General features: G+C 39.6%; 2 protein-coding genes across 2 annotated transcripts; one reads left to right on the top strand and one right to left on the bottom strand.

The window, feature by feature from the left end:
- Window positions 1-25,305: 25,305 nt before the first annotated feature.
- LOC128855747 (putative uncharacterized protein DDB_G0289263) lies at window positions 25,306-26,458 on the top strand. Its single transcript, XM_054090907.1, has 2 exons — window positions 25,306-26,154; window positions 26,243-26,458. The coding sequence occupies exons 1-2, from the start codon at window positions 25,306-25,308 to the stop codon at window positions 26,456-26,458; spliced, it is 1,065 nt and encodes a 354-aa protein (XP_053946882.1).
- A 4,035-nt stretch (window positions 26,459-30,493) lies between these two features.
- On the bottom strand, window positions 30,494-70,993 carry LOC128855848 (short-chain dehydrogenase/reductase family 16C member 6). Its single transcript, XM_054091055.1, has 7 exons — window positions 70,014-70,993; window positions 45,035-45,190; window positions 39,824-40,000; window positions 39,675-39,747; window positions 35,754-35,931; window positions 31,359-31,484; window positions 30,494-31,009 (listed from the first exon to the last, which is right to left on the bottom strand). Exons 1-7 carry the CDS (start codon window positions 70,326-70,328, stop codon window positions 30,922-30,924), a joined length of 1,113 nt encoding a protein of 370 aa, XP_053947030.1. The 5' UTR covers window positions 70,329-70,993; the 3' UTR covers window positions 30,494-30,921.
- Between the last annotated feature and the right edge of the window lie 1,096 nt (window positions 70,994-72,089).

Raw genomic sequence — 72,089 nt, 5'->3', positions numbered from 1 at the left:
TTTTTATTTAAATCGATAGTACAGTCCATATAATTTAATGTTTGAAGATTATTTCATGCAAATGTTGACCGCGATTGCGCTTCAAATGGTCCATCCACTTAGTCCAATTTTGGCATTCTCTTTCCAATGTTTCGGCCGGTATCTCACATATAAATGCTTTAATGTTGTCTTCCAATGCGTTAATTGAAGCAGGCTTGTCTGAATAGACATGAGCTTTAACATATCGCACGATCTGGGTAAAATGTTCACCGAACTCGCCTCTCAACAAGTGCATTGTTACGCAAGCTGTGTGGCATGTGGCACCGTCTTGCTGAAACCAGATGCCAAGCAAGTCAAGCTCTTGCATCTTGGGCAAACAAAAATTGGATATCATTTCACGGTAGCGCTCACCATTCACAGTTACGTTATATTCGCACCATCTTTGAAGAAGTACGGTCCAATGATACCTCCAGCCCATAAACCGCACCAAACTGTGACCTTTTCTGGATACATCGGTAGCTCTTGCAATTCTTCTGGCTGATCTTCACTTCAAAATCGACAAACCTGCTTATTTACGAACCAATTGATCCAAAAATGAGCTTCGTCGCTGAATACAATTTTTCGATAAAAATGTGGATCTTCGGCCAACTTTCCAAGAGCCCATTCACCAAAAATTCTGCGTTGCGGTAGGTCGTTCGGCTTCAATCCTTGCACCAGCTGTGTTTTGAAAGGCTTCACACCTAAATCCTTTCGCAAAATTTTCCACGTTGTTGAGTAACAGAGGCCCAATTGCTGCGAACGGCGACGAATCGATAATTGATGGTCATCATTAACACTGGCCGATACAGCTGCGATATTTTTTTCAGCTCGCACTCTACGTAAGCGTGTTGGTGGTTTGATGTCCAATAATGTAAATTTGGTTCTAAATTTAGTCACAATAGCTCGAATAGCCGCTTCAAGGGGGTCGATTAAACTGACCATAAAATGGAAGAAGCGCGCGATAAACTTTCTTAACAGAACACGCATTTTTATAATAAAATTCAATGATTTGCAAGTGTTGTTCGTTTGTAAGACGATTCATGGTTAAATTATAGACCAAACTGAAGATGGTTGACAGTGAAACAAAACACGAAACGTGCGTCAGCTGTTCAAACCAACTATTTAAAAAGATATTAGCTAAAAAATCACCCGTATTATAGCGAATGCATTAAAACTTCCCAACCAAGCTGCTGGAGTTTCTGGCGAGTTACACAGCGAGGCCACCCACGTCAGTAGGCCTTGTTGTCCTGATGAAAACCAACACCGCTTCTGTTGCCCAATTCTTTCCGTTGCTGGTCAATCGAAAATTAATATGTGTCCATTCGAAAGCAACTCATAATAAATGATACCTTTCAAGTCGCACCAAATAGCAGTAGATACTTCCTGACCGTCAGTCCTGGTTTGGCCACCGTTTGAGCAGCTTCATCACGCTTTAACCACGATTGTTTTCGCACGATTTTGTCGTATCCATCTCATCCCATTCACCATCTCATGGTCAATAAGTCGCTTTCATTCCGTTTGGCCAAGACTTTTCAGATGCAAATTCGACCCAGAAGTTTTTGGTGTTAATTGGTGTAACACCCCAACATCGTGCTTCTTTTTGAGTCCCGCTTTGCACACGTGATTTAAAACCGTTTTATGGCCGATCTTTAGCTCCTGGGTGATGCTACGACTACTAAAATGCCGGTGAACTTCGATTATTTCTGTGATTTTATCGTCATTTTCGACATTTTTTTTAATATCAGAAACTCCTAAGCTGAATCGACGAAACCAATATTGCACCTAAAATAAGTTGTTACAGTATCGGTACCATACAATAGGCTTCTTAGCCTGAGTGTTTTAGGAGCCATCAAATCTCCTGGTGCTCCTTGGCTCGACCTTTTCAAACGGTACCATAAACACCATTCACAATTTGAGCGGCATGGCTTGCCTTATCGCCTTTATCAAAGAAAAATAATGCATCGAATTTTCTCTTTGTTGACTTCCCTGGTTAACACCTTGTAACTCACAACTGAATGGAACAAACAAAAAACAGCAAATGAATTTTTTTCATTGTGAAATCTCACCTTGACAACGAGCATAAATTGTAAATTGTTTGATCAATACTTTACGAGAAATCAATCACTACAGCCATCAACGCAGAAAATAAAGGATTTACTTTTCCCCAAACTAACATTTAATGTAACCACCTGTTACAGATTGTAACCCGCTGGGCATTGATGAAATTAGGTTTTTAGGCCATACTCTTGGGAAATTTTTCCCATTCCTCTTTGATGCCCCGTATCATATTGATTTTGTTTGTGGGATACCTTCATTCCACGTTCTTCTTAAAATGCGATCATAAATTGCCAGTTTGGGTGATATTTAGGCTTTAGGTAGGAGTATGTAGAACTTTTGTGCCATTTTATAGCAAACTTAACATCTGCAGCCCTGCATCTATAAAACTTGTGCTTGGGATCCTTACCATGGTATAATTTGAGTAATAATTTATTTGGTTTTTCTGTATCAGTGAGTCCAAATCTTTGCATACTTCATTTCACATTATAACGTAAAATGTCCAAATATATTTCTTTTGACATGTTGTCCTCAATTACTTTCTTCTTCTTCTTAAATGGCGCGATAACCGCTTACGCGATTTTGGCCGAGTTTAACAAAGCGCGCCAGTCGTTTCTTTCTCGTGCTAACCGGCGCCAATTGGACACACCAAGTGAAGCCAAGTCCTTCTCCACCTCATCTTTCCAACGCAGATGAGGCCTTCCTCTTCCTCTACTACCACCAGCTGGGTACCGCATTGAATACTTTCAGAGCCGGAGCGTTTGTATCCATTCGGACGACATGTCCCAGCCAACGTAGCCGCTGGATCTTTATTCGCTACGCTATGTCTATGTCGTCGTAAAGCTCATACAGCTCATCGTTCCATCGTCTGCCATATTCGCCGTTGCTAAAGTGCAAAGGTCCAAAAATCTTGCGCAAAATCTTTCTCTCAAACACTCCAAGCGTCGCTTCATCGGCTGTTGTCATCGTCCAAGTTTCTGCGCCATACGTTAGGACGGGCATGATGAGAGCCTTTGTTGGCAAGAGTTATTCTCCGTGGGATTTCAAGGCTGATATTGTTATCGGTATTAATGCAGGTTCCTATATAAACGAAGTCTTTTACAACCTCGAAATTATAACTGTCTACAGTGACGTGGGTGCCGATACGCGAGTGCGCCGACTGTTTGTTTGATGACAGGAGGTACTTCGTTTTGTCCTGGTTCACCACCAGACCCATTCGCTTTGCCTCCTTATTCAGTTTGGAGAAGGCACAACTAACAGCCCGGTTATTAAGGTCGATGATGTCAATACTCGTATCATCGGCATACGCCAACAATTGTACGCTCTTATAAAATATTGTGCCTGAGCGATTAAGTTCTGCGGCTCATACGCTCCTCTCCAACAACAGGTTAAAGAAGTCACACGACAGCGAGTCACCCTGCCTGAAACCTCGTTGGGTATCAAACGGCTCGGAGAGGTCCTTCCCAATTCTGACGGCGCTGCTGGTGTTGAGCAATGTCATCTTGCATAGCCGTATTAGTCGTATTAAATCCGGACATCGCGGCATACAGATAACTCCTTTCCGTACTGTCGAATGCAGCTTTGAAATCGACGAAAAGATGGTGTGTGACGATTCTCCTTTCATGGCCCTTTTCCAAGATTTGGCGTATTGTGAAAATTTGGTCGATGATAGACTTTCCAGGTCTGAAGCCACACTGATAAGGTCCAATCAGTTGGTTGACGGTGGGCTTCAGCCTTTCACACAATACGCTCGCTAGAACCTTATAGGCGATATTTAGAAGACTAATCCCGCGGTAATTGACACAAATTGCAGGATCGCCCTTCTTATGGATTGGGCAGAGCACACTTAAATTCCAATCGGCAGGCATGCTTTCATCCGACCATATTTTGCATAGGAGCTGATGCATGCACCTTACCAGCTCCTTGCCGCCATGTTTGAAAAGCTCAGCCGGCAGTCCGTCGGCGCCCGCGGCTTTGTTGTTCTTTAGCCGCGTTATCGCTATTCTCACCTCGTCATGGTCGGGTAGCGGAACGTCAATTCCGTCGTCGTCGATTGGGGTATCGGGATCTTCATATTCTCTGTGACATGCGCAGCTGTCACTGTTTAACAGGTTCGAGAAGTTTTCCCTCCAAAATTTAAGATTGACCTGGATGTCAGTCACCAGTTCGCCGTCTTTTTTCTTACAGGAAAACGCCCCGGTCTTTAAACCTTCTGTAAGCCGCCGAACTTTCTGGGAGAATTTTCAGGCGTTGTTCCTGTTGGCCAGCCCGATCGCAGCCTCAATTACATTACTTACATCCTTACTGCTGACCTGAACTCCTCTGGAGGAATAGGGCCTGTCAATGATTTTATAGCACTATTTTTGTTTTATCCCATAAAAAAACATCATCCCAATATTCCACTGAGTGCGAAAAGTGAATTAGAGCAAAAGAAAGTAGTTTGTCAACGTTAGCTTGCGATAGTACGGTATATACCTATGAAATGAGACGTTCAGCTATTAGTCCATAGATGTCGCTAGGAGTATTTTTAAGCCTTCCCATATGTCTTATTTTCTTCGTCTGTCATCTGTCAACAATATTCAGTTCATTGTTTGTTACGTTTCATACAACAATGCATTTTTGTCGCTCTTAAACAAGTCGAATTTCGGGCCTTCAAACTACGATTTGCGGACATCGTTGATTTTCTGTTATCAATTGAAGAAAAACGCTTCTCAAGCTCATCAAATGCTTGTAGAAGCTTAAGGTGGACAAGCTCTAAGTAGAGCACAGTGCTTCCGATGGTTTGAAAAATTCCGAAGTGGTGATTTTAGCGTGGAGAACGAGAACCGTGGCCGGCCACCGAAAAAGTTTGAGGACGCCGAATTGCAAGCATTGTTGGATGAAGATGATGGGCAAACGCAAGAAATGATGGCAGAGCAGTTGGGAGTTACCCAAGAAACCATTTCCAAACGTTTGAAAGGCATGGGCATGATTTTAAAGGTAGGAAGATGGGTGCCGCATGAACTGACAATGTGACAATGCATCGCCACATTGAACGAGAGCGACGCGGGAATTGGTGGAGACGTACGATTGGGAACCGCTGGTGCATGCGGCTTACTCACCAGACTTGGCGCCTTCCGATTATCATTTGTTTTCATCGATGGGCCACGCACTTTCCGAGCAGCGCTTCAATTCTCACGAAGAAACCAAAAAATGACTCGATGATTGGTTTGCGGTTGAAGACGGCCATTTTTTTTTTTTTTTGCGCGGCATTCACAAATTGCCTGAGAGATGGGAAAGATGTATCGCTAGCGATGGCTATTATTTTGAAGATTAAATTTGTAACCATTTTTTGTTAATAAACGTTTGCAATTGAAAAAAAATCTCATTTCATAGGTATATATCGTAATGACTTTTTTCCTGCATTTCTTCAAGAAAATTTGAGTTTTAAGTGAACTCTTCGAACTGTTTCGTAAACTACTTTCACACCCTGGCGGTATTCCAAATCTGCAGCTAACATTCTAGGTCTGCACTGCCGTTTTTCGCCAATTTGTTGCATCGTTGAGCTTTCCATCATTGGCGTGAGCTTTTTTGGTCTGCCATCGGAGTGTTTTAAGGGTAATCGATTTTCGTTTTCTACGCGATTTATATTATTGTATACCGTCCTTGCATTAATAGAAAATATTTCAGCCATTTGTTTTTCTGATTTACCTATGAAAAAATAAGAAAATGTTATAATATTTTCACGCATCGTAGCGATATAATGAACAGCATGAACCACTTGTGCTACCTGGCTCATTGTGAAGAGAATTTTGAGACAAACTGTATGTATGTAATTCTTTTCTTTGATACTCGTATTTGTATGCACTTAAATACTAATCAAACATGCTTGAATACCGTTAGTGTAATTGAATTGATTAGTTATTAATTAATTAATGAGTTCGAACATCGCCACTAGGTTTTAATTAATAATAATAATAAACCCAGCAGTAGCCACACCCAACCATCATCAACCACGAATATTTTGGTGTTTTCGTTCTAGCGCCAGCTTATACGCTAATCAACTCTTCAGCTGGATTAAAAGGTGGAGGAAGGGTTGAAGGGACTCCTTCATCATTTATTGAGGGAAGACAGTACAGTTTTCTTTGCATTGAAAAGCGAGGCCGATATGAAAGGAGGTGTAATGAGAGTAAAATTTTCACTTTATTAGTTGTTCCACATTTTTTTTCTTTACATGGCTTCATAATAACACTACTAAGGCAGTTTGGCCTTTATACTCGCTTAGCTTTGCGAACGTAACGAAATCGAGAATGTCGGGCATATGAGCTGAACTTTGATGTTAAGTCATTTGCGACTTTATATATTTATTAGAGCTTTATAGCCTGTGGGTCCATTTTATTGTTCATAAATTTAAATTTATTGAGCCTTGTAGCTCGGCAGACTCTTGTAATGCAAGAATGATAAATTACCAAGTTTGCTATTTAGTTATGGTGAAAAACAAATTTGTGAGGGGAAATTGAGTCTAGCTGCATGCTCCCCTACCTTCCGATGGCCTGTAAGGGTTGCAGTGATGCGTGAGATGTTTGACCGAGAACATCCTAACAGGTGGTTCGTCCTTTGGATTTTGTATGGCGGCCATGTGTTTTTTGTTGTAATACATGTAGGTATTTGCTTCCATCTTCTTTCGGCTAAAGCATGATAATGTCAAGCAATGGATCCTTTTATTGTGTTCTATGGGGTGGAAACTGTCACCGCCTCTACTAAGTCTAGTGTCGAAACTTTTCTTGCTAGCTCATCCGCTATCTGATTACCCCGTATGTTCTTATGACCGGGAACCCATATCAGAGTAATTTCAAGCCGATGACTAAGTAATTCTAGTTCCTCTCTACACTGTAAGACTAGCTTGGATGAAATAGAGGTTGGGGTCTAGATAGCTGCTTGACTGTCTGAAAAGATGGCTACTCTTGCACCAACTTCCTTGTAGAGTTATAGTGATTTACATGCTTCTCTGATCGCTAGAAGTTCTGCCTGAAACACGCTGGCATAGTCAGGAAGACGAGTTGACTGACCATCATCCAATGGAATTTACCGAAAAATTGCGAGCCTGGGTGCCTCACGAGCTCAATGAAAAAAACAAAGAAAATCGCCTTCAAATTGCTTCCCAATATATCACCCGCCATCGAGCAACAAGCAGTGCCCTTTGTTTTGTCATGGGCGATAAGAAAAATGGTGGCTATACATCAATATGAAGCAAAGGAAGAAGTAGGTGGCTCCAGGACAATGCACAAAAGCCGAGAGTCAAGCCGGATCTTCATCCAAATAAGATCATGACATATGCTTGGTAGGACTGAGAGGGCGTTGTGTACTGGGAAATGCCCGAAAAGAATGCCACAGTGAACAAGGAGCTCTACATCGCCCAGCTACACCAAGTGAATGAGGCTATTCTACTGAAAAGACCTGATCGACATGGTCAAACCATACTCTTTTACGACAACACCAGTCCCCATGTTGCAAAAATCGTCAAAGCCGCACTCCGAATGTGAGGTTCCGATTACCATCTTTTCCGCTCCCTCTCAAACCATATGAAGGGCATTACCTTCGACAACAAAGAGGTCCTTAAAAACTGGCTCAACAAATTCTTTGACACCACCCAGACGCTTTTTGGCGGAACTTCTTCATTTGCTATTCCTAATCGAATGTAAGGGATAATACAGGGTAGTTAAATTTCAAGGACCGATGTTGAATGTGAACCACACCTAAACGTCAACGACATCGTTGGATTTCTTTCTTTGGGGTTATTTGAAAGAAAATGTGTACGTCGATAAGCCAGCAACAATTCAAGAGCTAAAGGATGACATAATTCGGCACATTAACGGCATAGAACCTCAATTATGCCTCAGCGTCATCAAAAATTTGGACCATCGGATAGAGGTGTGCCGCCGAGGCCGCGGCGGTTATTTGGTCAATATTTTGTTCCACGCGTAATTGAGCTATACCAATATTATCATAATAAGGAGAAATTACAATAATTTAGAAAAAAAATTGTATTTTATTCAAAATCAATGTGAAAGTAATAAAATTTTTTTTTTTACAATTTTTTTTTAATTTAAAATTTGAACTATGTTAGAAAATAATTCGCAGTCTCTAGCTGCTTCAATAGGGGACCCACAAGGTGTATACTGGTCCCCTGCCTTATGTTCCACAACCAATAAAACTGCTTACGCTCAATACCGCTTTTTCCTTCAATCTTGCCCTGCAATATGAGTTGCAACAGTTCATATTTCGGGCTTCGTAGAATATGCTCTATTTGGAGCAATATTTCCTCTGCCTCGGTAGTCGAATGTAAGTGCACTAACCTGCCATTCCAGAGGTTGTGGGTTCGAATCCCACGTAAAAGATGGTCCTCGCAATTTTCCAAATTTACCTACTTCCCCTGTTTCTAAACAAAAAAAAAAAAAAAAAATCATACTCAACCACCAAAAATTTTTTTTTTTCATCCTTACTTCCGCACAATAATCAGCGCATTATTTGCACTGTGACTGCTAAAACAAGCGAAATCAGTGTCATTGCATCTGTGGCGCCAGCAAGAGGAAGCGGGCGATCGCGGTAATAGCGCAGACACGCGAAATTTAGCGAAGTCCTCAACCACCTACGCGATCCTTCTGCCAGAAAATTGTGAAACACAGATGGCGCTCCTACCAGAAAGAAGGCATTGTTCCTAAGCAACGACAGGGGGGCATTCCCACTACCTAGGACTGGCAGTGGCAAGCTAATAGTCTACCCTATCAGAGAAAAAAAATTAAGTTTTTTATCGTTGGCGAAATTGATCGGTTGACAATTATTGAAATAATTTCTTTTTTTATTGTTTAAATAAACGATAAAAACGCTACGAACTTATTCCCCAACCTAAAATATTTTATTCTAGGAAGTATTTAAAAGAAATTTAAAAGAACTATTTAACTCTAAGAAACTCTATGCCAATATTTAAAAAATCTCAAAATTACTAATTTTTTTTTTTTAATTTTGCGCTTTTACTGCTTATTTATCTACTCAAGCCTACAGCTGAACCAATTTTCAGGACAAATTGTTGACATTGTCCGAAACCCACTTGAATCACTTAACACGGCATCGCTCTATAGTAAATTCATCCTCTTGACTTAACTGCTGACTGTCTACGTAGAAGTTAGTGCACTTGTAAACCTTAATTTGATACCTTTGCAATTCCCTTTAAATACAAATTCGATCAAAGTTGACACATCATTTTATGCATTCAAAAGAAAAACGATTTCAAAATTCTAATTTTACAAAATGGCTGTCAAACTCACTCACCTTTGACAATTTTCTCTGCATCAGAGAGGTGCAAATTTGCGTAACAACTTTTATTTTAGTTATGCATTCAGTCGCACTGGCGACGCAAAAGGCAAATTCATGCATGTATATGTATGAATGTATGTGTGTGTGTATGTGTGCGTGTGTGTATACATATGGGTACCATGCAGTAAAAAATGGGATAATCTCATTCAGGGGCTTGTTCTATATTCCATAGTTGACGCTCAGAAAATGTTAAAAAAAACATTTTAAACAAAGTAAATCAAAATTATAATAGTGTGGAATGCCCTTGAGAAGGGGGTGAACATCAAAAAACTTGACAAGGTTCAAAAACTAGCATCTATTCTGATAACCGGTGCGATGTTAACCACACCATCGAAAGCCTTATATGCGACATTAAATACGAATTGTGGTCACGGTGTGGACTATGTACTCCCGCCTATACTTGGCATTACAGCGTTTACGACCCTCCTACCCTCAACGGAAGAGTGGGAACGGGACGTAGTAAGACAGGGCGAGTCCATACATGGGCGGAGGTATTTATTCTGAGCATCTGGGAATCTCCTTCAGTTTTCGGCTCCCCGACTACTGTAGTGTCTTTCAGGCTGAACTGATGGCAATAATGAAGGCCGCGACACTGATACAGTGTGATGCGATATCCGGAAATGATATCTACCTACATTTTCACTGCCAGCCAAGCGGCGATAAAATCTCTCATAAAACAGTCAACAACCTGCAAGGTAGCTATGGAATGCCGTTCATCTCTTACCGAGATGACTGGGTCACCTAAAGGTAACATGGATTCCTGCCCATTGCGACATTGAGGGTAACTATAGAGCCGTTGAACTAGCGAGACTCGGCACCAAATTGACCGATGAGTACATAGACAATAACAGTCTTCTAAGCTACTTATTTTAGAGGAAATTGTAAGGGCAGCGAACGAAAGATGGCGTAATGAAACCACCTGCAGAATCAATCGATAAATGTGGCCAACTCTCAATGCTAAACGCACGGAACTTCTACTAAGAAGAAATAAGCACAGTCTTGACATACTGATTTCAGTTAATACTGGGCACTGTCTAATCGGTAAGCACGCCTAGAGAATGGGTGTGCAAACATATGACTTCTGTAGAAGTTTTCTAGATGAGAACGAGGAAGAGACAATCTCGCCCCTACTGAGCCACTGTCCTGCTCTATCCAGACGCAGGTTTACTATTCTGGGTAAACAATTTTTTAATGAGTTGGAAGATCTCTATGAACGCGTTTCTGTTTTTGCATTACGTTCAGGTCCTTGCAATAAAACATCATTAACAGATCATTAACTACAATGCCCTGAACGGATCCATAAGAAATGTTAAGTGTTTTGCCAGCTCTCTGATTTTAATGATTTAATTTCGGAGTTATTTATCAATTTTTTCTTTTTCTTTTTTGCTGTTTTCTTTAGTTTCCATTTTTTTAATCAAATCCCCCTTTTTAAAACATTAAAATCTTGAAAATGTAAAAGGCCGACTCCTATTGCCGTTGCCTGCCAAGGGGCGACCGCTATTAGAATTTTATTATATATTATTAATTTTGGTGTTTCACCGAGATTTGAACCAGCGTACTCTGAATTCCGAAAGGTAGTCTACCACCAACTCATTCGGCTACGACGGCCGCTGAAATTTAGTTAGTTATTTTTGACGAGCTTTAATTTACTATACTTAGGCTGGAATATTAGGTTAAGTCAGGTTTCGGTGGTTACCTTTCTCCATAAGGATATAGAGGGCGTCCACTTGGACTTCGAAGCCCACTGTAATGTAATTAATTGGAGTGAAGCCATCCCCAATGTGAAGAAGCTACTTCGAAAACTGCGTTCGAAAAAAAGAAACTTTTTTTGGATAAGCTACTGTGGATGGCTGCCGATTTCAAGTCTGCCAGACATCCCCACAATTACAGAGTGGAGACAGCAATACCGTTTTCAATTGCAGAGGAAGTATTCAATGCTCCCCACTTTATCCTCGTTCCTGCAGCAGCTGATACGTTGGGATGGTAGGAACTGCGATCTCGTGGGTAAGTACTAGGATGGGATGCTTGAGGCTAATAAGCTTCGGAATACAAAAAATTGTCTTCTCCAGGTCAAAATATGGATATACTAGTCCTTAAAATCTGAGTGTAAATATGAAGAAGTTGTGAAAAAATTGTTTGCCCGCAGCGGTGTAAAGCGAACTTGTTTCTCCTTGTAAGATGGTACGGTCTAAATTGCATGGTATAAAATTGATTGATGGTATAAAATATTTGTGGTCATGTTTTGGGACTAAATTCCACACAATGAGTGGCAACGAAATGGACGACTACATGAAAAAACGAGTGGAAGCTAGGTGGACTAATCTGACCACATGCGAAACAGCAGAAGTCCTGTGTTTGAGGGTCTGGAGGACTTCTCAAAAGTGGGTCTCCCAGCTCTGCTTAGATTCGCAAAAAGCGCTGACATCGTACATGACGTCTAATTTCAGTATTCATAGAGGTCGGTCTCCATCTGGTATCGCTAGGGACCAAAAGTCTATGCGTGGCTTAATGCCAAAATGGCTAGCCTAACCTAGAGTTGATACTTACACCCAAATAACACAAAACTGTAAAAAGGGATCGTTTTTTTTAAGCCTTCATTGTGTTCGGTTCAAATCTTCTTAATTCTAATAAAAAGGGACAAATCGATATCTTGACCTCAGGAGGACTTTCATGTCGTCAAATTGCCAAAAAGATTGGTCGAAGTACAAATGTTTTGGATCTTTACGAAAAACAAGGTGCCGCTATGGTAAGAACTACATAAGCAGAACTGCGATGGCTTTAACAGCCCGCAAAACTCTAGTATTGCATCGAAATCCGCCCTTCTGCCGTACAGCAAAAAATAAAGAAATAGCAAATGTTGCAGCCAGCAAATCCTTTGTTCGAAAGACGCAACACCAAAACACAAAAAATTAAAAAAAAACCATCATTGAATACATTTCGCAAAGAATGCAGCCTCGATTTTGCAAGGGACCACATGGCTTGGAGTTCTGTTGCAAATAACGAACCCAGTGATTGGAAACAAAGTAGTATTTAGTGAGGAAAAGAAGTTCAATCTGGATGGGCGGGATGAATGCAATTACTATTTGAATGGCTTAAGAAACAAGGAAAGATACTTGAGTCGACATCATAGCCGTGAAGGTGATGTAATGATATGGGTAGCAAAACCGTACTATGGCGCGTTCGAATTGAAAATTGTAGACTACAAAATGATGGGAGCCAACTTTAAAGTTCTAAAGTTGGAATCTTCTTTTCCCGAGACTTTAAATAATAAATGTAAAAACAACAAAATCTCCTATATTTACTATTATTTTTTCTTACTTGTTTAGTGTCTCTATTCAAGTGAACCAATAAATCCAGCACAATATTAAAGCTTATAAAGCTTTAGTGCTGCAAAATACCGCTAGAAGAAATAATATTTTAATTCATTGTTATTTTCAATAACGAACGCTCCTTAAGAGACGAGCAAGCTGGGTTTCGCTCACACCGGAGCTGTGTCGACCAAACCAACACAATTCGCATCGTAGGAAAACAATCAGTTGAGTGGCGCTCCCGCTCTACATGCTGTTCGTAGACTTTAAGAAGGCGTTCGACACTATCAAACGAGACGCAATATGGCTGGAACTGAGTAGAAAGGGACTTCCCACCAAGATAATCCGCCTCATCAAAGCCCTCATCAAAGCGAGAACTCCGAACTGGCTGTGATTCACAAAGGCGATATCAGCGATTCATTCGCTACCAACGCAGGCGTAAGGCAAGGTTGTCCCTGTCACACCTTCTCTTCACCATCGTCCTTGAAGACGTCATGAGTCAACTGACCCTGCACAAAAAAGGCTTCGTAGGGAGTTTCACCAGACATCTTGAGGGCCTGGACTTCCTCGATGACATCTGCCTCCTCTCTCACAAACTCTTTGACATGCAAGCGAAGGCGGGCAGGCTAGTCGCGCCTGGCATGAGGTCACCGTCGCCAAGACCAAGGTCATGAGAGTCAACCACAATAAAGCAAGGCAAATATTGGTCCGGCCAAAATCGCGTAAGCGGTTATCGCGCCAATTAAGAAAAAGAAGAAATATTGGTTTACGGATGCCCGGTAGAATTCGTCGAAAGCTTCTGCTACCTTGGCTGCATCATCACGGCAGATGGTGGAGCAGATGAAGATGTCAACTCCAGGCTAAGCAAGGGTGGTGTTCGGGCGAATGCATACAGTATGGGCGAGTTCGCAAGTCTCCAGATGCACTAAACCACGAATATTCAACTCGTGCGTGAAATACATATTGTTGTACGGAAGCGAAACATGGCTGGTCTCTAACACCATCACACAGAGGCTAAAATCCTTCGTCAACAAATGCCTCCGCATCATCTGCAGAATATTATGGCTAAACAACATCAGTACGCATCGCAGAAAGTGGCGTTGGATAGGTCATAGAAAACCACCAGATGTACCACGAAAATGGCATTGGACTGAGATCCGCAAGAGAGCAGAGGTCGCGACGGATCAAAAAACACTGGGAGAAGATCAATGTTGCGCGAACTAACACACGCCGACATCTCATAGGACGGTGCAAAAACAACAGCCCAAAAATGTGTATGATGGAGGAATATTGTCGAGACCCTATGCCGGGAGGAGTAAACAATGAAGAAAAAAACAAAAAAACAGTCTTCACTTGAATTATCAGAAACCCTTAAATTACTCGATAAATTACGGTTACTTAATAACCATTTTCTCCCGTAATAATTATTGCATCTAATCAATGGGAACGGACTGCATTTTCAAATTTCTACCTACGCAAAGAATCGATTCTAGAACCATACTTGTACTTGTTGCACAAAACTTCAATACTCCTCTAACTACGGCTAGGTAGGTAGGTGAAAAGGTTGAAGTCCGCCTGGAACTCCTTAAGTAGCACTAAAGCGCCGTTTTGATATCATTATGAGACCTCCTGTAAGCAGATATCCACAGCCAGCCAGAGCTGTTGATGTACAGGTAATGGAGAAGATTGATGGGATTTAGATTGGCGCACTGCCCCAGGCTGTCGAAGAGAGGAGCTCCCAGTGACCTTCGTCGTCTAGCTGACAAACCCGGACATTAACAGAGAACCGTCAGTGAAGACAGAGGAGCAAGTTTCGGTGAAGATTTTCCCCTCGATCTAATCCTGCCTATTTGGAAAGATTGCCCTACCACGACCCTCAAACTCTAGTTTGCGGATAGAGAGATATGTTCGAATTGCGGAGAAATACGGTGTTAACTGCCCGTAAACGCTACCATGTTCCTTGATTGCTAATATGAAAAAAAAAATGTTTACTTGACAGGGCAAAATTTAGTCAGCTCAGCAAAGGTTCTTAAGCGCAGGAAAATGTGACAATTACCACTTATGATAAGATCACTTTCTTAAGGGGTTAGGGATAGTCAGAATTTTCAGAAAATTGAGTTTTTTTGCATATTCTTAAAGTATAATATCTTGGAAATATTGTGTGAAAATTTGAAGTGAATCCGACAAATACTTTTCGAGCTATTCAATAATTAGCAAGGGGCGCTCGGGCGCTCCGGAATCGATAGCAAAACTTCAAATGCGTTTTTCTCAAAACTGGGTTTTTTGAACAGGTGATCACTGTAACTTAAAAACCGCTTGGTAGATTTCAATAAAATGTGTACTGATTTTACAAAGCAAAAAAAGCTCATGCCTGATCGGAGGATTTTTTTTTTTAAATTGCGATTTTTTTTAAATATTTAACTGTCGGTTTTTTTCTCGAAAATCTGAAAAATATTTTAAGAATATTTGAATAAATTTGAAAAAAAGCTTCGATTAGGTTTAAGATTACCTATTAATAAAACTAATTTCTCTTGTCCGTTTGATTTTAGATGAATCTCCAAGGACTTGTGATGATCAAAACAAGCGACTTCTGGAGAAATGGGTCCACACAAACAGCGATAATTTTTACAATTTTTAATTTTTTTTTAATTTTGCTGAAGTCAACTTGAGACTTGATGTAGTAATGCCATGTTTTTATTTTTGTAAAATAAGGCAACTGACTAGCAAAAATAAAATCTAAACCCCTTAACCCCTTAAAAGTGCAAAGTTGAAAGGATCCTGTGTGGATTTAGTGACAACCAGTGCCAGCCCACAGAACGCGTACTACCCTAGTAGTTCATTCCACGCTCCGAGTTCAATTTACTGCAGGGTACGGATGGAAAATTTGCATTCATACCTCCCTGTGTATGTGTTGGTGCAAATGACTGCATATTTATGTATTGTTAATTAAAATTTTAATTTAAGCAAAAGCGGAAGTCAACACCGTGCGCATACATCTGAACAGTAACTATGTAACGGAACTGTGGACGAGTGTGAAACATTTCGGTTTTGTTGTTTTGTGACAGTTACTCTCTTGCATGCTACTCTCGAACACAAACGACGCCAACGTTGGGCGAAGCGGGGCAATAGCACGCGTCATAGTTTTGTAGCTGTTCACTGGGCGTGTCACAACAGATATTCATAAGTCTCGTCCACTTGTATGGGTGCAATATTATAAATGCACATATAAATCAGTATGGATGGTTGTGTGTGAGTTTGATCATACATACATAAACATGCATATACTTACATATGCATGCGTATGCATACATATGCACACATAAGCACACATCCATATAAACGTATTTATGGCGAATGCATCTGTGTAAAATTGAATTTTTATTTATAAGCATAGTTGACAGTTTGCAACTTTTTTCAAATGCTATTTCGCTCGACTCTTTGCGTGCTTCTTTTATCCTTTATAACTGTCAATTACTTACTTGCCTCGTGCTGGCTTTTTTATTTAATTTTACTGTTTTGCATGCGAGCAATGGACGCGAACATGGATGGCGACTTAAATGAGCAGATGTTTAAATTAGCGCTCACGTGTGCGTGTGTATGTGTGACAGGTACTCGGCCAAATAGACCTGCATTTGCTCGTATGTGAGGAATTACTGCCAACAGTGATTGCGAATCATTGAATGCAGTATGCAAAACTTTTGCGCAAATGTACCCTGCAGGAAAATTCACTAGTTTCAGGGTCATTAACTTTCCATTTTTCATATACTTACATTCTGTCAAAAGAGTACCGGGAATTGTTCAATAAAACGCAAAATAATTGCTTAGTCATCAAAAATTATTTTTACGCCTTCAAAGTAGGCTCCATTCGAAGCAATGCACGTAGCCAATTAGTCTAATCATCAAAGCACTTTTCAAATGAGTTTGAACAGATTTTCTTCAGCTCCTTCAGCGAATTTTCCTTAATGACCTCTATCGACTCAAAGCGGCGTCCGCGGAGTGGACATTTAAGTTTTGTGAAAAGAAAAAAGTCACAGAAGGCCAAATCCGGTGAATACGATGGTTCTTTGATGATATTTGTCGACTTGTCGAGTTTTTGGACAAAAAAGGGTTGACAATAAGAGCCCTGTGAGACGCTGCATTATCATGGTGCAAGATCCATCAGTGTTCTTTCCACAAATTGGGCCGTTTCCTACGCACATTCTCTCTCAAACGTCGCATAGCTTCAAAATAATATTCTTGACTTACCGCAGAACCATTTGGAACAAATTCCGAGTGCACAACACCATGCAAATCAAAGAAAACGAGTAGCATGACTTTCACTTTTGACCGACTTTGACGTAGTTCTCTGGGTTTCAGCTTATGTGGATAGCGCCATTTAGCCGCCTGTCGACTGGTTTACATGGCAAACTCATATACCCACGTCACGTCACCTGCTATGATGCGCTGATGCGCTGGATAAACGTTGGGTCCGAATTAACTTGCTCAAGCATGTATTCAGCCACCTTCTTCCGATGAATTTTTTGAAAGAAATTCAACTCCTTGTAACGAGTCGAACAGCCAGGCGCCTTAGTGTCTCATGCCAAATTGTTGGTGTAAAATATTGCAAATTGATTCGTGAAATACGCTAAGGTCACGAGCTACCTCCCTCAAACTCAAATGATGGTTTTCCAGCACCACTTCCTTGACTTGGTCAACGTTTTCATTCGTTGAAGACTTTGATGGGCGTCCAGATTAGGGCAAACCTTCTACGCCTTTTCGGCCCTCTGTAAAAGCCTTATACCTCTCGTACAGCGTGTTTTTGATAAAGTACACTCGCCATTTGGTAGCTAGACGACTAAGGTCACTAGCGGCTCCTTTCTTCGACAGCCTGGGGCAGTGCGCCAACCTAAATCCCATCAATCTTCTCCATTATATCAACAGCTCTGGCTGGCTGTAGATATCTGCCTGCTGGAGGTATCATAATGGTATCAAAACGGCGCTTTAGTGCCAGTCTGGTACTTCAACCATTTCACCTACCTACCTACCTACACTCGCCATAGGCTTTCTGCAATATTTTCAATGCCAAAAACAAGCTAATTGACAGATAACATCAAACTCTCTTTCTACCCTCAAGAAGGCGGACGGCGGTTTTACGGAGAGTCTTGAGGAAACGGGGCAGCTTTTGCTGGACACTCACTTTCCGGAATGTATCACCGTCGTTGAGGACAGTGAAGACATGGAGACCATTCGGTTCCTAATACCTACACGTAGAGAACTCTTCCTGAGCCATTAAATCTTTACAGCGAACAAAACTAAATGGGCGATCTTCACCGGTCTTCAACGGTCTTAACATATATTTTCAAGATAAGCCTGGAATTAGACACAGTGCCTAAAAATTGAAGTAAAGCTAGGGTAGCTTTCATTCCAAAAGCTGGCAAAAAAGCCTTTCGACCCATACCCTTAACTTCTTTCCTACTCAAAGCGATGGAAAAAACAAAATGATCAATGCATTAAAGATGCTTATCTTGGGGATTCGTCTCTCCATGTTGAACAATACGCTTACCAGTCAGGCAAGTCGACTGAGACTGCTATCCATAGCCTTACGACTAAGATCGAAAAGACGTTGGCTGGTAAAGAAATCGCACTCTGTACATCGGTTGACATTACGGCGGATTTTGGTAATGTTTTTTTCAGCCCTATTGAGTAAGGGATGGTTTAGAAAGAAATAAAGAGACTGATCATAACAAGGGTTCTCAACAAGCTGAAGAATAGAACAATAATTTTACCAAAGGAAGCTCCCAAGGAGGTATTTAACACTGCTCCTTTGGCTATTGGTCATCGACGAGCTTTTACAAACCCTCAATGATCTCGGATATGAGATTCAGTCCTTTGCTGATGATCTTATGGTTTTTATGGTTAGCGTCAAGAGGAAGGGCTCTCGATAAATCCCAACAAGACATGTGTGGTACACTTCACCCGAAGATGGAAGCTAGGTTGAGGGACCCTAGTGCAGTCTTAAGGTTCCCCAATCAATTTCATCTTGAAGAAGGCAATCTTACACGGCATGTAAGAATACTGGATTCAATCCTGAACTCTCCGTGCTTGACGGTATGTGACAAGATGGAAAGAAAATTAGAATTCTCCAAGAATTTCAAGGTGGTCATCAATGACCGCTCGGCGTGGAGAAACACTGAAATGTCTTTAAAACAGGGCGCACAGATGTGGCTTACTGTAGTAGACGGCAGTGCCGTGGCTGGAATTGTCGGACCACATTTCAAGAAGGCAATTGCAATGGGAAGAACGACTTCCATTTTTCAGGCGGAGGTCCACGCCTTAGAGCTCTGTGCCAGTGAATGTCTTTGTAGAGGCACCTGATGTCAATATCAACATTCTCTCTGACAGCCAAGCAGCTCTAAAATCGCTAGCGATCCCTATCCAATATCCGTAATAACTAAATTCCTTAAAAATTTAAATATTTATCATAGGATCTAAAATAAATAAACATGATATTAAAAAACCTAACCTTTTTGAATGTCTGGCCGAGCTCCTCCTCCTATTTGTGGCGTGCGTCTTGATGTTGTTCCACAAATGGAGGGACCTACAGTTTCATGCCGCCTCCGAATGGCAAATATTTTTTATGAGTAGCTTTTTCATGGCAGAAATACACTGGGAGGTTTGCCATTGCCTGCCGAGGGGCGACCGCTATTAGAAAAATGTTTTTCTTAATTTTGATTTTTCACCGAGATTCGAACCTACATTCTCTCTGAATTCCAAATAGTACTCATGCACCAACCCATTCAGCTAACGGTTCCAGCATAAAAAATGCACCAAGCGACGTGTGCGAAACCAGATCGATCATGTTGCGATACATGGAAGGCACGCTTCTAGTGTTTTAGATGTACTTGCGATCCGAGGACCCAACATTGAATCGGATCATTATCTTGTTGCAGCCAAAATACGCACACGCCTCTAACTACACAAAGAAATATTCGACCTCGGAAAGCTGCAATCGCAACAGACAGCCAAAAGAATCGCCACTCGACACTCACTTCTGATCTCAGCAAGTACTGCCCAAAAATCCGGCACGCACGAGCAATGGAGCAACATTTCTCGTTCTTTACGTACCGCTGCCGAAGAAGAAATCGGGTTTCGGATCGGTTTCCTAAACTTTACAATTCATCCATTCATTCATCTTCGGGCAGCTTTACTGCTAGTGGCCAGCTTTAGCTTCGTTCACAATTCGTTTCCATGCATCTCGGTGCTCAGTTGGAGTACTCCAGTTTCTAATACTCAGGTCCATTATAACTTGCTCAAACCTTGTTAGTCTTGGACGTCCTAGTGCTGTAGGCGCTACGGGGTTGTATGACACGATTGATTTCTGGAAGGGATTATCTCTCATGCACGTAATATGAAGTCTTTGGGACTGGACTACTTTAAAACTTGTTTTGCGTAAAAACAAACCAAAATATTAAATTCTTTGATTATTTTTCTTTTCTTTTTTTAAATAAATAATTTTTTTTTTTCAACGTGAAATAATTTTTTTCACAACGCTTTATTAATTAATGCAGTAAAGAGTTTAAAAGTTCGGTTCGGTTTCGGTTCGGCTTCGGCTGAAATTAGTTGAAGTCCAGTTCGGTTCGATGCGTCCTTAAAAATCGAAATTTGGTCGCTTTCCTGTTGCCGGTTGAGGAGTCCGGGTGGGCATTTAACGGATATTGTTTTTTATGCACAAATGCCATAGACCTGAAAATCCTGATAAAACCAAAAACTCCTTTTATCGAGAAATTTTATTTTATTTTATTTATAAAAAAAATCTGCGGTCCTACTGAATAACCCAGTATATTTCTGTTGCCTACTTTCGACTTACCTTTCGCACATCATTTAGCGCTGTATTGTGTGGGTAGCGATCAGTTGGGATAGATAGAAGGTGTGTGTGTGGTACCTTATGCAGATAACGACCAGGCTGAGGGGCTGTGTTTCCCACTTCATTTGATGCCAATGTATGTATGTATGTAGAATTAAGAATTATGACTTTCACATCATTTTAACGAGCACACACACACGCGCGCTTATACCTTGTTTGTGTATGTGTAAGTGGCTGCTCATAATTATCAGTGCTCCTGGTGACAACATTAAGCAGTCATATTAAGTTGTTATGCAAATGTATGTGTGCAAGTGTGCGTAAATGCTTTCTGTCTCACATATGCATAAGCATGTGTGTGTATTATTTACGTAAGTATGCGTATTTAAAAATGCATTAAGCGTTCAAAATTAAATCATTCCGGAATACGTGCACTAAAAACGCACACCTGCACACAAAGAGGCATACTTTTTACGGTAAACTTGAAAGCTTTTGCTCTTGTTGATGAACGGGTCGGTTAACGAAATTGGTATTGATCGCAGAACTAATAAAAAATTAATAATATTGATGCATTTTTCTATATTTGTTGCAAATTTATATGCGCTCATCATTCCGTAGAAAGTTCTTAAAAATAAATAATAAAATAATAGGAAAAATTAATGGCTACTTCACGCGTATTGAGTCATCATCATCATCATCGTTTGACGCTAGAACTTCATGTGAGCCCTTGCCTGCTGAACAAATTTTCGCCATTCGACCCGATATTGGATTGTTTCCTCATGTCGTCCTCCAGTTCGTCAATTCATCTTGATATTGGTCTACCTTTTGCTTTCGTCGTAAAGGTTTCAGCGTCAATTACTTTTCGTTGAGTTCCCGTTGGATTCATTCTCATGACATGACATAGCCATCTGATTGTTAGGGCTTTGATGAAGTGCACAATATTCTCTCCTTTTATTAGTTAGGTTAGTTCTTGGTTCCATCTTATGCGCCATACACCGTTGCTATCTTTGACTACTCCGAAGGCTTTTCTCAAAATTTTTCTTTCAAATATTTGCGGCTTGACTTTGTCCTTTTCACTTAATGTGCACGACTCTGACCCATAGCTCAAAACAGCGTAATTTTGCGCAGTCTATTAAGCAGCTTTGATTTGATTTGAGAGTTGTGAAAGTGGGATGTATCCTCTATTGGCGGCTTGTATTCTTTAGTCAATTGTAATGCCTATTAAGTTGTCATAACTTAGTTTAAATCCCAAATATGTAAAAGTTTTCACCGCCTCAAATACTATCTGATCTTTTCTGAACAACAACATATATTACGTTCTTTCATCATTAATTTTCAATCTAATTTTACCGGTAGCCTTTTCCCTGTCACACAAGTTATTTGATAGAGCGGTTATGTTTTTTGCTGATAATCGTAATATCGTCCGCATATGCTTATAAAAGGTGGTTAAATTTCAAGGGCCGATGTTGAATGTGCCGTTGGACTTCTTTCTTTGGGGTTATTTAAAAGAAAAGGCGTGCGTCGATAAGCCAGCAACAGTTCAAGAGCTAAAGGATGACATAATTCGGCACATTAACGGCATAGAACCTCAATTATGCCTCAGCGTCGTCGAAAATTTGGACCATCGGATGGAGGTGTGCCGCCGAGGCCGCGGCGGTCATTTGGCCAATAATTTGTTTCATACGTAAATGAGCCATACCAATATTATCATAATAAAGAGATATGAGAATAATTTCCTAAAAAAATTGTATTTTGTTCAAAATCAACAATGACCCTTGAAACTTAACCACCCTTTATTTGTGTTGTTCCGTTTAGTCCTGTTCTTTTTGAACCAGTTACTTCATCTGCTGAGTAGCTCAGTAAAATATAAATTTGGTAGAACGAAAGTGTATCAGCTTGACTAACCTCGGCCTGTATCGTGAACGTCTCAGATAAATTCTTTTGTATCAATACTTTTGATACTCTGTATTTCGTAGTCATCATTTCATCGTTACATCGCTAAAATATTACGAGTATAGTCATTATGTTTATACTATCAAATGTTTTTTTAAAGTCAATGAACCGACCGTATAAGTTGATGTTGGTCCATAGCACTATTCCATTGACTATCTCAGAGAGAAAATTCGTGTTGAATATTGGCTGAAAAACTCACAAGCGCACATCACTGACAGTCTTACTTATAACGGGTGATTTTTTAGATATTATCTTTTTAAACAGTGAATCGTCTTACAAACGAACAACGCTTGCAAATCATTGAATTTTATTATAAAAATGCGTGTTCTGTTAAGAAAGTTTATCGCGCGCTTCTTCCATTTTATGGTCAGTTTAATCGACCCACTGAAGCGGCTATTCGAGTTATTGTGACTAAATTTAGAACCAAATTTACATTATTGGACATCAAACCACCAACACTCTTGGGCTCTTGGAAAGTTGGCCGGAGATCCACTTTGTTATCGAAAAATTGTGTTCAGCGACGAAGCTCATTTTTGGATCAATGGGTTCGTAAATAAGCAGGTTTGTCGATTTTGGAGTGAAGGTCGGCCAGAAGAATTGTAAGAGCTACCAATGTATCCAGAAAAGGTCACAGTTTGGTGCGGTTTATGGGCTGGAGGTATCATTGGACCGTACCATCTTCAAAGATGCTGCGAATCGTAACGTTACTGTGAATGGTGAGCGCTACTGTGAAATGATATCCAACTTTTTTTGCCCAAAATGCAAGAGCTTGACTTGCATGGCATGTGGTTTCAGCAAGACGGTGCCACATGCCCCATAGCACGCCTAACAATGGACTTGTTGAGAGGCAAATTCGGGACCTGCCACCCAGATCGTGCGATATAACGCCTTTAGATTATTTTTTGTGGTGCTATGTTACAGCTCATGTCAATTCAGACAAGCCTCCTTCAATTAACGCATTGGAAGACAACATTAAAGCATTCATATGTGAGATACCGACCGAAACATGTGAAAGAGTATGCCAAAATTGGACTAAGCGACTAAGCGGGTGGATAATTTGAAGCGCAGTCGCGGTCAACATTGCATGAAATAATCTTCAAACATTAAATTATATGGACTGTATCGACTATGGACTATCGATTGCATGCATTTTTCTGAATTTACGTGTGTTTTTTTGAAAAACTTTCCTATAGCTCTTAAAAATTCACCCTTTACTTGTGAATTATATATAGTAAACCCCGACAGATACTTTGAACCCATGTACAAAGAAATCTTAATTAAGGCAAAGTTTAACTGAGATGTTCTCTTATTTGTCAGATTGGCTCCAGTTTTTCGAGACGACGGTATTTGAAAATTGTCCTTTGTGGACACTTCTAAAAATAACCTTACATTATAAATTTTGATATGGAAAACTATTTAAATTTTAGTGTAAAGGGTGAACATATTGGAGGTACTTTTTCCAATAGCGTTTTTTTACAGTTCACGCCTTACTACTGTCAAACTGAATACATAATTGGCATTTCATCATGGAAAGACTTATACCTCAACAACGTTTACAAATCGCAATTGGAAAGCGCCATGATAAATGACTTTTTGATGCCGGAAATCGCAGTTCTTGATCTCCACAATACGCCCTGGTTCCAACAATCCAACAAGACGGCGCTACTTGCCATACAGCCCGTGAAACAATGAATTTACTGCGTCGTCGTTTCGGTGAGCAATCGATTTTTCGTCTCGGACCAGTGGGTTGGCCAGCAAAATCGTGTGATATCGCACCTTTCGACTTTTATTTGCGGGGGCATATAAAGTCTAAATGCTTTTCGGATAAACCAGATTCTATTGAGGCATTGGATGCCAACACTACTAAAGTTATTCACGAGACACCGACCGAACTCGTCCAGCGAAAAATTGCTGTTTAGGGATGGCCGCGCTACGGCGGAGTTACGGCCAGCATTTGGAACAAATTATCTTTAAAAAATACTGTAAATGTCATCAGTGGTTCTACATAAAAATAATAAAGATTGACCTATCAATTTGAATTTTCGTTGTTTTATTTCAATTTAAAAGCCGATACACCTAAATCGAATACTTTTTATTTGAACAATCATGTGATCTTCTTTCTTTGACAACGGTGGATCCTCGATTTAACCTCATTCTTCACCCCACCCAGTCCATTAGCTTCTCTATCCACCCTGGAAAAGGCGGAACTAAAAGTGTTGCATGTATTTGTGCGAAACCACTGATAAAACAGTGCCCTAGTCTTGCTGAGTTTTAAACAGTTTATGGTAGTTCACAAAATCGATTTTTTTTATTTTTTTTTTTTTTTTTTCAAATACCAAAATAATTGGCCAAGTATGCAAATATGAAAAACAGTGTAGGTGTTGTAAGAAACTAATCACACTCTTATCTTCACCAGGCTTCTCCAAGCGCCAACGCACAACAAAAAAGTGTAAGTAGCAGGAATAGCAGCAAATGAAGTGATTGTTTTGAATTATGTCACAAATTATTTTCTAAGCATCATCACATGACTTCAAGCATACCTACCCTGCTTTTGATAAAGTGCAGAGTGCCAAACAAATTAGGAATCGAGGAAGATAGCAAACCGCTGATGCCTACCGAAATTGCTGAATAAGCGAAATTTAGTGATTTTTCGGCCTTCGAAAAGTAAACACGCAAATTTCGGCTTTTATGAACAACAGAGAGCTATTTTAACAAATTTTGAAAAAAAAATCTAAGAAAAAAAAAACAATAACAACATCAAACTATAGTAAACACGCAATGCTTTTCCATAATTGCCACTTTAATGCAGTTTTGGCAGTCATCGCCGCCACCTTTGTCCTAACGGCACGTGGCATATTCTATCGGGAATGCATTGGCGCCGAAAAGAGTCAGAAATTCGTTGGTAGTCAGGACAATTGTGCCAAGTACATCTACTGCGATGGCAATAATTCGTTCGAAGGTGAGTGTCTTGATGATAACTTTTTCAATGTGAATGAGGGTAAATGCGCTGAACGTACAGCGGTTGTGTGTAAGATTGGTGAGCAGGCGAATATGGAAGGAAGTCAAAGCAGCCAAAGCACTCAGAGCAGTCAAGGGAATCAAGGGAGTGAAAACAGTCAAGGCAGTGCAGCCAGTGCGAGCCTATGGGATGGCGGACGTGTGAACGGCGTTAACATGGGCAATTTCTTCAACACCAACATCAGCACCAACACCAATTCCATTTCAAATAGCAACAACAATAATATTAATAATAAAAATATGAATAGCTACATCAACTGGAATGCTCTTGTCGGCCATTCAAGCATTCAGCAGCAACAGGCAAAACAGCAACAATTGCAATCGGCATGGCTTGCGGGTGGCATTATTGATAGTGCGCCGGTAATAGGCTTAGCGCAAAATGCCATTGATATGGGCAACACTGGCGCCAACATAAACGAGGCTGACCAGTCGCCGCAGTGCCCAATCAGCTACGGCTTACAAAACGTTATCTACTTGGCCAACGCCAGGTCTTGTGCAACCTACTTTACCTGCTATAATGGCATTGCCATACCGATGATATGCCCGCGCCACACCTATTTTAATGAGGCGACGTCACGTTGCGATCACCAGGACAACGTCTACTGTCCGGTGAGTGGTTGTGCCTTTTTCGTGTGCCTTCACGTGGCGCGCAATTTTGCAAATAAATAAATTGGCTTCTTTCGTTTTTGGTTTTTAGCTACATCGTCCGGTGCGCCTGATTTGCAATCGCGGCGTCTATGATTATATGCCACATCCGCGCAATTGTGGCTACTACTATTTCTGCTCAAATGGCTACTTGATGATCTTCCAATGCCCATTCCAGTATACGTGGCATTACGAGCGTCGTACCTGTGTGCATCGTTCGCAGGCGAAATGTTTTTCCGGCGCAATTGCGGAGGCGATGCTCGGTTAGAAAAATTGTTGATTAAAAATGAAGAGTTATCAGCTGCCTGGCATAGAACACTTTGTTGTTTGGAAAGGCCTATAAGAAAGATTGTAATATCCATGCACACACACACGCATACTTACAAATTAAAAATTTACATAAGGCATGTAAAAGTAAAGAATTGTTATCAGTATTGTTTTTATTCGTTGACTTACAAGCGCGTCTTTTTCAATTGGCAGCAACTCATATCTAAATTACTTGTTCTCACAGCTGGTCTGATAATTATCGAGCAACTAAAAGTGTACGCGCTTGAATACTACAGCTTTCAGATTAGAGACTCTTATTAAAATTTCCCGTTGCAGTTGTATTCCTAGCGCTAGATTCAGTGAAATATTCAAGCTAAAGGGTGACCATTTTATAGGTACCGCATTTTAAAAAGAAATAAAACAACGAAAATTAAAATTGATTAGGCAATTTTTATTATTTTCGTGTAGAACCATTGATGACATTTACAATATTTTTGACGTGATAACGTGTTATAATTCGATGTAGCCGGCTGCACGCACCAAAAAATGCGTCGTTACCTTGCTTGAACTGCATGTTATGCTATGTTATGTTATGTTATGTTATGTTATGTTATGTTATGTTATGTTATGTTATGTTATGTTATGTTATGTTATGTTATGTTATGTTATGTTATGTTATGTTATGTTATGTTATGTTATGTTATGTTATGTTATGTTATGTTTTGTTATGTTATGTTATGTTTTGTTATGTTATGTTTTGTTATGTTATGTTATGTTATGTTATGTTATGTTTTGTTATGTTATGTTATGTTATGTTATGTTATGTTATGTTATGTTATGTTATGTTATGTTATGTTATGTTATGTTATGTTATGTTATGTTATGTTATGTTATGTTATGTTATGTTATGTTATGTTATGTTATGTTATGTTATGTTATGTTATGTTATGTTATGTTATGTTATGTTATGTGTATAAATAGTGATATATACATATACTTTGGTGCAATTTTCATAGTCTAATATACGTAGATATGTCCTATGCCAATACATATAAACATACAATTTCGCGCAATTTTCAAATAAAAAGAACAAATCTATATGTAAAGATGCATACAAATCATATGGACATATCAAATGTACGAATATATTCTCTACGATATGATATGATAAGAAAAGTAGGAAATGAAAGGGAGTGTTTCGAGTGTAAAGTGTCTTGAAAAAGGCAAATCGATGATGGTGCCTCTTAGTGTTGTTGACTTATTAACGTCTGATGCACAATCGGAATTGAACATATCTTTCATGAATTTGATAAATGTTTCGTCATTTTTCACGTTTGTGTAAATGTAATATAGCTTGACCTATTCCATTGCGATTCCATTTACCTCCTCCTCTATATCCATACGGAATATCTATGAAACAAATAAAATTAAAATTTTCTTTTGAAAAATGCAACCATTCCATCAGTATTTTCTTATGACGTTGTCACGGTGAACTATCTTCAGTAAACCGACTTTACAGACAACCTCTTTTTTTTAATAATAATTCTTTCCAAAGGTTGCCAACTGCTTCATAATTCTGCCATCCGTAAACACCGATTTTGAATGGCTCGCTGAAGGACTTCAGTCGGTATCTTGTGAATAACTTTAGTAGTGTTGGCATCCAATGCCTCAATCGAAGCTGGTATATCTCTTAAGTATTTAGACTCTACATACCACCACAAATAAAATTCCAAAAGTGTGATATCACACGATTTTGCTGGTCCGAGATGAGAAATAAATTGCTCAACGAAACGACGACGCAGTAAATCCATTTCATGGGCTGTGTGGCAAGTAGCGCCAACTTGTTGGATTGTTGGAACCAGACGTTGTGGCTTCAGAAAGTCGTTTATCCGTATATCGTGGCGCGATATCGTTCGCCATTCACTGTTAAATTGGCGCCGACCTCGACTTTAAAATAATATGGGCCGATGATTCTTCCAGCTCATAGGCTGCACTATACGCTTGTTTTCAATGGATGTAATGGCTGGTCTTGAATGGCTTCGGGTTGCTCTTTAGCCCAAACATGGCAATTTTGCTGATCGACGTAGACATTAACCCAAAAATGCGCCTCATTGCCGAACAGTTGAGGCGAACGAATAGTTGAGCTGAGCGCGCGATGAACACTTTTCACAGAGCGTCGATTTCTGTTATACAATTTTACGATTTGTAAACGTTGTTGAGACGTAAGTCTTTCCACGATAAAATGTCAATAAATACTGAAACAAATATGTATTCAGTTTGACAGTAGCCAGGCGTCATCTATCAAAAAATCCTTATTAGAATAAGTACCTCCAATCTCATCACCCTTTGCACTAAGATTTAAAAAGTTTTCCATATCAAAATTTATTATGTAGGGCTATTTCTAGAAGTGTTGAACCACAAAGCACTATTTTCAAATACTGTCGTCTCGAAAAACTGGAGCCAATCTCACAAATCAGAGAACGTCTAAGTTAAACTTTGCCTTAATTAAGATTTCTTTGTACATGGGCTCAAAGTATCTATATATCTGGGTATATAAATATAAACTTATTCATTTCAATTTATATGAGGATTTATATGCTAGACAAGTACAGCACTCAGACAACATTAAGTCCATTGAACTGCACTCGGGTTCCCTTTTGAATTTTCTTTAAATCTACCCGACCTCCCAAGAAATCTGAGTAGATCTTGTGGTGCGAAGAAGCCAAGGTGGCCGCTTCTTAACACATCAGTGCTAAAGACGACCTCAAGCCTAATTCGGGCGAAGGACGAGCAGATGCACAGAAAGTGGTCCGCCGTCTCATCCTTAGCTCCACATGCAGAGCAGAGTGCACTGTCTGAGGTGCCCACCTTTTCCTTCCATAGAAAGTGGTCCGTCATCAGTTCAACTAGCTACCTACAGTCCCCTATGCTTAATGACAGGGGGATCGGAGACAGTCGGTCAGACATGACAGGTAACATCAGTTTTATCCATCTGCAGCCTCTCTCAGCCTGCCAAACTTTCTCCTGGGTATACTACATACAGTAATTTGGGAGCCTGAAAGACATTCGGAAATGAAATTTCGGATAAAAGACAGTCGGTACTACTCCTTTCGCTTTGGATCCATCTGCAAAGAATGTATGAATGACATTTGGCCCTTTTTGCCGTCCATTTTGCTCTATTACAAAACCAAGTCTCTTACCAAAGTTTATTTGTGAAATAGCGTAGTCGGTCCTTTCGTTTGAATCCAAAGTGTTGCAGTGATCAAACAGCCTCTGTGAGAATTGTCCTGGCATCTTCAGTCTTAGAGCAGATCTTTAGCTGAGGTTCTTACTACTAATTTTATTGGATGCCAGTTGCGAAGCGGCCGCCGTAGCCGAATGGGTTGGTGCGTGATTACCATTCGGAATTCACAGAGAGAACGATGGTTCGAATCTCGGTGAAACACCAAAATTAAGAAAAGCGGTCGCCCCTCGGCAGGCAATGGCAAACCTTCGAGCGTATTTCTGCCATGAAAAAGCTCCTCATAAAAAATATTTGCTGTTCGGAGTGGGCTTGAAACTGTAGGTCCCTCCATTTGTGGAACAACATCAAGACGCACATCACAAATATGAGGCGGAGCCCTGTCAATTTAGAGGCAGTTTATAATTCGAAAATACGTACTTAATTTTATGTGAATATTTTATTCTGTATAGGATCGTCCTAAAGATGATAGGTTAAGAGTTTTGACCTTCAGCTATGGTAAAAAATGAAATTTAAGGAATAACTTCGGCTGCCACGCCACCGGAGACTCGGCAGCAGAGTTCTGTCCGCTCATTTCACACTCGCCCAATTAGTCGTTGCTCAGTTTTTCATATATCACCAACACATTCTCAGTTTTTTCATAAAAACGACCGCTGTCATGCCCCGCTTAGGTCAGCCAATCAACTGATTCTTTCAAATTCGGTGAGAGCCGGTTAACGGTCCACACCTGAATTTTTTTCACCATAGGACCTACCATTTCTAGCACAACAACCAATTGAAACGCCAAGTTGGTGGTAGATTTATTGTGTGTATAAACAAACGTATGTATGTATGTATTTATTTAGTTTATTATGACTAAAATTGTACTCGTACGCTAGAATATTATTTTATACACTTTCCATATAAGAGAGTAGTGATTTTCGCAAAACATAAAAGAATCGAAATAAGAATGCAATCAAGTAAAAAACAATTAAACTTTTCAATACGAAATGTAATAATAAAAAAATAATTATGATGCTCCACACGAATGTGAAATAGAAACATAAATGCACAAATGTGAGAAGCAACGCCGCCAGTATTGCAATAATGTGTAGTCTGAGAGTGAGAGTCTGAAGCAGCAGCAGGGCACACTCGTCACACTACCAACTGCATTGTTTCCAACTTACATACCACAAAAACAAAATCGCGGATGGGAGGTATGCTGGATCGCTGGACCGTTACGTTTATTTCCAGTAAAATAGATGAGAGCTGCGCACGTCGAAATGGTAGAGACGCAGCAACATATAATCCTGCCACTTAGTGGGCAACAATCTGCAATAAAATAAAAGTAAGAAGAGAAGTAAATGAATGAAAAATGCAGTAAAGTGAATTAAAATAGAATAAAAGCGAAAATTGCAAAGGCAACGCGATTCGCAATTGCAACATAATTAAATAATAACTGTAAAGTGGCGCGCATTCTTTCCAACGTTTGCGATTTTTTTATGATTTTTTTTTTTTACTTTTCTTTTTTTACTCTTCCTTTTATTTTTATATTCTGTACAACTTTCTTAATTGAATTTAATTATTTGCACCGTTGGCAGCCAAGGCCGACCGCTCACTTGCTCCCGCACTCACTCTCGCTCGTGTGCACACACGCGCTAACACACAAAAATGTACTCACCTGAGCAGCCATACGGTGAGAGCGAATATTTTCGGCACGTATACCATGCGCTCGTTATACAGGACGCTGCGAACGATCTTCTCTGCGACGTAGGGTGTCGGCAAGCCCGGATAACTGGCCATTATGCTGGTTTAAGTGAGCAGCAGCACGCGGAGTTGATTGTACATGATTTGAGGTTAATCCAATTATGCGTACGCGTTGGTATTACAGATGGTGATTGTCATAAAATAATTAACGAATCAATATATGTTTACATGCACATGTGTGTGTGTGTGTGTATATGTGTGTTTCAAGGTAGCTATGCAGGCACTATTAACTTGCATATGTGTGTATGTATGTGAGGAAAAGCCACGGTAGCTGTGCCAGAAAGGTGCATTGCGCCAAGGATATGCGTCAAAGTAGTATATGCATACCCAATGGGTACCCGTGTTAGAAATGAAAACACAATTTTTTTTTCAAAAAACAAATTTTTATTTTTCAACATAGTCCCCTTTTAGAAATATACACATCTACCAGCGCTTCGGCCAATTTTTTAACCTCTCTAAAAAATAGGATTTGTCGAACGCTTTCTAAAATACGCCTCCATCTCGGCGATGACTTCCTCGTTTGAACTAAATTTTTTTCTCGCGAGCCATCTCTTCAAGTTAGAGAACAAGAAAAGTCGAAGGAAGACAAACCGGGCAATTCATAACGCAATTCACGCAGTTTGGCTGGTGCGTTATGGTGGTGAAACAGCACCTTCTTTTTCGTCAAAAGCGGCCGCGTCTCCTTCAGTTTTTTGCGAAAGCGGTCCAATAACCCAACTGTAGTATTGTAAATAGTAAAGTAATCGTTCTTCCTTTTTCTAAAAAATCCATGAGGATGACGCCGTTCGCATCGCAAACAATCGTCGTAATGAACTTTCTGGCCGTTGAGACTATCTTCGCCTACTTTGGAGCAGATTCACCGGCAGAAATCCATTGTTTTGATTGTTGCTTAGCTTCTGGTGTGTAATGATGACTGTGATCAAAGATGATAATTCGACGCAAAAATTTCTTCGGATTTCGCTTAAATTGCTCCAAACACTCCTTCGAAGTTAGCAGCCGCATATCCGCTTATTGTCCACCGTGAGCAATTGCGACACCCAACGGGCCGACAATTTTTTCATTGCCACCTTATCATGGAAAATATTAGTTACCGTTCCGGTCGGTACATCTATGGCCTCTGTTACTTCGCGCATTTTCGTTTAACTGTGGTCATTGATGGCGAGGCGTCCGCATAGACAGCGTCCAACTTTGCTTTTATCTCCTCGCATTTTTCCCCATCGAAAAGCAAACACAAATTACCGAACGATACTGTTCTTTTTCCATCTTAGCGAAAATCACGAAACACCTCTTACTCGAATAGCTGCCAAATCTGAACCATCCCGCCCAGTATCGACGGAAGCTGTATTAGTCCTCGCGGTATGCTACCGGCTAAGCTGGCTGCTCTCGAATTCGCTGAAATAAAAAAAACACGGAGCAGATGCAGAACAGCTGACCAACCGAAAGTATGAACAGGAGCGAATCATCCATACGTGGCAGGAGGAATGGAAGAACTCTATGAGCAGGCTATGGTCGTACCAATCGGTTCCGAATATATTCAAATAAAACGAAAACATGGACAGACAGATTTCTACTTCACCCAAGTACTTAGTGGACATGGATGCTTTAAATCTTATCTGCATAGATTTAAGTAAGAGAACAATCCGTATTGCACTTTTTGTGGCAACTTAGTTGAAGATGCAGTGTATGTTTTCTTTGTGCATGTTCTTTGTTTTGAGTTCGAAAGGGAAGAATTGAGTATTAGGGTTTTTTGTTTGTTGGATGGGTCCCTGGGGAAGTACCATGAAGTGGACCAATTCGTCAGGATCCACCATATTTGTAGCCAACTTCCTGCTGTAGGCACGGCTTCTTATGTCTCCATCTGTGCCGCGTTTGTGTCTATTGACCACAATTGGTTTCTGCGTCCTCTCTTCTTAACATATGGAGGTTTTATGTCATCTAAAGTCTCCATTGCTCCGCTTTTTGAAGCAAAAGGAACATCGGAAGTATGCGATATCAAATTTGTTAGTACCGACTTGTCCCCGGCTTGATATCTGGGTTCTACAGTTAGTGCCTTCTCACTCACGAGTTCCTGCTCTTCAGCCGCCCACTTCGCATATCGGAAATACTGCATTATTTTCGCTGAATATGTCTTAAGAGCATTCCAGTTATTGATTGATTGATTGCACCTGCAACGAATGGCCACCAGTGTTTGTCGCTCGTCTCGAAAACGGTTAAGATGATATATAACCTTGGAGCAGTGCGCGTTGTCTGTCAGCTTAAAACGGTGGAGATAAGACCGAAAGCATCCTGATCCGCTGATAAACTGCGTTAGATAAAAATCTACGTCGCCGTGTTTCCTGCACACCCACAGTGCAATGTCAGGTATAAGCCTATGCGTTAAACGCCCGTTGACTGATAGATCCCATCTAAGTTGCTATTCTTCTATGGATTGAAGCCGTTCTGTAGCTTTTTTGTCCTTTAATGTCCACCTGTCATAGAGATGACGCCTTTCCCGTGCAAGTATATCCAGGTAGGTATTAGTGTTGGGAAGCCAATAATGGTTAATAACCTAGAAGATATTGTGCTTGACTCAGAACAACAGTAGTCCGCTGCCAGTAATATGGCAAAAATAGTAATTACCAAACTGATTTAGAGCAAACATAATGAGTCCAGCCCAAAGGAAACGGTAAATAATGGTAGCTACCAAGCTCTCCGTACTCTTATACGGGGCTGAACTTTGGGCAAATGCGCTAAAGGTAAATCACCAATGCAAGCTCTTAGCAGCGACACAACTAGCGGCAGCCTTGAGAGTTGTGTTCGCCTACCGCACACTATCTGGGCCAGCTGTTCAAGTAATAAGCGGTTCAATACCGGTAGACTTATTAGCTTTTGAGAGGATAGAGCTATGGGAATTAAAGCAAGAGGAAACGGAAGAAAGGGTTAGCAAACCTGCAGCACGCGAATTAATGGATGAAACGCTAAGGCTATGGCAAGACCGCTGGTTTAACGAAACACGCGGCAGATGGACGGCTACGCCAATAACAGACGTCGCCACATGGTACAACAGCAACTTCGATGAAGTCAACTTTTATACAACCCAAATGTTTTCGGGGCACGGCTATTTCCAGGAATACCTATTGAAAATAAGAAAAAGCGGAAACCCCACATGCATGCATAGTAGGGCAGGTCGATTTAAAAATCGATCATTGCTCTGTGAAAATCATATTCTAGGGATCAAAATAAGAAACTTTGCCGAAGAAACCATACCTCTAAAACGAATTCTGATGTCCCCCAATTTGGGTCGAACGAAAAATCCCACTTTGACCCATTTAGAGTGCTCCAATCGAGTCCAAATGTATGACCGACCCCCACTAACTTTGGACGGCCGATCCACCCATGCCAGTGGCACACCCCATGGAACTCCCCTGGGGGGTTCCCCATACAATAATTTCAAAATATCACCATTTTTGGCCTTCACATGAGAAAAGAAACTAAAAAGTTCGACCCAAATTGGGGAACATCAGAATTCGTTTTAGAGGTATGGTTCCTTCGGCAAAGTTTCTTATTTTGCCCCGGCCTAATGTATAGGGATGCCGCCGAAGATGACGCTGAACACACATTCTGCCAATGCATGCGTTGGGAACAAGAACGCCGAACTCTGAAGAATCCCACTTAACCACTGAAAATGTAATCGACAAGATGCCAAGTAGCGAGGAAGCGTGGGTAATCATCAGTAGTTTCGCGAAAAGAATCCTCCGTATGAAAAAGCGAGACCTGGACGCAGGCACATAGGCATAGACTTTTGCACTGGGGAGATGGAACGCTACTCTGAAGTAATGCGAAAGCGGTTCCAGAGTGAGCAACGGTTCTAAACTAGGGGGAGTTTTTTGGTGGGTCGAGTCGAAAGACAAGTCTCACACTTTCGACTTTCAATACTTTTGCCACCTCTATAAAAAAAAAAAAAAAAAAAAAAAATTAAAAAAAAATAAAAAACGTGTCCATATGCGCATAAGTATCAGGAAAGCCACGAAATATATTCTTGAGCATTTGCATAACTCTGTGTGCCAGCTCTTTTGCTTATTAAATTCTATTACAAGACCGCTGGTTCGCGGCTTACACGCACATCCGCATACTCACATATTTTGCCTGCCATTTTTGCCGCACAGCATTAATTGCTATTCCTCATGCTACACACACACATAAACATACATACATGCATGTATTTGTATTAGTATTATGCAAGATCCAATAGCCACAGCCATGTGTTGCAAATCCCCCTCGGGTTGGTATGTCCGTAATCTTGTATGTAATTCTACATAGTTGTACTCACCCCGCATCGCTGAGCAGCGGCAAATCGCCACTTGTCTTCATTAGGTAGGCATTTGCCACGGTGGTGCGTATGTAATCACAATCGGAGAGACGTAGCTCGCCGCGCAACGCCTCCATGAAGCCCATAATTCCATATTTGGTTGCAGTGTAAATGCCAGCACCAGGCAACGGTACCAAACCTGCAATAATTAAATTTCGATTTGATTAAAAGAATTCGATGAGCAATGCGTATAGATATGTGGCATAATTATATTGAAGGTAAGCAGATTGCGTAAGATATGCTGGGCAAAGTGAAAAGCAATACCGGAAAAAAGTCTTAGAAAATAGTATATGAGGCTATCACTGCATATTCACATGTTTGGAGAATAATGACTTACGTTGAAATATTTACGTAACTGTAATATTTCTTAGCAAACGAAAAGTTGGTCGCAATAACTAATTGAGTGGAGTTGATTGGAAGACGCTTTAACAGGATTTTTTGTATTACTTAAGCTCCTTCTGCAATTGACTCTTCACATACGAAGTGTGGCTCCTATCTAACGAGACGGATGCTGTGAAATAATCTGTTTAGCTTTTCACTGCGTATATAGGGTGGGCCATGTAAAATTTGCTTTTTGAATCGGCTATAAAAAAAAACTAATCAATATTTTTTCAAACTTTTTTTTTTATTTTGAAGACTGAACTTTGCCATTTATGAATGAAAAATAATATCGTTCAAATGACTGCCATGACTGGCTTTACAGTAGGCCTTTCGATCAACCCAATTTTTAAGCACATTTTCGATTGTTTGGGCTCCAATTTCATGAATGGCAACTTCGATTTCGTGTTTTAAAGCATCAATCGTCTCTGGATTGTTCGCATAGCATTTGTCCTTAACGGCTCCCCACAAAAAATATTCCAACGGGCTTAAATCACAGCTCCGAGGCGGCCAATTGGTATCGGAATTTCGGCTGATTATTCGGTTTTCTAAAACGGTAGCCAAAAGTTCGAGTGTAACTTTGGCAGTGTGACAAAACCAAAATATCTTCCATGTTGAAACTAAATGTCGTCCATGCCATCCTCTTCAATTTTTGGAAACAACTCGTTGAGCATGTCACGGCAACGCTCGCCATTTACTGTAACCGCGGCTCCTCGCTCATTTTCGAAACAAATGCCGCCAGACCAAAAACCGCACCAAACAGTGACTCGTTGTGGATGCATTTGCTTCTCTACAGTAACGTGTGGATTTTCTAAGCCCCAAATCCGACAATTTTGCTTACTGACGTAGCCACCGATGTGAAAATCAGAAAAGAAGAAGAAGACTCGCCACTCTGGATATAGGTTTTCAATATTTCCCCATTTTGTTCAAGCGTATAGCGTCCCATTTCGTAAATGTCAAACCTTTAGGTAAATTATGAACACATTCGACATGCTATTTGTGTTACCATTCTCAAAAAAATAGGTGGCTCAAAAAGCAAACGCTATATGGCCCACCCTGTACTTCTATAGGCTTCTTAAGGCCGTCTGGGTGCAAGGAAATTAAGGGGTTAGAAGTAGTCAGAATTTTAAAAAAATTGGATTTTTTTTTGCATTTTCTTAAAGAATAATATCACAAAAATATTGTGTGAAAAATTGAAGTGAATCCGACAAATTCTTTTCGAGTTATTCCACAATTAACAACGGTCGCTCGGGCACTCCAGAGCTCGATAGCAAAACTTTAAATGCGTTTTTCTCAAAGCTATGTTTTTTGAACTGGTGATCTCTGTAACTTGAAAACTGCTTGGTAGATTTCAATAAAATTTATACTGTTTTTGAAAAACAGAAAAACAAACAAGGATTTTATTTTTGTTGTTTTTTTTAAATTTCAGTCTTTTTTAAACCATTCATTATCGGTTTTTTTCTCGAAAATCTGAAAAATATTTCTTGAGGCCGCCATATTGTTAATTTAAAAAAAAAAGATTCGATGAGGCACAAGATTCTCTATTATCAAAACTAATTTTTCTTGTCCGATTGATTTTAGATGAATCTCCAAGGACCTGTGATGATCACCGCAAGGGACTTCTGGAGAAACAGGCTCCACACAAACAGCGATAATTTTTAAAATTATTATAATTTTTTTTGAAATTTTGCTAAAGTCAAGTCGAAACATGTTGTAGTAATGGCATGTTTTTATTTTTGTAAAATAAGGCAACTGACTAGCAAAAAAAGTTATTGAAAATCACCATTTTTTCGGGCATTTGACTACATTTAACCCCTGAAAAGGGTTACAAATTTTTTGAAGTAAAACTTCTTAGGCGCCGATGGACGAGCGAAATGGAGACTAAAATTTGCGCATCATCATCATCGAGCAAATAAACGAGATGCACGAATCGTTATACCTGGTCTTCGTTGATTATGAAAAAGCTTTTTATCGACTTAATCACGAATACAAATGGTGTGCCTTACAACGAAAAGGAGTTCCTGACAATATTTTCGCCTTAATAAAGGCGCAATACGAATCCTTCGAGTGCCGAATCTCTCATAATGGAATCTTATCGGATGCCACCCAAATCAACGCTAGCGTAAGACAGGGCTGCATTCTGTCACCGTTTCTTTTCCTTGTTGTCAACGATGAGATACTTACTACATCAATGCTGGAAAAAGAGGAATGCTATGGCAACCGATTTCAATGGAACATCTCGAAGATCTAGATTTCGCTGAGAACAAAATGGATGTATCTACACGATTGCAAAAAGCAATAGGTGCATTCGCAAGTCTTCGTCCGGTATGGCAGTCCAAGCAAATGCACATTACAAGAAAAATACGGACCTTCAACTCCAATGTTAAATCAGTTCTGCTCTTCGCCTGTGAAACATGGGGTCTGTCTGCGGAAATTGTACAGAAGCTTCAGTGGTGGCCAGACGATTGGATACCTAACGCCGAATTGCATCGACGATGTCATCAAAAACCAATTGCAACTGAAATAAGAGAACGTAATAAGAGAAAATGGCACTGAAATTAGCAGACAAGCGCTGGACTGGAACCCCTAAGGACAGCGCAGAAGAGGCAGAACTAGGGGCTCTTGGCTACGCTGCATAGAAGAGGAATACAAAGCCTTTGACAAAACATTGACCTGGCACCAAGTGAAAAATATATCCGAGAAATTTGATCCTATGCTCCGCAATGGAGACGAAGGAATGATGATGATGACTTGGAGACTGGTCTCTATTCGGGTTCACATTCATGTTTCTTTTTTTTCTAAAATTTGAACTAGCTCGAGAAAGACGAAGTACTTCGATAAGTTACAAGCCTAAGGAAGATCTGGTAAGCTCCACCTATTAGGTAACCAAATAATCTATAACAAGAGGCGGCCGCTAACCTGGGGAACCGACGCCTTTTGTAGCCGCTCGCTCCAAGACAGTTGCTGTAAAATTTCGAGGGGCCTTTAAATTATGACCATAGGACGAAGTCGCACTTCTGTTGCAACGTAGTTGCTGTAAAATTTCGAGGGGCCTTTAAATCATGACCATATGACGAAGTCGCACTTCTGTTCTTAGAAGGATGATAAAAATGGAGTTGATTTGTGGATCACCACATGCAAGCTTCAAACTTTGAAAAAGGTTTTTTTCGTACGAGTCAAACCAAGCAAAAGAAAATTATGTGCATCTAAGTACTGGCTGGACTACTTGCTAATATAACTTTGCAGTTTGATCCACAAACTATAAAGCTAAGTAGCCGAGGTGAATGATTTTGATACATTACAAGTCTAAAGTGAAGTACATAGATAGATTTTTTTTTTTTAAGAAAATCACTAACGGAGTGACATTCCTCGTAGTGATACACGCAAGCCCCCTAAAATCTGCTCGAAAGATTAAATATATTTCTCAACACAAAACTAGTAACTACTTTGACTTAAGAATTACTAAGTTAATTTCCATAAATTTCGCACTATTTCAACACTCACCTGCCAAAGCTGCCACTGCCACAACATGTCCCGATTTTCGTGCTACCATTTTGGGTAGAAATTCTTTTACGGTCTGTAAGTTGGAAACATTTTTTCAGTACTTAAAAAGCAACATACAAATTAATGAGCCGAAACTCGGCGCCACTTACCATAATATACGAACCCAAATTAACCGTTAGTATGGTTTCAATTTCATCATTGCTCAAATGCGGTGTGGAAGTCATAGGCATTAACGATGCATTGTTGACCAAAATCTCAACAGGGCCCAACTCTTTTTCGACTTTCACAGCCATCAACTGTAATTCGCGTGGTGACGAAACATCGGTCTGTGTATAAATAAATAAATAAATACATTTTTTTTAACAACTCCTGCCATGAATTCAGCTTTAACGAGAATATAAAGCAGGTGCATACATTAATTTTAATAAACATAAAAAAGGTCTTGCAAAAGTGACGACTGGATGTCAGTAGTGAATAATTCCTAGTCAGTAGTGTCAGTAGTGAAAATTCCTGACTTTTTTATGGCATCTTTCACATTTCTTAAGTGGGCAGATGTGTAATTGTACACTATAGAAAAACGTATTAAAATTATTAAAACTTATTACAAAAATGGTCGATCTTTAAGGTAGAAAAATGGGAAATTTTTTTTTGAAAAATAAGAAAATGGCGGACTTTTGAAAAAAAGGTATGTTTTTCGGGTGGAAAATAAGGTCTGAAAAGAAACGAAAGTAGCACCTGCCAGAATGCCAAACCTACAGAATAACAATCAGTTTAACTTTTTCGTTTCAGATGTCCTGAAGAGCCAAAATCCTTTTGACAAGCAACCTATCTTTTTTTTAAAACGTTTACTTTGGTGCCACACTACTACAAAAAATATGTAAAAACAAATGTTATTGCTGTACACTATTTGATGTCAATAATAACATACTATAAAATCAAAACGATCGAATTTTATTTTCTTAAAAAAAATCCTAAAACATATCTATAAAAAAATAGTATTTGACCAGACTACTACCTTAAAAAAACATATCGCAAACTGCGTGAGTGTTTTGGTGGAAATAATCATCCGAATGAGTCGACAATTCAAAGTTTGGTGAAAAAATTGCAAGATGTTGGTTCTGTTCGAGATAGAAAAAGGACTGGCACATCAAAAACTGGGCCTCCTGTTGGAAATATTGCTGCTGTAACGCAAAGTGTTTCGTGTGTAGAAGTCCACGCAAGTGGAGAAAATTCCTGATTTTAATTCACTTGGAAGGGGCCAGGACGATTCTTCTGCATACGATCCAAGCAGCTCACAACAATCGGGTTTCGCCGAAGTAGCTTCCGAACACCCGTTAGAGAGCGAGCCAATGAGAAAAGGCAAAGCATCCCAGAATATCTGATTGTGCGCTCGATTTGACACTCGCCACTTAAAAATCCTTCCCCAATGAAAACACGAACAAAGCCATGAAAACTACTTATTCTGATGACGACCCCTACAATGAAGTAGGGACTATGATTTGAGGGCATGCACCTGGAATGTTCGGTCCGTTTATGATTCTTCTGCATGCGGTTCAACTTCCGGGATTAGCCCATGTATCCTCTGGGTAGCTTCCGAACAGCCGTTAGAGAGCGAGCCAATGTGAAAAGGCAAAGCATCTCAGAATATTTGATTGTGCGCTCGGTTTGAGATCCGCCACGTAAAAATTCCTCCCAAATGAAAACACAAACAAAACCTCAGATGAGAACTGCTTATTCTGATGACAACTCCAGCAACGAACTAAGGACTATGATTTGAGGGTATGCATCTGGAATGTTCGGTCCTTTTATGGGGAAGGTGCCTCTGTCCGGCTGGTTGATGTCCTCGTGAGAGCAAAAGCTAACATTACTGCCATTCAAGAGATACGATGGACGCGGCAAGGCAAGAAGAGCATTCGATCTTGCAACGTTTACTAAAGCTGACATGCAAAGAAGCACCAATTCGGTATTGGATTTGTAGTGGGATAAAGACTTCATCGCCAAATACTGTCGTTCTCCCCAGTAGACAAGCGTCTCACAATAATCCGCATCAAAGCGTGATTTTTTAACAACTTCCTCATGTGCGCCCATGTCCCGATGGAAAAGAAGAACGATGCAACCAAAGATCCCTTCTATAAGCGCCTGGAATGTTCCTTTGAGCGCTGCTCCGCCACGACATAAAAATCAAGCTTGGCGGCTTCAATTCCAGGGTGAGCAAGGAAAGAATTTTTGGTCACACAGTCGCAAAATTCAGCCTGCACAACGAAACATCCGGTTAACGGATAGAGGTTGACCAACTTCGCCGGGGCCCGAAACATGGTAGTCTGCATCACCAGATTCCAGCATAAAAAATACTCCAAGCTACGTGGCTGTCTTCTGATCGGAAAACACGAAACCAGATCGATTATCTTGTGATAGATGGAAGACATGCTTCTAGTGTTTTAGATGTACGTACGATCCGAGAACCCAACATCGACTCGGATCACTACTTTGTTGCAGCCAAGATACGCACGCGCCTCTGGCAGCAAAACTCTATCTAACTAGGCAAAGAAGGTCGACATCGGAAAGCTGCAATCGCAACAGACATCCAAAAGAGTCGCCTCTCGACTTTCACTTCCGCTCTCTGAGAGTACTTTCCAACAAACCGACATGCATAAGCAATGGAGCAACATTTCTCGTACTCTACGTACCGCCGTCGAAGAAGAAATCGGTAGGAAACAGTAGGTACGACGAGGAAAGTCATGCTGGCGCAGAAAGAGAAGATGCTGCCTATAGAGCCATGCTGCGATCGGGCGCAACGCGAGCCATGTGGGATCGCTTCTGGGAGCTGAAAAAGTAAGAGAAACGTATTATCCGAAAGAAGAAACGAAAGGCTGAAATACGTGAGCGCGAGGAGCTTAAGATACTGAACAACAACAATAATGCCCAAAAATTGTACCAGAAAGTTCGGCGACTTGCAGAAGATTTCGAGTTTGTATATGTTTTATTTCAAAACAACATCTAGGCGCGTCTTTTGAAAGACCCTTTAGTAAGAAAAAACAAAAAAAACAACTCCAACTACTGAAGCATGATTTCACGTCCAACCATATGCAAATATTCAAGTGCGTAAGGAGAACCGCCTTGCATGTAATTGGCTTATATTTACAGCTGCAAGTCAAATTAAAATTACTTTGTATGCATTTGTGTAAACCCACACACACACACATACAAGTGCATACTGTGAGCGTCAAAATGAAGTGTACAACTTTGAGTCTTACGATATCATCACTTTTTTTATAGTTTTTACTCCATCTGATCATAATTATTATATTTCATATTTTAGAAATGATTTCTCCGAAAATGAGGTACTGTCTTACTTTCTTTTTTGGTCCAAGATACGCGCAAGGGCTTTTTTTGGGGGAAGGCAAAAATAAAAGTATATTTTTATTTAATATTTATTTTACACAGAATACAGAAATTTAAATTTGTTCTGTTACATTTATATCATCTTCTTCCGGAACATCACAAAAATACAACTTTATTCTAAAAAAATGCTTTCAAGTGAATCATTGAAAGTATTGCCCAGCGCTGGCTATTACTTTTCCCCATCTTTCTGTACATCTCGTACACCGTCGCGGTAAAACTCTTCATCTTTTGAGGCTATCCACGGATCAAGCCATTCTTTGATGTCCTCATATGAATGGAACTGCTGGTCACCTAGACCATGTGCCATCGATCGGAACAGGTGTTAATTGGACAGCACAATGTCTGAAGAACATGGCGAGTGGGGTAGGATTTCCCATTTGAGTGTTTCCAGGTAAGTTTTAACGAGTTTGGCAACGTGAGTCCGAGCGTTGTCATGCTGTAGAATCACTCTCCGCGTATTGCGGCCGCTTCTCGCGCAGGGCTCGGCGCAATCGCATCAATTGAAGTCGATAGCGATCCTTGATGGTTTTGCTTGGTTTCAACAGTTCATAATAAATAACACCAACTTGGTCCCACCAAATACATAGCATAACCTTCGCAGCGTAAATATTCGGCCGAGACGACGACGTAGAAGCGTGACCGGGCAGTCCTCATGACTTTCTTTTCTTTGGATTGCTGTAATGAATCTATTTTTCATCACCCGTCACGATGCGATGAAGAAAACCCTTCCTTTTCGCTTTTTTGCCGCTGGAACAGTTGTTCACAGGCGAAAAAACAACGTTCTTTGGTTTTAACTCATAAGGAACCCAAGTCCCCTGTTTCTGAATCATTCCCAAAGCATGGAATCGCCTGGAAATGGATTGACGGGTAACTCCTAATACTGGAGCAAACTCTTCTTACATTTGACATGGATCCTCATTGAGCAATGCCTCCAATTCAGCGTCTTCATAATTGCGCCAATGTTACGCGGGCGTCACGGAGAAGATAGAGCTCTTCATCTGCTGTAGGTGGTGGTTGGACTCCGGTTACGGCATTCGAGGTGATCGGGAGCTTAAGACGGTGGTGGTGGTCTCCCGGTGAATGTCGTTTCTACACACTGTCTGGTCCAGTAGATGGCTGTTTGTTTTTTCCGGATCTCGTCGACGTAATTGAGGAGGTGTCTTCTGACGTGCCTGAGAGGCGGCTCTGGCTCAAGCAAGTGTCTGCAAGGATGAAACCTGCGGTAGCACCCAAGCTGAAACTGTTTGCTGAGTTGTTTATTGTGCTTCGTTACTGGGAGCATCTGTGCCTCGTTATGAAGATGTGGAGCCCTGTCTAGTGATCCGAGATTCTTGGTCGAAGCTATTTGATGACGTCTTTCCAATAATGAAACGGGCTAACGGAATTTGGCTAAGAATGCACTTGCATTAAAAAATGTATGTCAATAGTGATGAAAGAACTAAACAAATCTGGCGGGATGGTATTGATAGTCACGAAACCATCGATATGTCGTAAAATAACACCCGCTATCGGCAATAGTTTAGCAGCTCTACTATGAAGATTTATATGCAAAGAGCTGTCAAAACCTATAGGGCAGTTTTGACGTCAGCAATTGATTCGTTTGGAGAGAGCATTGGCAGAAAAATTACCAGAGTGTGGACGTTTGGACACGAGTACGTAATTTTCTAAAAGTCTGATCGCAAAAAGTTATATATTTTGAAAGATCATACTTTGAGTATTGAACAAATTGAGACGTAATTGAATTAAAGTCGTTTAGTCCGCTATTCCTACGCTATAGAACTAATAAATGAGTTCCTATAATAAGATCCTAAAATAAATACGAACTCTTCAGAGATAGTCTCATTGTTTTGACGCTCATAGTATAATGTATGAACACTGCATACGTATATGTATATGTATTCGTAGTCAGTTAAACACACATGCATCGACCTTGCAACGCTTCTGCTCTGCATGCCTACCTTGTATGCTTTGGCCACGGCACTTGGTATTTTGGTAATGAGGTCAACCGTTTCGTAGCAGCCTTTTGAGTTCACATCCACAATGGCCAATTTGCAACCCTTCCGAGCCAGCTCAATGGCGATTTCCCGGCCAAGGCCATTACCTGCACCGGTCACCTAAGGAGAGAACCGAAAATTTGTGGTCAACAAGATGCATGAAAGGATGTAAAATTATATAATATTGGCATGAAATAAAATTGAATAAAGCAAATTAAATCGGTGGCAAAGTAATCATACACAAACAAATAAAGATATTCCAAATATGCAGGTTTGTGCTGCATTTCGGCACGATTTTTAAAGCAAGCCAATGCATATCCTCGACAATCGGTGCTATGTTTCGTAATGACGCGGGCTTAAATTGGGTCAAGGACTGTCACTTAAGTAAAATTCTCCAAAAAAATTTTACGTTGTTGCAATAAAATCTTTTTTATTTGTATTTTATTTGGGAGTGAGATCGAATAGGAAGGGAAAAAATTAGATGATTATTAATTTTGATTTGATTTTGTGTTTTATTTTCGAGGAAGATCGAATAGATTCTTCTCATTTAAACGCATCAGAAGCAAAACTTTCAATGGCAAAAAAATTGGATGATTATTAATTCCGATTCCCGGAAAATTTCTTCTTTTATATTGTAATTTTCCTTTTTAATTTTGTTTTTTCTTTTTTAATTTTTTTTTTCTTTTATAATTTTGTTTTTTTATTTTTCTTTTTCTTTTATATATTTTTTTTTTTTTGTGGTATTTTCGAGTAAGATCGAATAGATTATTCTCATTTAAACGCATCAGAAGTAAGACTTTTAAGGGCAAAAAAATTAGATAATTATTAATTTCGATTCCCGGAAAATTGCAGCATAAGCATGTAATTTTTTGTTTAATGTTTTTTTTCTTATATATTTTTTTTATAATTTTTCCTTTTACACAAGGCTGTAAATCTTTTTTTATATTGTTTTTTTTTTTGGTTTTGTGTTTTATTTTCGAGTAAGATCGAATAGGTTCTTCTCATTTAAACGAAACGAAAAAATTAGATTATTATTTATTTCGATTCCCGGAAAATTGCAGCATAAGCATGTAATTTTTTTTCTTAAATTTTTTTTCATTTATAATTTTTTTTCTTTTATAATTTTTTTTTATTTCGAGTAGATCGAATAGGTTCTTCTCATTTAAACGCATCAGAAGCATAACCTTTAGGGCAAAAAAATTAGATGATTATTTATTTCTTTCTTTCTTTTATAATTTTTTTTTTCTTTTATAATTTTTCTTTTACACAAGGCTGTAAATATTTTTTTATATTTTTTTTTTTTGATTTTGTGTTTTATTTTCGAGTAAGATGGAATAGATTCTTCTCATTTAAACGAAACGAAAAAATTAGATTATTATTTATTTCGATTCCCGGAAAATTGCAGCATAAGTATGTAATTTTTTTTTAATTTAATTTTTTTTCTTTAATATTTTTTTTTCAGTTTTTTTTTATAATTTTTTTTCTTTTATTATTTTTTTTTTAAGTTTTTTTTCTTTTATAATTCTTTTTTTCTTTTATAATTTCTTTTATAATTTTTTTTTTAAGTTTCTTTTTCGTATTAATTTTTCTTTTATAATTTTTTTTATTTATTTTTTCTTTTTTCCACCACTTTTGATTGCCTCTAAATTTTTTTTATTTTTTAATTCCAAGTATCCCATGCATTTAAGCGCAAAGCTTATGTCACTCACTTCTAATACAAAACGTGCTGTGCATCTAAAGATATATGTACACACACACATACTAACATGTATGTATGCATCGGTAAATACGGACTACTTGTCTCCCCCTGAATATTAATTGCATTATTTCGATAATAAAAAAATCTCATTTCCCCGCCAAAGAAGCCTCAATCGTACATAATTGGTGTGTGTGAGTGTGCGTGCTTATGTGTGAGTGCGCGCGTATGTCTCTCTCTATAGTCACAACTTGAGCGCAAGTAGCCCTATGCACACACACATGCATTCTGCTGCATGCACATCCGAATGCGTCCATCGCTAACTCAATTAATGTCTTTTATTCGTTCTAATGATGCGCCACTCACAGGAACCCACTTTGTAGTGTAGCATCAACAATTCAAGTACGCCACCCAGTTGCAGCAATCATCAGCATCGTCATCAGCATAGTCATCATCATCATCATCTATATGAATGCGAATATAGAGTCAGTCAGCAACAAGCAGCAGGCGGCGACCAGCAGCCAGCAGCCAGCAGCCAGCAGCCAGCCAAGGCAACCCATTAAGTCCACGTTATAGCTGCAGCTTTAGCCTTACAATGTGCAGCAGTCAATGTAATCAAATGCGCTACGTTCTGAAATTTCTCATTCGACGTTTTTGTTTTGTTGCACACACACACGCCACATTAAACGTACTTGGTTGCTCGCTTGCTTATTGTCTTCGTATTACTCATACGCCCCAGTGAGCGGCCACTCAAAATATCTCAAATTGCATGCGAGACGAGTAAATATTATATATGCGCGTACATAGTTTCATGCTTCAACTTACTTACGAATTTGCATGTGCGAATATGTGTATACACATATGCACATATATTTTTACATATATATGTATGCGCGTGCACGTATTTGCATGCATGTGCTTGTTTGACATTTTATTAACGGGGTGCCGAGACCTTTGCGCCTGACCCCTGCCGCTCACTCTCGCTGTTGGTTGCGCGCGTTTAGCTGCTTTGCGGTCAATGTTTGTAGATATTTGTAGATGCTATTGTGTGTGTGTGGGCATGTGCTGCATAGCTCACCATTGACAAGCAGCAGTTAGCACGAGACATCTCTTGCCTGTATGCGCAAACATATGCTAATTGCGCTTTTAACACAAAAAATTCCCATGTTTTCCTTTCATCATCGTGATTTGAATTAATTTTTTTCTTTTCACATATTTCCCATTCATATTTCCCACATTTTGCAATTCTTTTACACAAGCATGTTTCTCTTTCTCTTTCAATTTTAATGTTTTTTTCCTTCTTCTTTTTAATTTTTTTCTGCTTTTGTGTTTTTTGTATTTTTACTTTGCTGCGCTATTTGTCTCATCTGCTTTTTATGTGTTGCGCCTTTTTTTCGCTTTGCTGTTGGCAGCAATTTTATACCGTTAATTATACGACTTTAGTTAGTTGTACCAACTTAAGTCAGAAAGCATTGCTGATTTGCACAAAAGTTGTTTGAATAGAAGTAAAAAAGTCGCGTGTAAATTTTATGTCATTTTTTATATTTTTTTTAATAGTTGCTCTAACGACCATTAAGTGTGCTAAATGATAGTAATTTGCATGTAAATTTAAGTAATTAAGCAACTAAATTTGGGTTAACATTTGAAGATGCATAGGAAATTCATCAAAACTTGCTAAGCATTCTAGATATCTGCGCGCGTATCGGCGATTTGTGCTGACAAATTGGAAAATTAAGTCGTGTTATTTGGTTGTATTGACCCCAAACGACCCCACAGGCAAACTATAACGTAGATGACTGATCACTAACAACTCACAAACAATTAACGAAAAACCCCTATTAAATGTTATTGAACGGTTTACAACGAAGTGTTGAGTTCTATGTTCGGTAATTGACAGGCCTAGTACTTTAATTAAAACCTCAAATGCTTGATTTTTCTATTGTGCTCAGAAAATCATTTTAGACTAATTTTTGGTTAAAATGGAAGACTTTGAAATACTTTTTTTTCTTAGATTCTTATGTGCTTTACCTTGAACAAATAAAAATACCTTCCCTGCAACGGGTTTGGGTCGATCATTGATCTAACGTTTGCTAGTTCAGGTATCGCTAGATTATGCCAATGGAGCATAAGAGATGTCTACACCCACAGCGATAATTTCCGACATAAAAACTAGCAACAAACATTCAGTCTCCACTCGGCAGCCATCTGATTGGAAGATCATCATAAGTACTTGATACTGAAGTTTTTAAAATAATGCTACAAAACGCTTCCTGTTCGGGTTCCGCCAACAACATGGCTAAATGCGTAATGAAGAGTATTACAGCGGCTTGTGATGCATCGATGAAAAGAAAAACTGCATATAAATCGCAAAGTGCTGTTTACTGGTGGAATGAGAAAATGTCCATGCTTCGTAAGGAATGCCTAAAGGCAAGAAGGAAATTCCAAAGGTCTAGAGGGAGTGTAAAGTATGGTAAATAATTTTGAAGCAGCAAGAAAAGCTTTTAAAAACGCTATTAAAGAGAGTAAGCCAAACAGCTTTTTGGAACTTTGCGATGATGCCGAAAGAAACCCTTGGGACTCCGCATACAGCATAGTAGCCAAAAAGCTTAAGAGCAGCAAATCTGCAGCGCCTATGTGCCCTTCTTTCATGGCTAAAATCGTGGATACGCTATTTCCAAAACATAAACGTTTGGTATCCCCAATCATCAACACCAAGTTAACCGAATTCGACTTCATTACAGAGGATGAAATAATAAGGGCTACAAGCAGTTTAGCAGACTCAAAAGCCCGTGGACCGGATGGAGTGCCAAATAAATGCTTGAAGCTAGCAATCGGACAACTAATCAAAGTGTTTAACAACTTATTCAATAGTTGCCTTTCGGAGGGCACCTTCCCGTCAATTTGGAAACGCCAAAATTTAATTTTGCTTCCAAAATCAGGTAAATCAGCGGAGGAGCTGTCGAGCTACAGACCAATATGTCTAACCGACTCTGCGGGTACGGTGCTCGAACGAATTTTATCCGATCGACTAGACACGGAAGTCAGATGAAAGAGAGGCCTGTCCGAAAATCAATTCGGATTTAGAAAGGGGAAGCCAACGATAGGTGCAGTATCTTCAGCAAACCAGCTTGCAACGGAAGCAATCAGCGGCACCCGCTGGCTAAATGGCTCCAAAGAGTACTGCCTGATTATCACCCTAAACATTAGAAATGCATTCAACTCTGCAAACTGGGCGAAAACCTTAGATGGCCTAGAGCGAATTGGGGCATCCATGTACCTGAGGAGAATATTGCGCAGTTACTTCGATGGCCGAATTCTATGGTAGAGTACATCAAAGGGACGAAAAAAAGTTTAAATAACAAGTGGCGCTCCACAGGGATCGGTTCTCGGGCCATTGCTGTGGAATATAATGTACGACGGTGTTCTCCGTGTCAGGATTCCAGAAAGAACCAAGATAATTGCTTTGCCGACGACATTGCCGTTGTGATAACGGCTAAAATCTTGACGATATCCGCAACAATGCGATCCATGCGGTTTTCAGCGTGCATTCTTGGCTAGCCCAAAATAAGCTAGACCTAGCGCAGCAAAAGACCGAAGCAATCCTTATATCCAGCAGAAAAAAGCCAGAAGAGATCTCTTTTAGAATCGGAGACTTTGACATAACGACCACTCCCGCAATCAAATACTTGGGAATAATGATAGACAAAAGGCTGTCTTTCAAAGCACACTTCGTGTACGCCAACAAAAAAGCATCCACCACCACGACGGCGCTGTCGAGGCTGATATGAAACGTACGAGGACCAAAACCAAATCGCCGTCAGCTTCTGGCTAATGTCGTGAAAAGCCAAATTTCGAATTAGCATTGAAAGCAGCATTAAAAGAAGAATGGCTTAATATTGGACGAAGAATTTACGAAAAAATTAGTGCACTCAATGCTGAATAGATTGTAAGCCGTATTAAAACAAAAAGACCTTCCAACGAAGAACTAACTTTTAAGGGTATTTTTAAATTTTAAACATATAAAAAAACTGTGCCTATACTTTTGTCCAGCAAATATTGCTGTACTTTTACTTTTAATTTATGGTTTAAGCACTGTGAATTTTCAAAAATTAAAACTTTATTTTTAAACCAAAATGTATAAATATGCGTAACTTGGAATAAACAGTTTTTGTTATTGTTGATTTGAAAAACTTGATTTTTATTCCATTGTTCTGTATTGTGCCTATACTTATGTCCGTCACTATATATTTTTTTTATTTAAAACCATATCACTTGGGTGTCCGAGTTGTTTATTGACCCACTGCAGTTAAACAAAAGTATGAGTTTTAAATTTATTATTAAAATAAATGCAAATTTAGATTTCGGAAGGAAAAACAAAGCGTTGTGTGTTATGACAGAATTATTAGACGCTAAAAACTTATGAGTCATACTGACATATGCATAAGTATATAAGTAAATACACATGTACATATATACAGGGTGAACGATTCAAAACACCATAACTTTTTTGTGTGAAATTAGTTTTTATTGACTTCAAAGACAAAATTGTTCAAAAATGATTACAATTTCAACATATATTCACTTTAGTTGGATATGACCACCTTTTGCCTTGACTATAGCCTTCAAACGGTCAAACAATGAGTTGCATGCTGCACGAATGTCATCTTGAGGTATTTTGGCCCATTCTTGTATAAACGCTTTTTTCAGCGCGTCCATACTGGCATATTTTTTAGTCCTCACCTTGCTCACCCAAAATGGACCAGATGGAATAGTCCATCGGATTTGCGTCTGGCGAATTCGAAAGCCATTGTGTGGACGAAATGAAGTGTGGAACATGATTTTTTAACCATTCTTGGTTCACACGAGCTTTATGAGACGGTGCCGAATCCTGTTGGAACGTCCATGGTCTACGACCGAAATGTTTGCGTGTCGACTGCTCTAAAGCAGTTTCTAAAACATTTTCCCGATAATAAGTCGCATTCACTTTGACACCAGGCTCGATAAAAACGATAACGATTGGAGAGCGTCCATCAGCCGTCACTGCGACCCAAACCATTACTTCGAGTGGTCATACGTAGGCTCAAATTCTCGTATGAGCGTTCGGTGAAGTAAACACGATCGTATTTATGTACTGCTCAATTGGGAAATTTTTTTCATCAGAAAACACAATGTTAGGAAACTCGCCACGTTCGTGCAAGCGCAACAACTCCTTTGCTCTTTCGCACCGAACTTTTTTTTGCTGGGGTGAAAGATCGTGTGCTTTTTGGAACTTCTAAGCCTTGACCTTGAGCTCATTTTTCAATATGCGTCGAATGTTGTCTTGCGATATTTTCAGTTCTTTGGCCATTTTTCTTCCACTTCGACGTGGATTTCGTTCAAGCCGAGCCTTCACTTTCCGAACCAGTTCTAGCGTTGTTGCGGTTTTTTTTTGGTCCACCTCCATAGCGTTTTGCCATGCTCCCAGTATCACTGCAACGTTTTATAGTGCGATACACAAACATTTTATCCACTTTGAGGTGACTGAGCTCACGAACAATGGCTGGTTTTGATTTTCCAGCCAAATATAACGCAATCACACTATTTTGTCTGAATTCCATCACAGAAAAAAAAATTCAACAATTATAAACAATATATTGAACTGTCATTAGAACAATTTTGGCGTTGATGTCATGAGCTGTTTTACAGATACAAGCAGTGTGAAGTTGGTAACACTTCATATCGTTCACCCTGTATATATATTGCCCATTTAATCAATGACATTTTGCCATCTCTCAGGCAGCGTCATAAAACTTGACACGTTCATAAAATTTCTGGTTTTTATTAGCAGAAAACTGAATCAGATACGATTTGGCACCATCATCATTATTGAAATTTTTACCATTCAAGGAGTTTTGTAAAGGTCGAAACAAAAGGGGGTGCAAAGTCAGGACTATATGGTGGATGTGGCAAAACATCCCAACCAAGCTTCAGTAATTTTTGCCGAGTGTCCAAAGATGTGTGTGGCCTTGCATTGTCATGGTGGAATGCAATACTTTTTCGATTTGTCAATTGGGGCCGCTTTTCTTCAACTGCATTGTTTCATTTCGTTAGTTGTTCAATGTAGACATCAGAATTGATCGTTCGGTTGGGTGGTAAGAGTTCAAAGTAGACAATTCCTTTGCTTCACCTGGCCTGCTCCACGATCTTTTCTGCTTGATATTATTGTAAACAACCCATTTCTCACCGCCAGTTATCAGTCGTTTTAAAAAAGGATCTTTTTCATTACGTTTCTTTAGCAAATCGCAGCTGTCAATGCGTTTCTTTCAGTTCGTGAGGAGCCCATGTATCGAGTTTTGCTTTGATTAGGGCGTCATCAACTTCAACTGGACGGCCAGAGCGTTTTTCATCTTTGAGTGAAAAATTACCAGAACGAAATTTGACGCATAATTTTTTATGAGCTTGCGATGCGGTTTTCCTTTTGCGGAAATAAAAACGCAAAATATTACGAAAAGTTCTTTTTGATTTTCCATTTTTCAACGAACGCCAATCGAAAACTACGCAACCGATCAATAAATTTTTTTTACTGATTGACAGGTGAATTGGCAACTATCAAATAACAAAGCTGTTTTACATTTGTACTATGTCTGCAAGCCTAAAAAACTCAACTGAAGCCATCTATGAATGAAATCCGCAATTACCAACCCAATATTTTTTGATTTAAAACCATATCACTTGGGTGACCGAGTTCTTTATTGAGCCACTGAAGCTAAAACAAGTATGAGTTTTAAATTTATTATTAAAAAAATGTAAATATAGATTTCGGAACAAAAAAAATGTGTTGAATATTTTGACAGAATCATTAGACGCTAAAAACTTATGAGTCAAGCTGACATAAAAACAATATTTACATATGTATGTGCATGCAGTAAATTAGAAATGAAACCAGTCGAACGCAAAATGAAATTAAAACATTAGCATTTTAAATAAATGAGACATTTGAGCACGTCTTGCCGAAAATCGACGCAAAATTCCTGAAGCAATAAAAATAATCGTAAATAATTGGGCTTAAATGGATGTATTTATGTATGTGAGTGTGAATGCCTATGTGTACATACCTATGTACGTATGTGTTTTATATATAAGTATGTATCTATATACATATTTCTAATACATACAAGCAGTAAATGAGCACAGCCCTTTAGTTAAGTGCGCATAACTCAAAGCTTTTGTGTATCTATAGGAAGTATTGTATTTTTGTAAAAAAACAAATACCTATCAAAGACAATTCGAGTAATCAAATTGACAAAATGTGCGCATCTACAACGCGAATCATCATGCTAATTGAACGCGGCATACAAATCAAATCAGCTTAAATCATCGCAGCTTTTAAGATATGCAGGCATACAAATTTTAAAGCCAAACAGAAAACCGGCGAGAGGCCAATAGATTGTAAACTATGACTTGTTTACGCGTATGTCCCATAAAAGTACAGAATAAGTTCCAAAATTATTTATAAAACTATTTTTTAAAACAATTTTAAAGTCACCTATACTACTTTTTTCCGATCAAAATATTTACTGTTAGTTAACACCAAATTAAATGCGTAAAATTAATCATCCCATTTGGTTTTTGAATAACTTTTTTAATGAATAAAAAAAACAATTTTGAGTGGTGGAATTTTTATGTTGCCCTTTAGGCGCTCCATTTCTTGTTTTTGTGGATACTGCAGTTGTCTAGTTCACAAGTGTGAAATATGATTGACATATGGCGCCATAAAAAATAGGAACTCGTAAGGTTCTTATAATAATAGACTTACAATAAATAAATAAATATAAATAAATTAATTAATTAACTGATCAAATTGTAAAACTTTTCATATTTTTTATTAGCAGATGAACGAAGGAAAAAATATAAAAAGGTAAGGCATAGCCGATTTGGAAGATTTCAACTTAAGGGGTCACATGCGTCCAGAATATTCAAAAATCGATTTTTTTCGATATTTCAAAAGTACAGTGCACTCGGGAAAACGTCAACACTAGTTTACGTCAACATCCCAAAACGTCAACCCTTAATTTTTTACATTGTCTACTCTAAAACGTCAACTTTAAATAAATCAAAATTTTGAATTAAGCAACAGTTAAAATACACAGTTTTGATCACACACACACACATTTATTTCATGAAATTAGTTCAGAATTCGGGTATTCCCCTTATATTTAAGTACATATGTACATATTTATGTATGTAGAATAGAAAAAAAATGCCATCTCAATGTGTTGTCTTTTTTATGTTCAGTTGATTTTTCGTTCTCGTAAGTGCCACATTACCAAAATGTGTTCAAAACAACCGAAAGTGCTTAAATTACAAGAAAAGGCAAATATTTTGGTAATATATGGTATCTCAAAATCAACAATTAGCAAGATAAAAATGAAAAAAAAAAAATTTTTGGACTGTGTCAATAATACGCTTTCCGGCCCGGGAAAAAGAAAGACATTAAGAGCATCAGAGTTGCCGAAAATGGAAAAGCGCCTGTATCAATGGTTTGTAAAGCAGAGAGAAAATCATTATCCGGTTAATGCATTAGCGCTCAAACAAAAGGCTAAAGAGATTCATCTAAAAATAAAAGAAAAGGAATGTTCTTTTAACGCAAGTGATGGATGGTTGCAAGGTTTTAAAAAAAGATATGGAGTTCGCCTGCTTAAAATAACCGGAGAAAAGCTATCTTCACAGCCTTTGCTGGTCGAACCATTTAAAATCAAACTTAAACAAAAAATTGAAGAAATGGGTCTTTGCCATGATCAATTGTACAATGCTGATGAGTCTGGCTTATTTTGGAAAATTTTGTCAGAAAAGTCTTACGTATCAAGTGCCGAAAAAACTGTTCCGGGCGTAAAGACAGAAAAACAACGCGTTACTTTTTTATGTTGTGCTAATGCTTCCGGAAATCATAAGCTTAAATTGTTGGTGATTGGGAAGGCAAAAAATCCACGCATTTTCAAAAATTTTAACTGCCCAACTGAGTACAAGAGTTCCAAGTCCTCATGGATGACATCAGCTATTTTCTACGATTGGTTTCACAAATCCTTTGTGCCACAGGTTAATATTTGTTCTGCTACAGAAAAATATCGCTTTTAATAACTAAGATTTTCTAATTTTAGGTAACAGATTTTCTTTTAAAAAAGACAATAAAACCAAACGAAGCTGTCGAAATATTTAACCGGGCTTTGGATTGGGCTCAATGCGAGAATGTTGAGCAAAATGGCCTAAATGTATTAAGACGTTTACGAGAGAAAGCTCTCCTCCAAGTATTGGAAAGGAAAAAACAACAGAAAAAAATAACCGATTTTTTTTAGATGCATAAGTATGTATATGAAATGTGATCTCTTTTGAAATGCGTTCCTTTAGTTTTAGTTAGGCTGAAAGCCTTTTTTGTTCTTTTTTTGTATTTGTTTATGTTTAGTTTAAGTTTATAGTCAATAAAAACGTTTAAAGCACACTATCAATATGTTTTTTTATTAAAAGTTTCTACATTCATAAACGTCAACAATTTGTTAAACGTCAACACTCGTGGTTTTAATTAGTTGACGTTTTCCCGAGCGCACTGTATAGTATCTTAAGAACATACTGTGAAATTTTCATTTGGAAATTCCCAGTATTATAACTTCTACATACATCACATTTACTAGGTAGAAAGCGGTTCGTGCGCTCCTGTACCTCAAACTCTAAACTCGTTTTTCTCGAAACTACTTTTTCCGGTACGGTCTGCATGATAACTCATGCAGTTTTCAATATTTTTTATGCGTTTTTTTTAATATTCGAAAGTGTTTCCTCTATAGATTTGATTTTTGAAATTTTTATTAAAAAATTTATAAACATAATTAAAATGTGACATTTATGACGTAAAACGCATACTTTTTTTAAAATGCCGTAAATTGTAAGATTTTTCGAAATTCAAAAATACGCCTCCACAGACTATAACTACAACTTTATTTCACAAGAATTTTTTTACTTTTTACAGACCCATCAACATTTCAAGGAGAAATGATGCAGGCCGTCTAGCAACTTTTTTTCATTGTACTTTGGGTCACGCGATTTTATATATACTAATTTTTTTAAAGAAAATTTACCATAAATATTTTTAAGCTTAAGTACTAATAAATAATGTATAATTATTTTTTTATATTTATTTCTATTGTTATCCCTTCTAAACACAGTTTTTCTTTTAGCGCATTAGAATTACATAAAATTCATTGTGAACTAAAGCACGTAGGCGGCCGCCATAGCGGAAAGGGTTGGTGCGTGACCACCATTCGGAATTCACAGAGAGAACGTAGGTTCGAATCTCGGCGAAACACCAAAATTAAGAAAAACATTTTTCTAATAGCGGTCGCCCCGCGGCAGGCAATGGCAAACCTCCGAGTGTATTTCTACCATGAAAAAGCTCCTCATAAAAATATTTCCCATTCGGCTTGAAACTGCAGGACCCTGTAAGAACAACAAGACGCACACCATAAATAGGAGGAGAAGCTCGGCCAAACACCCAGAAAGGGTGTACCCCCGAATTATAGTTATATACAAGGTAAAGTCCAAAATAAACAAGACTGAGCTAAAATAGCAACGATAGGAGCTTTGTTCTGATAACTTCGAGTTCATTTACTTAAAATAATCCCCTCTGGCCTCGATGCACTGTTTTGCATGATCTAAAAGCTTTTCTAAAGAGTGTTTCAGGTCATTGACCGGAATCCGGAATGTCCCTCAGGACGTCGGTACAAGCCTTTTGGATGGTATCTACGGATGCAAAACGTTTTCCTTTCATGGCCAAATGCAATTTTCCAAATAGGTAGAAGTCACAGGAAGCCATATCAGGCGAATACGGAGAGTGATAGATGGTTAAAATGCGATTTCTAGTCAAAAAATCAGTCACAAGAGTGGATCGATGAGCATTCGTGCATTTTCATGCAATAAACGTCAGATTCCTCCTTCGCAGTATTCGGTATTCAGGGCGAATTCGACGAATGTGATGCAACAAACGCACGAATTCCTTGCGGACAATTCCCTTGAAATCGTAAAAACAAATGAGCATCGACTTGATTTTTGACTTCTCCACACGTGATTTTTTAGGTGGTGGCTCATCTGGGGCTTTTCATTCGGCACTTTGACACTTAGTTTCAGGTTCATGCTGGAAACACTACGTTTCATCACCAGTTACGATGTTGTAAAGGAAGTTCTCGTCTTTTCTCGCCTCATTAATGAGGTCTTTCGAATATTGAATTCTGAGTAATTTTTGGTCCTCAGTAAACTTGTGGGAAATGAAACGTGCACAGGCCTTTCGTAAGCCAAAATGATCAGTTAAAATGGGATAAATCGATGTTTTAGAGATATTCAACTCTGATTCCATGAATTTCAACGATGATTTCGGTTCATTTTTGATAAATTTACGAACCATTTCGGTGGAGCTTTCGTTAATTGCTGATTTTGAACGGCCCGTATGTTCATTGTCATTTATGTCCTCACAACCATCTCTGAAGCGTCTAAACCACTCATGAACTCTGGCACGACATAGACAATCATCGCCAGAAACTTTTTTCATCAATTCCAATGTTTCGGTTAACATTTTACCGATTTTAGGTAAAACAAAATTTGATATTAGCTCTTTGTTCGAAACTCATTTTTGTGCCGATGACACAAACATACTAACACTTGAGACGCAATAACTTCACTTCCACTAAACCGAATGCTACCAAGCTTTCACTGGAAGTCAACTAGGGATGCAAGTTCCAACGCACTAACTCATTAAAAAGATGGCGTCATCAAAACCACATTTTAAGGCGCCAGTCTTGTTTATCTTGGACTTCACCTTGTATGTATGTAAAGAAATAAACATCCGTCTTCTTCATAATAAAAGTCAAAGTCAGAAATCTAACTCTGAAATATTTGATTCATTCTTCCAATTGCATTCAAAATTAACTCCTCAAACCTAATCCATTCGGGCTTAACTCAAAGTGTGGCCAAAGGCAGCAATCGAACATATCGAAATCGGCCGAAAATAAATCCAGTTATCTTTTCACTTTTGCTGACTAGCATTTCCTACTGGGTATGTCTACATACATACGCACGTATGCACACTTCTATATATTCTGTACGTATGTTTGCATTATCCACAGATCAATACACAGAGTTAAAATCAAGGGCACGAACTGCTGGACAACCACCGGCTTGAGCGAGTGAGTGAGTGCGGCAGAAACGTCACCAACTGGATTTGCTCGCCGGACGCCTTCTACGCTTTTACTGCTTAATGGTTAATAAATATTTTGAGAATAAGCTGGAGATTCGCGCTGTGAATTGAATTTGATACCTTTGGTATATATAGTGGAGCAGCTGTGGTGGCTGGGGAGGTGTGTTGGTAAAAACAAGTTTCTGTTGCTGTTTATGCATGAAAAAATTAGCATCACGACGCACGCTTGCCAAAGCGCACTATAAAACGATGCACAAAATAATATTGAAAAAATAAAATATGCATAAATTAGCATGCTCGGAGAGTAGCATTCCTCAGGTAGTTTTCGCTTGCCGGGACCGACCTTGAACGCTGTTTTGTTTACAAAGCCAAACAATTAAGGCTACACTAAGCGAAATAGTGACACTGAAGACGCTGAATAACATAGCAATTTTTTTATAATAAAATAGTCAGAGGTTAACTCTTTTCACCTTTCGACATAAGGGAAGATAACAAACAGAAGAATAAAACATTTTAATAGATTTTACTTTAAAATTTTAATTTTTTTTCATAGGCGTCAAAGGAATTAGTTATTTGGGGCAAAACTAATATTAAATTTAATCTTAGAAAAACTTCATAAAATAATTCTTAACAGCTTGCATATCCTCCGTCATTTATTGTATCCGATACTAGTCCTCGTGGCATCGAATTTACGAGTGCCTGAAGGACACTAAGGACAATTTTTGTCGATTCCTCTTGAATAGCTTTTTCAAAGTACAAAAGGCTACTAAACTGGCGTCCCCCTTTATAAACTCGCCTGCTAAGAATGCCCCAGAGATTGTTCATTGGACTTAGGTCTAGACAGCGGGCCACTTCAGCACAGGAATATTTCTCGACGCGAAACACTCTTTTGTACGCTGGGGTTTCAAGCATTGTCGTGTTGATACGTCCAAGGCTCACCGTGACATTCTTCGCCAAAATTCAATAAAATATTGTGCAAAACTTCTACGTAATTCTCTGCGTTTATCTTATGCGAAATAAAACAAATTGAGGTCTTGCTCTTCTTCTTCTTGATCGCGATAGCCACTTACTCGATTTTGGCCGATTTTAACAAAGCGTGCCAGTAGTTCCTTTCTCGTACTAACCGGCGCCAGTTGGACATACCAAATGAAGCCAAGTCTTTCTCCACCTGATCTTTCCAACGCAGAGCAGGCCTTCCTCTTCCTCTACTACCACCAGCTGGTACCGCACCGAATAGTTTCAGAGTCGGAGCGTTTATTTCCATTCGGACGACATGACCCAGCCAGCGTAGTCGCTGGATCTGTATTCGCTGCGCTATGTCTACGTCGTCGTAAAGCTCATACAGCTAATTAATCCATTGCCTACGATACTCGCCGTCACCAACGCGCAAAGATCCAAAAATCTTCCGCAGAATCTTTCTCTGAAACACTCCAATGGACCCCTGATCGGATATTGCCATCGTCCACGCTTCTGCGCCATGCGTTAGGACGGGCATGATGAGAGCCTCGGTTTCTGGGCCGCCACGTAAAAATCTCCCCCTAAATGAAAACACGAACAAAGCCTCGGATGAAAACTCTCCCCTTTACAACTGTCGTCAGTCTTAGGCTTGTAACCAGTTCTTTTAATTTTTTCCATTTTTCAAAAAATTGTGGACAGTTTTTTTATTTCGATTTACTTTTAGCGCTATTTAGCGAACTGAGACACCCGATTCATTATAAGCTAGCGCGCTCCTTGGTAGATAGCTGCGTTCTTCTTGGCATAGTGTCCTAAAAAGTTATTTTCCGCGTATGGAAATGATTTATTTATCCGCCAAAAATCGCCTGGTCTGGTGCCAAAGAAGTTGTTGAGCCAGTTTTTAAGGACCTCTTTGATGTCGGAGATAACGCCCTTCATATAGATTGACATAGATCAAAAAATATGGTAATTTATCGGTGCAAGGTCCGGAGAATTCAACAGTTGCTGAAGAACCTCCCAGCCGAGCTCTTGGAGTGACGATTTGTACAACATGGGGTCTGGCGTTGTCGTGAAGTAGTATAGATTGACCATGTCGATCAGGTATTTTCAATCGAATAGCATAGTTTACCTGGTGTAGCTGGGCAATGTAGAGCTCCTTGTTGAACGTGGTATTCTTTTCGCGCACTTCCCAGTGCACCATGCCAGACCCAGTCCCACCAAACACATATAATGATCTTCTTAGGTAGAAGATCCGGCTTCACTCCCTGCCTTGGCATATCTCCGGGAGCCACCTACTCCTTTCTTTGCTTGATATTGGTGTATAGGCACTATTTTTCATCTCTCGTGACGATTCGGTACAAAAAGTGCTGTTTATGACCGCGTGACCCATCATACTGCACTCGGATTCCCTTTTTAGTTTTCTTTAAATCTACGAAGAAATCTAAATAGACAGCAGAAAGCCAAGATGGTCGCTTCTAACACTTCAGTGCCAAAGACGACCTCAAGCCTGATTCGAGCGAAGGCGGGGCAGACGCACAGGAAGTGGTTCGCCGTCTCATTCTCCTCTCCACATGCTGGACAGAGTACACTGAATCTGAGATGCCTACCTTTTCTATGTGTTTTGCCCGTAGAAAGTGTCCCGTCATCAGTCCCACCAACTTCCTACAGTGCCTTCTGCTTAATGACAGGAGGATCATCGAAAGTCGTTCGGGCATGACAGGTAACATCAGTTTTGTCTCTCAGCAGCCTCTCTCCGCTTGCCAAACTCGCTTGTGGGTTGAAGTGACCCATTTGCTAATCGTGGCTTTGATACAAAGGCTGCAAGGAAGGTGGCTGCAAAAGGAAGTAGCAGAACGGACTCTGGGCCAAAGAAGTTGGCCTCAGTGCCCATCCCAGCTAAAGAGTCAGAGGTCTCGTTCCTCGCAAGATACCCATGTGTTCCGGCAACCATATTAGCATCAAGATATTATGTCTACCGACATAGTTCAGCCAGGATTTACAAGACTCAACTACCCTTGAATTGGTTGGAGGGCTGTCTGGAGACCATGAGCGCAGCTTGGCTGTCGCACAGACACATACAGATCTGCATCTCAATCTGTTTTCCTCAACAAAGTTGATTGCTTCTTGAACAGCATACAGATCCGCTTGAAACACAGATGCGTGCATTCCAAGAGCAAAATGTAATTTGGTCCCATTGAATTCCACGTAGACATCAGTGCCGGAAACGTGCTCGCCGCTGGAGCCATCCGTGAAAATGCGAAATTAGTGTTTGCTGGGCTCATTCTCAGAGTTTGCCCTCAATTGAGCCTGAGCCTCTGGCAGCACCACACTCTATTTCTTTTCAAGTACGACTCCTGATGGCATGAATCATTGGATCGAAGTCCATTCATTCTCTGCTGTTGTCCAATGCCGGATAGGAGCCGTACCAATTCTCACTGAACTTCAGCCTGCAGGCCTCTCTTTGGGTGAAAGCTAAAAAGTTCGACCCAAATTGGGGGATATCAGAATTCGTTTTAGAGGTATGGTTCCTTCGGCAAAGTTTCTTATTTTGGTCCCTAGAATATGATTTTCACAGAGCAATGGGCGATTTTTTTGCCTCCGCACAAATCGACCCGGCTTAGTGTACATCCATAAAAACCTGTCTGTCGTTTTACTTATTTACGTTTTCCTACTAAATACTTTGTTTAAAACAAATATATTTACTGTTAATTAAAGTTATTTCAAATATAAACACTAGTTGCATATTTTATATGAAAACAAAAAACAAAATTCGTCTCAAAGTAACACAGCCGCGACTTGAATCAGTTTACCCGGTAGAGTTACCAAACTAATTATGAAAATAAACAATAACTGACTACTGGCGTGTGTGTAGTTTCACTTTTTTTGTTGTTGTTGTGTTTTTTTTTTTTTGTTCTACTAAATGAATAGAAACAAAAGTTTGTATACAGTAAACAAATGAATAAATAAATGTTTTCACTTTTGTTGTCGCACTACGCTGCTAAACTCGCCAGGCCACACCCCAGCCACTTCGAACTCAAATAAACTTTTGGTGAAGCGCTTCGCAATTCTTATGCGTATATTGGGATGTTGCTTTTCAAAGTCATGACCATGCATACGACATGCTAATAGATATATTACACACGACTATAATTGATTTTCCTAAAATTTGCTTACTTAGATGAGAGCAAATATGCACAGGCAGGCATTCGTAGCAGGTAATAAATTGCTGTATCGGCGGAAAACTTGAGTTTCGTTGTATGCAAATATTTACTTGCATATGTAAAAGTCTGCGTGTGTGCCTAGATGTGTTTTTATTAGAAATATTGTTTATCAAACCGTTACGACGGCTTATTATTTAGGTGACTGTGGGAGCGGTGAGCGAAGCTACCTGGGCGGCTGCTTGCAGCTGTTGGCAACAGGCGCATCGATGCGTTAAGTAAATTCGATGAGTCCGATGACGTTATCGCAGTTGAACATTTAATAAAATACGAGATAATAAATGCGCTAATAAGAAAAGTGTGAACAATGCCTCTTCGTTTTTGAGAGCTTTTAAAATTTGAATGCATTAATTCCACTTAGAATTTTCTTACTTAAGCGATTACATCAAATTGAGTTTTTACAAAAATTCTATTGGTTTCTTTGTTGTTATTTTTTTTTGTACTTTTTGTACTTTCAATAATATTTTAATCAACTAATAACTTCGAAATTCAAATTGTTTGCGAAATTATAGGACGGGAGTTTCCTCTAAGTGCGAATGAGAATGGAATAAAATAAGCTATGGGCTGTACTTATTCAAGGTGAAGTCCAAAATAAACCAGACTGAGCTAAAATAGAAACGACAGGACCTTTGTTCTGATAATTTCGAGTTTATTTATTCCAAATAGTCACCTCCCACGCAAAGTCCTCGATACACTGTTTGGCGCGATCTAACAGCTTTTCTAAGGAGTGTTTCAGGTCATTGACCGGAATCCGAGATGTTCTTCAGGATGTCGGTACAAGCCTTTTGGATGGTCTCTACGGAAGCAAAACGTTTTGCTTTCATGGCCAATTGTAAATTTCCGAACAGGTAGAAGTCACTGGGAGCCATATCAGGCGAATACGGTGAGTGATTGATAGTCAAAAGGCGATTTCTAGTCAAAAAATCAGTCACAAGAATGGATCGATGAGAAGGTGCATTCGGATTCGACAAATGCGATGCAATAATACCAGGATGGAAAATTGCATTGACGGCTTAGCCCATTGGCATGAACTAATTATGGACAATTCCCTTGGACTCGTAAAAACAAATGAGCATCGACTTGATTTTTGACTTCTCCAAACGCGATTTTATGCGTGGTTGTTCGTCTGGGGTCTTCCATTCGGCTCTTTAACGCTTAGTTTCAGGTTCATGCTGGAAACACTACGTTTCATCACCAGTTACGATGTTGTAAAGGAAGTTGTCGTCTTCTCTCGCCTCTTTAATGAGGTCTTTCGAATGTTGAATTTTAAGCAATTTTTGGTCCTCAGTTTACTTGTGCGGAACGAGACGTGCACAGACCTTTCGTAGGCCCAAATGATCAGTTAAAATGCGATAAATCGATGTTTTGGAGATATTCAACTCCGATTTCATGAATTTCAACAATGTTTTCGGTTCATTTTTGATCAATTTACTGCCAATTTCGATGGAGCTTTCGATAATTACTGATTTTTGGCGGCCCGTATGTTCATCGTCATTTATGGCCTCACAACCATCTCTGAATCGTGTAAGCCACCCATGAGCTCTGGCACAACATAGACAATCATCGCCATAAACTTTTCCATTAATTCAAGTGATTCGGTAAACGATTTACCGATCTTTATTCGAAACTCATTTTTGCGCCGATTACACAAACATACTGACACTTTAGACGCAATGACTTCGCTTCCACTGAACCGAATGCCACCAAGCTTTCACTGAAAGTCAGCTAGGGATGTAACTTCCAACGCACTAACTCATTAAAAAGAGGGTGCCATCAAAAACATTTTTATATGGTTAAGTCCACACTTCGGGAACTAAACAGGCTGCAAAAAAGTGTGTTTATGCATTACGGGTGCCATGAGTATAACCTCCGACGATACGAGTACTCTAAATGCAATGTTTGATTTGCTTGAAGCAATAAAAGATATGTATGGACTCCATAAATACGGTTTCTGACACGAAGACGGAACTTCGGGGCACAGACAAATCCTAAAGAAGCTATCTGAGCAGCACGATCTTATATCCATAGTTTCATTTGGAAGAAAATTTGATGTCAAATGGCGTAATCCAGAGTGCATTCAAAGAGGTGTGATGGGTATTTCCTTTACCGATAGGTTCAAGAATGAAATAGGTTCTGGAACCGGATGGTGCTTAAGCGATTGTAATAAGTATCAGAATGGATTATTAAGTAGCAGAATGGATTATTTAGAGGAGATGGTGCGGAAAACAGATTCGAGTTTTTAGTGGCAGTCAGGCTGCACTAAAGGCTCTGAAGAACGCAAAGCAAACCCCAAAGATTAATCAAGAATGTAAGAAGAAGCTTAATTCTGTTGGAAGACGGAATAAGCTTGTACTTGTATGGGTAGCAAGACACTCCGGCGTTCAAGAGAATTAAATTGCGGATGAATTGGCCAACTCTGGATCAACGGTTACCCCACAGAGACCACAGCCAATAATCGGAATCAGTTATCTAGGAATCATGAATTGGAGTAGCGATTACGTATGCAATTTATATAAAGAGCGATGGTCCGATCTCGAAAGCTGCAGAACAGAAAAATATTTGGTCTCAAGCCCGAACAGAAAACTTTCTTCTAAGACTGGGAAGAAACGACGTCCGATTGATGGTCGGTATTATTACAGGACTCAATGTATTGGCTGATCAGGCATATGACCACCATTGCATTCATTGAGGACCCGATTTGCCTGCCTTGCTTAGAGGAGGCGAATAGCACTGAGTATTTTCTGTGTCAGTGTCCCGCATTTGCTAAATCAAACCTATGAACTTTGGGTTCCAATTTCATAAGAATTCGTTCTCTCAAACTGGAGAATATATTCAGATTTACCAAAGAATCTGGAAAATTCTCACTGGACTAGCCATCTCTGTCTCTGCCTCTATTCTATCCTATCACTTTCTCTCTGTCACTTCTCTCCTTTCCTTCTTGATTATCTACCCTTATATTTCTCAGAACTTTAAATACTATGGGCTTTTTCCGGAGTGTTTTAGGAGTTACCAAATCTCTCGGTGCTTCTTGGCTCGACTTTTTCAAATTTGAATTGCAAACATCGGCTCATAAATACGCTGTTAGTGCTGCCTTTTCCAATCTAAATGAGTGAGACGAGTGGGTCTGGAGGTGAGCGAAGCAAGCCGAAGTATTTTCTGTCATTACAAAAAAAGCCAGCGCATTCGCCGCCTAACAACACCGTCACTGTTGGCAGCAATAAATTTGGAAAAAATAATGGACTTTGTCTACAACAGGTACCAATAACGTTAGTAACGTCAGCATTCAAATCCAACGGAAAAGCTCTCTTGCCAACAAGTACTACTTTGGACTGCGTACATAGACAATCGAACAGTAAAGTCCTCTCTCGGATTTTACGCTTTGACGACGACAAATATCGTAGGCAATGCAACGCTGAGCTTTTTGAGCTGTACGTAAACATGCGACGTAGTGAAGCGAATGAAGTATCTACGGTTCCGTTAGCTAGTTCATATCGGAGCATTAGCGACTTTGCAAGTATTACATACGATGCCCGGGGATAGTAGCATAGGAAGAGGAAAGCCTCCCCTGCCTTGGAAATGGAGAAGCACTTGGATTTTTAAATTGATGTCGGTTCGCATGCTTTGTTGATGGTTCACAAAAGACCATGAGGTCGAGGTCCAATAAATCTGAACTCGGCTAAAATCGCTTAGGCGGTTACACCCTTTATAGAGTGCTTATGGAGAGATCTGCAGTTTTAAGACGAAAGGCAGATGGTTTTTTATGAGGCGCTTTTTCATGGCAGAAATACACTCGGAGGTTTGCCAAGGGGTGCCCGCTTTTAGAAAAAACATGTTTGTATCATTTGATTTTTCATGCTCTGAGCATCGAACTGGGCGCTTTCGAATGGTAGGCACGCATCTACCCCCAATCGGCTACGACGGCCACTTATGCGGTTACTGTGCCAAGAAAGAAGAAAAAGTGGTATCAACGAAATTATTTATGTCTTTATTTGAAGGGTCCAGCATTTGTGACTTAAAAGAGTATGCCTTTGTAAATGTATGTATGGATTATAGCACTACTCCAATGCCCACCGCACCTCCATAAGGAGATACGAATGCAGGAGATCCACTTTGAAATGTTTCCGCTGCACAAATCCGACTGAATTTGAGCAATGTCCAGGCTTGAGTTCTCTTTGAGGCATCATTCGATGAAGGCCTATTGGGTCTTGTAAGGTGTACTAGCACGTTATTGATGAACAATTGTCACCACCGCCGCAAGAGATGACCAAAATATTCTCAATCGCTCATAAAAAGGTTTTATCATTTACTAAATCGTGCAACCTGCCTGATTCTTATCCATTTCTGTTGCTTGTAAAGCAACTAATGGGGAAGTCTCGAGCCCTTTTTTTCAATTTTGATGTCACTTTTTTTCGTAGCTATGAGTAAAAACTTCTTCTAAGGAATACAAAATCCATGAACTTTTAACGTTCCATTCCTGCCACATAAGACTGGATATATTGCAGCTACAAAGTTGATTCTATCTTCTATTTAATTTCTTAGAGTTAGCGAACGGAGTTCTGGAACGGAAGTAATCTTATTGGTACGTTGTTCTGGTGCGTTGGTATATTCCTGTGCATAGCGCTGGGTTCTGACCTTTTAGAACTACTCTGCCGTTTAAGGAAATGTGACTTTTTTTGTTAGTCAGTAGTCAAAAGCTTCTCGTACTTAAAAGATGTTGTCTAGCAACCGTACATATATTTGTTCTGAGTAAACTCCCGCGCCAAATCCATTTTCTAGTTCAAAGTCGCCTAGATTCGTAAAATTTAATGGGATTGTTGTTGGTTTTGTTCTGGTTGTACCCAATACATGTACGGGGAATGCTTGCGAAGTGGCTATCCTTCGACGGATATAAAGTCCGTGTCGGTTCAGTAACGTAGATGTGACTCTCTACTGTGCTAAATATATTGTTTAGACTAGCACCGGCATGCAGTGGACCGTGATGGAATTGATGGGAGTAGCTTTCCAAAATGGCACTGAATGGCCATACCGAGCTAACTGCCATCTCGGCACTTCATGGTCCCAGAGTGCCTCTAGACTGGGTCGGTAGATATACAAAAGAAAAACAAGGGTAAAAATGTCCAACCTCGTATTTATGTGAGTGGATTTCGACACAATCAGTTTTTTTTATCTCTTAGAAACCGACGAAATTGTTTTTTTTTATTTTATTTTAGCCTGGTTATTTTTTATCCCCTCTTATGTACAGTTGCGAGACCTGGCCTCCAAACGCTGCAGGTTTTCACCGTCTCCTCAAAATATTAAGTATCTTCTGCCCCGATACGATCTCAAACACTGTCCTGACGAAGCCAGACACCAATGCGCCTGAAAATCCAGGAAAGGACATGGGGCTAACTCGGGCACGTGTCAACAAGAGACCATCCACAAAGCAATCGACTGGAAACCTCAAAGCAGTCGCCGTAGAGGCAGACCAAGACTACTGACCTGGAGGAGGAATCTGTTAGCTGGCGTATTCAAAACCAACAAAACCTTGAGCGAAATAAGGGAGTTGGCGCATGACAGAGAGAAATGGAGGAACCTTGCCGCGGCTCTTTGCTCCCCCGCGGAGCCGTAGGACCGATTTTAACCGTTTTTGCTTATGAATTTAGCAAAACAGTTTAAAAGCAAACTTTTAATGAACTTGAGAAAAAAGGATATCTTAGAGTGTAGAACTCTAGAAACTGATCCAACCATATGAAAACGACTTCGGAGCTCAAAAGAGCATAAGAACGAAATATAGAACTCCTAATAATGACAATTTTTTTTTTTTTTGAAAATCAGATAAAAAATAAGCGAGTTCTAATGAGGTTAAATTGGTTATTACCCGTCAAAAGTGTTGGAAGTAAAATTTTATAATGGTCGCCAAATAGCAGTTAGGTAGGCAGGAAGGTGAAATGTTTGAAGTGCCAGTCTGGCACTCCTCAAGTAGCACTGAAGCGCCGTTTTGCTACCATTATGAGACCTCCAATAGGCAAATATCTACAGCCAACCAGAGCTGTTGATATAATGGAGAAGATTGATGGGATTTAGGGGGTTAAGAGGTAACCCTAGCTTTTTCGCGTGTGTGCCCATCGTCCAGTGACCAGTTAACACAGCTCCGAGTTTGGAAATTGAATGGTGAGGAGTCCAAAGGACTTTCGGAGTCCTTCATATATCGTATTGGGGCCAAAAGGTTTTCGAAATAGCACATGAAGACATGGAGCTTCATCTTTTCGGCGCTTTCCTGAGAAATTATTTGTGCAGTTCCCCTTTAACAACTGGCAGGAGGATGCCGATGACCGGGTAGGAGGTTTCTGAGGCCAATTCAGTGCCCTTCCTGGCAAGTTCATCAACAATTTCATTTCCCTCTATGTTCCTATGCCCTAGAAAATGGAGGTTAATTTTAATGAGAACCATTTTTGAGCAACCGTACAGGTGTAGGGAATTTTTATGCTGCCACAACACAAAGATTTGCTGATATAAACCACTTTAGAAAGCTGTTTTTTTTTTAATACTTTTTTTTCATATTCGAAAGTCAGTCGCAAATTGATATTCGCCGCAACCCACCATTCCTCTTCCACTACACAACAGGAATACCCGCAGCTCGTTATCTTTTTGATGTCGGAATGAGTTATAGAAACAAAGAGAAGTGTTTTCGTTACTCATTTAATAATTTGCCAATAATAGGCATTTGTTTCTTCACCTGCTCGTTTGCTTAATTAAATTATGGGATTTCTTTTTTTTATACCTTTTTGCACTTTGGCAACATTCAAGTGTGATTTCCCCTCAAAGTTGCACTGCTTCGTGCTTTGTGCATTTATCAACTTTATTTGCTACCACCAAACTCACCACTGCTACTTTCCCGCGCACATCCTTCTCCTTCACGCCCAGCGCAAACAGGTAATCCAGCAGATGTTTCAGAAACACGGCAAACAGGATCAACGGCAGTAGTAAAAGGCAAACGATCACCTTCAGATTGTAGATGGCACGCGCAGTCTCGTCATTGCGTCGCGCATTTGTTGGCGTTGTTGTTGTTGATGTCACGGATGCTGTGATGACGGGCGCGGTCGCTGATGCTGCCGCAGCTGGAGCTGCAACTGGAGCCTGAGCTGGCACTGATGTGGTGGTTCGCGTAAATGTGGTTGTTTTTGCTGTTTCTACCATTTTTTTTTCGCGAACACTTTTTCACTTACAAATATTAAAAATAAACCAAATTGTAACTAATAATAAAATTTTAAAACACTACTAAAATGTTTGCATTAAATGCGTCTTTTGATTTCACTTATTCATTGGTCAGCCAAAAACATTTGCACCTCACTGCGCCTACGTACGCACTGTCACCAACAAAATTTCAAAAAGTTGACTTCACCGATCGCACGTTTCTCCACTACTAACGATCTTGTTTTATCTGTTTTTTTCTGTTGTTTTTTTTTTTTTTTGTTTTTTCTCTCACTTAATATATTATTTATTGTTTCCCTTTGCTTTCTGTTGGAATTTCTTAACTGTTTTTTGTATGGTCGTTGTTTGAGTTTTCGTGCGTTTATGTGTGTTGCCTTTGTTGTTGGCACCCAAAGTTAAAGCGCGCGCGTTTTTAAATACGTCTATCTCAACCGTTCGACGCGTAAATCGCAATTGTCGCGCTGCCGCCAAGATATTTTCGTTCATATTTGCCCAGAGTGGCATTTGTGGCATACATAGAAATTTGACTCAATTGTTGTTTTGGCTCAAACTTTTTAATTACAATACGTTTTCTTGCATTTATATTTACTCAATTCAGCGCGCTTCTATGACTGCGTCAGCTTTCCTGCCGGCCAGTCTGTGTGCTATTAAAAAGCCACAAATGGCAAAACCGCTTTGCTCCCCATTCTAAAACTTCGCAGTCGAGGTGTGTAATTTTGTTGCTACTCTTTTTGTGCTCGCTGTTGCTGTTGCTGCCGCTGCTGCTGCTGTTGCTGCTGCTCTTATCTTAACGTTTATAGTGTTTGTTGTTGCTACTCTGATATCTTGGCCTTGTCGTGAAATTTGATACGTCATAGATGCATACACTCACTCACTCGCTCACTCATTGCTTCTGAAGTGATGATCGTTAACTTTGCTGTGTAACAGGGGGAAATGAGTGGAAACCGTGAGACGCTATGTATGTATGTGTGCGTGAAGCAAACTCCCAATGTTAATAAAAAAACAATAAAAAAAAGCAACAACTGACCAGAGTGAACACCAGCATTCCGACGTTGGTATGCACTGTGGTTCAATTACTATGAAAATCGTGACGAGCACTTGGTGAGTACCGGAGGCTAGCGCTAAATGCAAAGCTCGAGTACGAGATCGAATATTCTCATACAGAACTCTTGACAATAGTCAAGGTTGTCACGTATTCATATTGGTAGACAAGAATGAATGAATTCAAGATGACGCAGATTCAAGTGGACTTTGGTGTGACGTAATTCTAGTAGAGTAGTGGGAGAGAACTACGAAGAAAGTGTTAAGGGGTTTTCTGGTATAGAAATTTGAAAAAATCGATTTTTTTTGCGTATTTTCAAAGTTTAGACCTTCAAAAATATGCCCTTCAACGAATTTTTCAAAATTCGAATTATTTTCGGAGATACAGCGGATTTTGTGACGTGGCGTCTAAGCCGGCCGAGTGTAGCGAATCGCAAATGAACGACTCGTTCTTTCCAGAAAATCTTTTGTATCCCACACAACCTTTATTTATTCAATACATATATATATATACTTTATACTTCTATAATATATATATCTGAAGTAGTAAATATTTTGATCTAAGTTATTCTATTGGAATTGTTGCTCAAACTTCAAGCGCGATTTTCTCAAAATTACTTTTCTTGAGATGGTCGTCATGATATCTCCAGTTCTACTTGATCGATCGCTTTGCAGTTTGATAAGAATTTGTTTTTATTAATCATC

The sequence above is a fragment of the Anastrepha ludens genome, chromosome 2, assembly GCF_028408465.1.
Source record: "Anastrepha ludens isolate Willacy chromosome 2, idAnaLude1.1, whole genome shotgun sequence".
Taxonomy (NCBI): Eukaryota; Metazoa; Arthropoda; class Insecta; order Diptera; family Tephritidae; genus Anastrepha; species Anastrepha ludens.
This window is presented reverse-complemented; position numbering and strand designations above follow the sequence as displayed.

Coding starts and splice junctions, on each gene's coding strand:
- LOC128855747 (XM_054090907.1), top strand. CDS start 25,306: ATGCTTTTCCATAATTGCCACTTTAATGCAGTTTTGGCAGTCATCGCC. Junction 26,155..26,242: donor AGGACAACGTCTACTGTCCG/GTGAGTGGTTGT, acceptor TTTGGTTTTTAG/CTACATCGTCCGGTGCGCCT.
- LOC128855848 (XM_054091055.1), bottom strand. CDS start 70,328: ATGGTAGAAACAGCAAAAACAACCACATTTACGCGAACCACCACATCA. Junction 40,001..45,034: donor CCGTGGCCAAAGCATACAAG/GTAGGCATGCAG, acceptor ATTTATACACAG/ACCGATGTTTCGTCACCACG. Junction 39,748..39,823: donor ATTTGGGTTCGTATATTATG/GTAAGTGGCGCC, acceptor TCCAACTTACAG/ACCGTAAAAGAATTTCTACC.